The sequence below is a fragment of the Candoia aspera genome, chromosome 7, assembly GCF_035149785.1.
Source record: "Candoia aspera isolate rCanAsp1 chromosome 7, rCanAsp1.hap2, whole genome shotgun sequence".
Classification (NCBI taxonomy): domain Eukaryota; kingdom Metazoa; phylum Chordata; class Lepidosauria; order Squamata; family Boidae; genus Candoia; species Candoia aspera.
This window is the reverse complement of record NC_086159.1, coordinates 52,731,252-52,803,340: the sequence shown is the minus strand read 5'-3', so window position 1 is coordinate 52,803,340 and position 72,089 is coordinate 52,731,252. Positions and strand designations below refer to the sequence as shown.

Here is a 72,089-nt window from a genome sequence, read left to right as displayed (position 1 = left end):
GTGGCTAATTACCATTTCTAAGCAAAATGTTTATTCCTGATAAATCCAGGTAAAAATATAGAATTTAGGAAATCTTCCAAAACAAGAACTATCAGCTTCTAGTCCTTTCTCTTGGACTGATAGCAACACTGAGCATTTGAGAATACTGATTGAATATTTTTGTTTTATCTTCTGACTTTCACCTTTTAGTTTTGTTAATTGTATCTTTAAATCAAACTAACAAAAGCAGTGGTAAAAGTGTGGATTCCTGACACAGGTGATTGCTGAACAGAGTGAGATTGGGACCCAAAAGCTACCATCACTGTAGTACAACTGTCTCATATTATCATCAGTAAGCTCATACCACTACATGAATTGTTAGTTGTCAGCCAAGTTGTGTGGTTGAATCAATAAAATAATAACAGATTTCAGTGTGACAGATACCTAGTACAGAAGTAAAAAAAACCTATAAAAATTCAAGATATTACCTATATCATTTTTCCCTGCTTTACCACGTTGATATCCTCACAGAATCCATACACTCTGCCTATACCCACTGATTCTAGCTTCAGCATTCTTTCCCCACGAACAGCAATATTTCTGAAACCCAGAGTTGATCATTTTAACCAATGTACACCTGGGATTCCCATTAGATGAACTGACTACATTGACATTACATATCTGTGAATCAGAAGAATATATCAACATAATTATGCTGCAAAAGTAACAGGACATTTGCCCAAAGTAATGTGAAGGAGACAGATAGAAATGACTATGCCTGGTTTAGATTTTTCTGACGCTATGCTTTACTGGTTTATTAAAAACAAAGTATCATGTATAGAATAAGAGTCATCCTTTCTCTCAGATTGCTGGATTTGTGACATTGTCGTATGTTTTAACATTTAATCAGCTGGTATGTTCACCTTGTAATCTCAATTTGGTTGGAATCACATTTAAAAGTATATTAAAAGTGCATATAAGCAACTTCTCAACAGAAATTATAAAAAGAGTTACCAGTATGATACAGGTAGTCCTCAGTTAGCAAGAATAATTGGGACCAGGAACTCCATCTCTAAGCAATGTAGCTGTAAAGTGTGACGTCATGTGACTGCGCCAATTTACAATGGCAGTTTCAGCAGTTCTAGTTGCCGTTGTTAAATGAATTCCATGCGACCATTAGGCACAATGTCACATGATCACCATTTGCAACCTCTTGCTGGCTTCCCCATTGACTTTGCTTGTTGGAAGCTGGCAGTGATGATTGCAAATGGTGATCATATGACCATGGGAGATGGCGAAGTTGTACTTGTGAGCCAGTTGCCAAGAGCCTGAATCGCATTCAGGTGACCATGGGGATTCTGCAACAGCCACAACTATGAGGACCAGTTGTAAGTCACCCTCATTCAGTGCCATTGTAACTTCGAATGGTTGCTGAACAAGTGGTAGCTGAAGTGGTATACTGACTACCTGTATAGCAGTTAAGGAGCTGGATTCTGGCAGTCCCTGGTTAAGTTTATGGAAGCTCTCTAAGTGACCTTGGGCCAGTCAATCAACCAAACACAGCATCCAGGATTGTTGTTATTACTGGAAATAGTAAAAAATTATTGGAGGAGGGAATGCTATTCATACCATTTGAGCCCTGGAGGAAAAGCAAGATATAAATCTAACCCTAACCCTAACACAGTACAATGAGTTGCAAGTGACTTTTAAATTCCTGTTTCAGAGCCTGCTATGAATACTGTAATCCTTAACATTCCCACATCACCACTGCTGCTCTTACAATGGTCTTGAACTTTCTACCACTGCCACCATTATTAAAATGCAGCATCTAAGAACCTTACAGAGTGTTTGTAGCCCCTCTGATATACTGTGAGAAGACTCTGTGGTAGTCATAAAGCCCTTTCAGATGAGCTGCTAAAACAGGTCCTATGATCCTTTGATACAGAGTTTCTCAACCTTGGCAACTTTAAGATAGGTGGAGTTCAACTCTTAGAATTCCCCAGCCAGCACAGCGGCTGAGGAATTCTGGAAGTTGAAGTCCACCTATCTTTAAGTTGCCAAGGTTGAGAAATGCTGTTTTGATTGTTAGCATCTGCTCTGACGGGACATTACAGTGAGCCACAGAGTTGATCAAACTAGCTGCCAATATTCTTGGGCCCTGAAAGGGGGAAAACAGTGATGCTGTTATGGTTGAAATTTCCCCTCAGCAGTACTGTATGTGTGGTGTGTGAACAGATCATGTGTGTATCATGTGTGAATGTGTGATATTTGTAGCCTCCATCCTACTGGCTGACATCACATTATATTCTGAGAGGCAATTAAGTGTGAGCCATCAGATTAATCAATTAAACTTACTAGTGAAGGTAATAAGTGCAAGAGTTACAGTGGTACCACTGAATGTGCCTGACGAGGATTTGTTTTACAAAATTAAAGACAGAAATAATAATTTTTAATCCTTCCTCCTCCTGTTTTCCCTACAACAACATCTCTGTGAGGTGGGTTGAGCTGAGAGAGAGTGACTGGCCCGAGGTCACCCAGCCGGATTTCATGCCTAAGGCGGGACTGGAACTCTCAGTCTCCTAGTTTCTTGCCCAGCATCTTAACCACTAGACCAAACTGGCTGTCTAATAATAATAATAACAGCAGCAGCAGCAGCAATAACAATGACAATAACAGTAATAATAATGGCTTTATGCTCCCCAAAATGAACAAGCAGGACCATTCCTCACAAATTTTTCTAAGATACTTGCTTTGTTTTTGTTTTTTTTCAGATCACATAATTTTCTACAGCAGCAGAATTGTACTGACCAAAAGAAATGTCATATAATGAAATAAATATAGCTTTACTTCATTAGTTTTATTCACTGAAGTGAAGATGAAAGATTAATCCATTAATAATTTTTGTTGCTGCAAAACAAATATAAATTACTGGCCCATGACCCTAGTTAGGTAGTGATATATGACAACAAACCTGTAGTCAGATTAAATTTAATGCAAAATTCTCACTTTTTTTTTGCAATTTACAAGAGCAATCTTGAACCTCTATTTGCAAGAGCACATTTATATCTTTTCCTACAGGGTGAACATAGCATCGGAGTAATGTTTTTGGGAATTAGACCAAATTACAGTCTAATGCTTGATTCCTAATAATGATCAGCCAAATGTCCTGGAATATGAGAATCAGAGAATAATACAGCTACTTTGCTTATTGCAAAGCTATATTTTAAGCAATTATGATTGAAAGACACTGATTTATTACACATTTGGATGCATTCCACCATCCAACATTCTGAGCATGAACTCCAAATCATACTATTTTGCACTATGTGCAGTTCTGTCCAATTATTCTCTCTGGCAAAGAGAAAAAATACTTTGGCTAACAGAAGTGTATTTAATCTGGCAGATGGCTGTGCTAATGAAGAGGTTGCCTCCTCATTTCCTGCCCAGTTTCTTAGGTCAGAAGCAGAGGCTCTTTGTGGGATACTCCTGATGCTAGAAGCTTGGTTATCTGATACATGGCAGCAGTCCTTTGCCTGTGTGTCTCCCAGGCTATGGAATGCTGCCCTCAGGGAGATGCACTTGGTATAGAGAGTAAGGAGTATGACCTTGATGGGGATAAGCAAGTTCTGTTACTAGGGTACTGAGGGGTGAATTGTAACTTAAGTCCACAACAGATAGGAAATAGGGAGGAACAGATAGAAGGGGAATGAGGTACAGCACAATCAGACTTGCAAGATTCTGTTTCATAGCCATTCTCAATAAAAGTAGTTTTAATCTTCCTGTAGCGTTGATTTCCTGGTCTGATCTACCTAGTGGGGATGACATCACTGTTGCAAGTCTGATTGTGCTGTACCTCCTCCCCCTTCTTATACTGCTATGAATTAGGGAGGCATTTGTCTGGGCCTCCTCCACATATTTTCTGTCTGTTGTGGACTTAAGATATGTTTTACTCCTCATCACCCTAGCAGTGGATGTTGCATATCTCCATCAAGATCATTTTCCTTAATCTCTACACTTGGCTCCCACTGTTCTAGCATGTAGCAAAATGGTAAAACTGTACCTCTTTTTGCCCACTTTTAACTGTCCATTATTCTGATGATACTTTACATTTTAACTGTATAAATCTACTGTTAGGTTTTATATTTTATTTTTTGTTTTTGTTTTTATTGTTGTGAGCCAGCTTGTAAAACCAGAAAGTCAAGATACCCATTTAATAATAAATAAATAAGTTTGGGGAGTATGAGGGATGAGAAGCAAATGTAAGCCCAGGATCTTAGTTGCAACATTTTTATAGGAATAGTTGGAGAGGAGGATCTTGGTGCTACTAATCTTTCAGCAGGGAGAAATGAAGTGCTTGTATTGCAACCTTGGACTGCATGCATGGCAGCGCTAAAGTTAGTTTGTGTGATGGGTTAGTTCTACCATTTTTCAATAAAATCTGTTTGGGCTATATGCATGACTTATTATACCATTCCTATGTTTTGTAGACTATGTTCATGAATACATAATATTGCTACCCTATTAATCTGTTCCATCATGACACTTTTTCTAGAATGGAATCTTGCATTGAGCTTTCATTGTACTCCTCCCCAACTGCCTTTTGCTTGGCATCATGTAGTTTGTTATGTTATTTTAACAGCTGCTTTTTTATTGTGTTTTTAGCTCTGAACATCTTAGTGGTTTTCTTGTTATTTCTATCTGACACTGGTGTCTTGAGAACCATTGGAAGCATGTTGCCTGGATAAAAATTCCCCAAATAGCACAAAACAGTTGCACAAGAGAAGCATAGGACTTGCCCTTACATTTCCAAATTCATATGTATCTGGATCTAATGAATATTTATGCAAAAATAAAGTGCTGTATTCTCCCTTAATGCAGCTTGATTTCTTATGTCAGCCAGTGGCAGCAGCAGAGGGAAAGATGGGAACAGCAAAGAAAATACAAAATGCATGTCATTGTGAAAGCAAACTTTGTTCCATGTATTAGTCAGCTGGTGGGAGCACTGATTGTTTCAATATCTGTAGCAGTGAAGCAATGAGGAATGAAAATATCAGCAGTGCAGTGTGGAACCATCCTTTTGCTTGAGTTACTTTTTCCAATTTATTACCAGGCTTTGTAAAACTCTAAGGTAGTAGCAGTTGTGCTTATCTTATTTAATGTTTATATAGCTGATTGTTTTTTAAGTTATATGCATTACTTATTGTTTCTTTCTCACCTATTTTCATTAAGGCAGGCTTAAATCTATATGTTGAATGAAGGTAGGCCTATCTGCAAGTCTGTTGGCTTGCATGTTTTTGCCTTATGCTACCTTTATTGTTAATGATCAGTTATAAATTAATATAAATAATAACCAACTATATCCAGATGGCTGAGCTTTGTGCTTACTATGGAGGAGAAAGAAGCAGCATACATTTCCTATTTTTGCATAAACATTGATTGGATCAGCTATGTGTGAATATCAAAAATTGGGAAATTTTTATCCAAGCAACATGCTTCTGATGGTTCTCAGGACATCAGTGTTAAATAAAAATAACAAGAAAACCACTAAAACTTTCAGAACTAAAAACACAACAGAAAAACAGCTGTTAAAATAACAATAAAACAAACTACATGATGTCAAGCAAAAGGCAATAAAAACCACACACTGGAAAAATTGATTCTAGAAAAAGTGCTACTATAGAAAAGATTAACAGACTAGCATTATTATGTACTCATGCCTGTAGTCTAAAAACATAGAAATGAAATGAAATAATAAAACATGCATATAACCAATTTGGTTTCATAGAAAAGTGATAGAAGTAACACCCTACACAAACCAATCTTAGCTGTCCCCTACATGCAATTTATTTCTGAATTTACAGTGTTTCTAACATCAAAGAATTAAAATGACTGCTTGTGTAAGACATTTGTTTAATAGAGATTCCTATAAAATAACTTTTTCTGCAAAAAAAAAAAAATGGCAGTCACTGACCTATCAGGTCATGTGACTATGCCTTAAGTTATTGATTTAGAGAACACACATGATGAAATAAATTGACTTGAATTATGAAGTATTTTGCACAAATATAGAGGTGCAGATTGGTTGCTGACTGCAGAAAGAGTGGTATAAAGCATGCATGAAAATAAATGAAATTAATGGATTGATTCAATAATGACGAAGATAAGGATTTATGATTCTTTAATGTATTTATGGATGAATGAATAATGAAATGCTTGTGCTGACATGAGAAGTGTGTTGGTTTGGGACATGAATGTGCACTGTATTTCTTTATGTATTGATGCTGTGCTGTTGGCTGGAAACCTGAATGATCTGCAGTGCATGTTAGGTTCAGCAAAGGACATGGATGTGGAAAGTACCAAAGACCAAGGTAGTTATGTTTGATAGATAAAATGGTATGAACAATTGCAAATTATACATAAATGGAGAAAACTAGAACAAGTAGATAAATTTGTGTGCATTTCTTAGTAGAATATTTATGGAAGGTGGGAAAATGGATAGAGAAATGTTATGATATTCAAATGCTGGTAGAAAGGTGGTGAATTCTGGTGTTATGAGGAATGAATGTTGCCAAAAGAAACAGAAATGCTTGTGTATGTGTTTCTGCTCACCTTATTTTGCAGAACTGAGAGCTAGGTATGTCATGAGAAATATAAAAGTAAGTTGAATGCATTGGAAATATATTACTTAAGAAATATGTATGATAAAAGAAGAAAAATTAGAGTATAAAATTAATGGGTAATAAATGAATGTGGACTGAATGCAAAAATAAGTGATCAGTAGAAAAAAAGTACATTTAGGTCATTTGATTATATAGATTTCATAAATGAAGATTGAATTGCAAAAAAAATATATATCTGTAGGAATAATGAATGGATCGAGAGGAAGTGGAAGATTGGTAAGGTGGTGGACGGATCAAGTTCATGAGATCCTCAGGAAATGAAAGGTGAAATAAAAGGCAATGTATGAATCAGTATAGAGTGGATGAATACATAATTTTCAAGGAGAAAGCTATGGAGAGGTATAGTGATTGATTTTAGTGTAATCTAGATTTAGCCATATTTATCTTTTCTCTCTCTTACATCAAAAAATCTTACAATTTTTTATTATTGCTTTCAACTTTTCTGTACTCTGCATAACAATACTTACCCTGAAAGGGAATAATGTGATAAATAAGCATGGATGGATGCAGGGATGCAGGGATGATTGCAATCTACTTTTTAAAAAGGTTTTCAAGATACAGTTACAACAATTTGGAAACATGCTAAAGCCTGTATAATCGCTGAATAAATCCATAAGTTTCTATCATTCTCATTAAGTAATCTGTGGCTCTGTGGTTAATTTCTGAATCAACAGCCCAGAATAAAATGAGATTTAATTATATCTAAAACTTCATATCTGAAGGTTGCTTGAATTTCATTGGATCAGTGAGTCTTACAGGGGAGAAAATACAGGAGATAAAAAAGACCTAATGCTTCTCTTTTTCTTCTTTCATTATTAGGCCAAGTACTGTTCTGACATAGCTGGATATCTGGTGAAAGGTGAAAGGTGAAAGGTCCCCTGTGCAAGCACCGAGTCATGTCTGACCCTTTGAGGGGACACCACTTTTGTGACGTTTTCTTGGCAGACTATAGTCTAGGCTTAAATAGAATAAATTGGGTAAACAAAACAAAACCAGGCAACAAATTGATGCAGCTGCTACATATCAGGTATAACCCCAATAGTGGTCTAAACTAGCAGCTTTCTCCCATAACTATTTATGCTATAACACTGTAGTCCTTGACCATCACCACTGTATCTGTTTTCTCTACTTTTCATGATTTATTGTCTGAGCTCTCTCAGTTGGTGACAGCTTTACAGGCTTATTTGTTGATAAGTAGACAATGCAAATCCTTTTAGAAATATCATTCCTAGTCAACTATGTTTTGCAGATGGTGGAATTACAAAAAATGTAAATTGTAGCAATATTTCTACTTATACCATTCATGCTGGTTATAGATGTAGCCATACATTGGAATCTATTTTTAAGGAAGAAAATGCTTGCAGTCAGACACGGTCTTTCCCCAATTTTTCTGGGCCACAGGATATCTTTGAAAATTTGAGCACACATTACTTTCACAAAATAGTTGCCAAGACAACCATATATCAGAAAGCAAAGAAATGGTCTGCTCCTTCCTTCCTTCCTTCCTTCCTTCCTTCCTTCCTTCCTTCCTTCCTTCCTTCCTTCCTTCCTTCCTTCCTTCCTTCCAGAGCTCAAGGTGACATAGATAGCACATCCTTCTCCCTGGTGCAAGTCCAATCCCTTAGGTACCACACTAGACTAGCTAAGAAAGTGTCCATGGGTCCAAAACCTTGCTGGAAATATAGATTATGCTTGTGGCTCATGCTTTGCTTTGCAACACACCAGCTTCCCATTCATTTTTAAATTAAAGAACCTTTAAAAAGAATTAGAGCAGAGAGCTTGATGAATGCCAAGTAATTTGTTGGCAGATGCATCATTGCCCTGGCATCTATGTTGCCTAGACATAGACTTAAAAAGATAGCTGTCAAAAGTTCATTTGCTATTTTATTGGAAATGGAGGAGTTTACATAGTACAAAGTATGGGATTATATTTTCCTGCCAATGCAGTTCCATGCCCAAGGTCTACAGCCCTATCCTCATAATAAGGTATGCTTAGCAAATGTTCTTTCCAATGTCAACTGTTTACAGGTCATTACAGTTTTATTGTCCTTTTTTTATCATGACTGAGGAATTAATAATAAATGTTTTCTTAATTACTCTTTGCGTAGATTGCATAGTTTTTCAAATTCTGCTCATATCAGTTTCTGTGTTCCTTTTGTCTGAGTGAGATTAATTATTGATTTATTATTTTCTTCCCATTTTAATAGTAATATAGCATTCTTTCTTTATAAAAAGGGAAGGGGAAAAAGAGTAATGTCAAAATTATACCATAAAAATGTTTGAAAACCAATGAGGTGGAAACTGCCTGTAAAACATTTTATTAAACTTTAATAGTGGAAAATGATGAACGATCCACAGCTGGGTAGGCTAAACAAATAAGGAGGGTGGATAAGATAACAAAATAGTACATTAACCAATGAGACATTTCATTATCTGCATCACAAAGACAGTCCTTTTCATTAGTGTTTCAAGGTCATTCTAGCATTCTCCAGAGAAGATGACACGATTGAAAACAAGCAATCAGTTTCATTAAAAGAGACCATCATTTCAAAATGCCAAAGCCATTGAAAATGAACTTAATGAAAATGATCAAAGAATATTAGCCACAATATTAGCTTCTGAGATTCAGTTGTGCTGAATCTCATCGACAGTAATTTGCACTCTTATCTCTGCATTTGATTTGTAACTGTGGACTAGAAAGGTTATACGTAAACATTATATGACACAATCCAATTGTGTTTGTGTGAGTGTGCTGTTTTTACTGAAAGGTAGAAGATTAAGCTAAGTCAATGTAAAGACACTTTAATGACACATTTCAGAAATAAGCCCTAATTCAGAGAAAATAATTGTTATTTTTAACTAGCATATGCACCTATTTTAAAAAGAAAGAAAAACTGCCAATGTCAGTAACCATGGAGAGGAGACATTCTTTTCCTCTCTTATAGGTTCCCTGGATAAAAATAAGAATATATTTAGAAGCAGAACTTATGCAAGTGTAAACTGCACTAAGATCACTGTTAGCACTCTCAATATAGATCTGCTAAAGGAAAGCCATATTCTAGAGGTGACGGACTCGTCCCTGGGGGAGCTGGGGGTGTTGACAACCGACAGGAAGCTCTGGCGTGGGCTGGTCCATGAAGTCACGAAGAGTCGGAAGCGACTGAACGAATAAACAACAACAACAAAGGAAAGCCATGCCTGCAGTAGTAAATGCAATGCTTGTCTACAGATCTAATACAGACAGCTTTGATATAATATTGGTAGAAATGTGTGAAGATAGTTGGTTGGGTTGAGTAGGAATTGCTTTCTGTCTGGGGCTGACTCCTATAACCAACTGTGAAATAGCAAAAGCATCTTCTCCAAGCTAGAAAATACTATATATTGAGACAACTTCCAGTCATGCTAGTTGGAAATATTGAGAGTTGCAGGCACAAGACATTTGAACACCACCACACTGGAGAAGCAGCAAGCAAATTTTTATGACAGATATATAAAAATTAAATTATATATATATATATATATATATATATATATATATATATAAAGTTTTTTAATTTTTATCCCGTCTTTATTATTTTTATATATAGGGCACTTGCAATTAGGAATGATTTTTAAATAGGTGGTTCCTTCTATGAAGTACACTAGGCAGAACATTAAAGCTGCGTTTAAGGGGACTATTTGTCTGGTTCATGGTTTTCAGCACAGTGTGCAGTGTGTGCTTCCTTAAGAGTAGCTTTCTGCAGATTCTAGTGTCATATTTTTCAGACTCATGAGTAGTAAGTAGTAATTCCTGCTATTCATTTAAGCGATTTCATTTGACCTACAATAATCTTGTGAATTCTTTACCACACGTTTCTATTCTGAAGGGCATTTGCCTAGATACAGGTGATATCTCTATTCAAAATACAGATTCAAAACCATTCCACGCAGTGTCTTTTCATACGAAGTTTGCATCCAGCTGCCACTGTAGCCAATGTTTCAAGACAATTCGATCTTAGCAATGAACAAAAATCCTCACTGATGTTTTAAAATGGTCAGAAATTATACGCATTTTTATTCCACTCTGAACTATAGAATTACAGATTGTGCTAGGAGTGAAAGTTGATCTTGTTGGTTGTCCGTTTCCTTTCAAAATTCCTGTAGGAGACTGAAATTTACAAATGTTGTCTTTTGCTCTTCAATGAATACAATACAATGAGAAAAAATTGTGTGTATTCATACACATGTAGGAGTTGTGGCAAGAAGCTAGAAATGAGCAAAAGAGTTTCTTTTTCCCTGCAAGCTGCTTCAACTTTGTGAACTCCCTCTTTCTACTATTTTGCATAGAACGAGGAGTAACCAGTGCTCCTAAATACGAGGCAGAGACAGAATGTTAAATTCCTTCCTAGAAAATGCTCTCCTTTTGTAGGCGTAGAGAAGATTGTTAATGTCACTTCAACCTCTCCTTGCATTTACCAGCAATGCTTTCCCAACAAGTATACAACAAGGAATCCAATTACAGCACTTAGGATTGCTAACTTGAATATTGGGAACAATGAATTTTGCAGTGGTTCATTGGCTGCTGAAACATTGCTAAGCACAGTTCAGTGTGTTGTTCTTACTTTTAAGGCTCTACATGGTTTTGGGACTCTGGTACTTAAGGAAGCATTTTCACTCACATTCTGTTCATGCACCAAGATAATTTCCAGAGCCTTTCACTGTTGTAAACAGCAAAGTGAGGAAACTGTTTCTCTACCATCTGCTTGTGACACAAATCTTTTAAAATTCTCTCCCTGGAAAAACTCACCTCTTTGTCCTTCCATTGTCACACATGAAGAATTGTATATTTTTCCAGACTTTTTTTCAAAAGAGACTGAGTCTATTTGATTTCATAGTTGCTTTCTCTTTTTTAGTGCTTGTTATCTTCTCTCACTGTTGAATTACTTGTTTTATTTTTTTTAAGTGTTTTGCAATATTTTGATTCCTTTGACTTTTTTAAAAAAGCTCTACTCCAGTCCAATACTTCTTTGGCACTTGGTTTGTTTAAAACCCTTATTTTATATCCTTGTTCAATGAATAAAAGGGAAATATAAAATTCATGTTATTTATTTTGTATCCCGCCTTTATTACTTTTATAAATAACTTAAGGTGGTGAACATACCTAATACTCCTTCCTCCTCCTATTTTCCCCACAGCAACAACGCTGTGAGGTGAGTTGGGCTGAGAGAGAGTGACTGACCCCAGGTCACTCAGCCAGCTTCCATGCCTAAGGCAGGACTAAAACTCTCAGTCTCCCGGTTTCTAGCCCATTGCCTTAACCACTAGACCAAACTGGCTCTGTTATTCTGACCTTCTTGCAGTTACGTATCTACTCTGAATCAAAATCACAATTTTGCTAGATGATCATTCTGGTAGATTGTGAAGTGGAAACAAACATTTAAAAAGAGATCACTATGGGCATGTGAGTAGTTATGAATCTTAAATTTAAAGATGAGTTAGGACTGGCAAAATAGTGCCTCATAATTAGCCTTTTGTTATGTTGCTAGAGCTGCCAGAAGAGCCAAGCAAAATTCAAGAGGCATTCATATCACACTGTCATTTTAGTTTAGATTTAGAAGCAAAAATCTTTGAGTCATAAAAAATTTCAGAATATAAAACAATGATAAAAATCCAAAGTTCCTACTGCTTGAGAGGAAGATATTCATGCACATGGAGTGTGCCATTTTCTCTGTTGATTTGCAGTACCCTGAACATTGGCACTAGCTGGGAATATGCTCCAAAGAAACTCATGTGTAACACAAGATGAGTGCAGCTGGAGAAAAATTGGCAGCTCTCATGCACAAGAGGAAGTGCTTTCAACTAACACAGCAGGATCATCTGATTCAAGCCAATACGTTTAGCTTCAACTTACTTGGCTGAAAAAAGAAACCAGCCTCTCATAAATAAAGTTGCCTGGCTTGCAAAAGAGAAGGTATAGAGGAGACTAGAAGAAACACTTTGCAAACTTCAATTCACAGCTGGAATCAATAGATTTTTTTTTTCTTTTCTTACTACACAAATAAATAAGGACTGGAAGTTTTACAAGACACATGGAATGATGCACAATTATTTTGGCCTTCAAAGGGTAATTCTTTTTTATGTTTGTAACACTTGAAATTAAAAAAAAACATTGTTTTTTTATGTGCCTGTGAAAACTATGTTTATGATAGGCTGCTTCCAGAGGGTGGCCCCTGGCACTAATAAAACACTAATTACTCTTCCACTCTAAATGGGAAGTGGAACTGCCCTTACATTTATCAGAAGTGGAATTATTGTATTGCTTATGCATATTTATCCATTGCCTTCCATACAGCCCCACATGTGTAACTCCAACTGATGTGGTATGGAAAGGCCACTGGAGTACCGTCTGAAAAAAAATCTGATCTTGGGTAAAAAAAATTAAATGTCATTCTTTGGGGCAGGGGGCGGGGGGAGGAACACTTTCTAGACACAGACAGGCAAAGATTTTTTTTAAATTACTTTCAGCATCTTTGAAAATGCAGCCACACAAGGTAAATTACATATATCAATGGTTTTCTAAAGATGATAAAGATGTTTAATGCCTTACTTATTTTTAAATCACAGCATTAAAAATAAATGTATTATACATTATTTTAGTGCCATTTACAATACCTGATGGTTGCATATAACTAATAAACTTCATATTCTTATAACAAGGACTTGGTAACTTTAATTTTATGTTAATATAATACAGATAGAAATCATGCAGGCATTTTCTAACACTCTGTTAAAGAAATATTCCTCTTATATGTTCAGGAAAAGATCACAGAAAAACACATGCTAATTAGCATGTTACGCATGCTAATTCACAAGCTTTGGTGTCAAAGCACATGTTTGCACAGAGAATGTCTCTGGTTCAGTCCTGACATCTCCGACTAAGACTGCTTCCTATTGATATAAAGATGAGATATGCAACCTGATGCTTCCAAATATTTTGGACTACTCTGATATCTGCAGGAAGCATAAGCCAATGGGAAATTATTGTGAAACTATAAGCCAATGGCAAGTGATTGTGGAAACTATAATCTAAACCACAGTTCCTCAACCTTGGCAACTCTAAGCTGTGCGGACTTCAACTCCCAGAATTTTGCTGGCTTTGCTGGCTGGGGAATCCTGGGAGTTGAAGTCCGCACAGCTTAGAGTTGCCACAGTTGAGGAACCCTGATTTAAACATGCTGGATGCTGAGTGACAGACTAGCTGAGATGGCTTGTCCTAGTGACGGACTAGCTGAGATAAATGGACCAATTGATTCAGCATAGGGCAACTTGTTATGATGCTAGGAATTCCCACTCTAACCAAAAGAAGAATCATAGGTAATTTACTTATAGTATACTTTTTTTAAAAGTTAAATGGAGACTTGTTTTTGAATAGCTTTAAGCATACAGAATACAATCAATACTCTTTGGGTTCATGCACTGCATATGAATTCTGCCATTGTAATCACATTCATCATGAAAACAGCTACCTGTCACAATGTGATCTGAAATTGAGCTAATTTACATTCCTGTCACAATTTTAAAAAAACATGAATGTATAGATCAAGAAAATAAATGACTGTTCCAAAATGGGGAATCTCAGAGAATGTGGAAAAGTAGAATTTTAAAGAGAAGTGGGGACCTAGAACTACAGGAAACAAGGCATAAGAAAACCCTGTATAAAAAGTATAGCAAGTTCTACCTGTAAATCAGGCAGTACTTTCTCAACAAGCTGAAACATGTGACCTAGAGCTACTTAGAGCTTACTGTTGTGGATCAGAAATTTTGTATCAAAATGATTAAAAAGACCAAATTCCATTTCATAATCAAGGACAACCACTGCTTACATTATCTGGGGATGATGGGCATTATTGTCCAACATATGAAGACAAGTGGCTGATAATTCTTCAGGTGGATCAGAGATGGTAGGTCCCAAAATATGATAGAGGGATAATGGGTGAATATTTCATAAACATACCTAAAACCTTTCTCAGAAACCAGATAGTATTTCTGATCTATCCAGAGTGACTTCTGCATCATGCCCAAAATACTAGTAGGTATATGAGAAAGAGTTTGTAGGAGAAGCACTAATATATAAATCAAGGTTAATGGACAAAAGGCATTATCATTTAACTCTATTTCTCCATAAAACAAACATACATCCCTGCTCTTCACTTTTGTAAGTACACATGAATGTAGTTATCAACAATTGTAGAGTACTCAGTAGACAGAAGAATTCCTCAAACTAGTAATATAGCCAATGACTAGCATGGATTACATTAAGATGTCTCCAGTACTATAAAGCTAATACTTTACTTTATCTAATCTTATATTTACAGAGCCCATTCATTCTGTTTCCTCCACAATCCAAACCTGAACTCAGCTCTTTTAAACTGGAGGAAGCCAACTCAGTTCCTTTAAACACAAGGCAGAAAATGGGAAAAAAATATTCCTCTAGATTGGAGGAAAATAGGACTGTGTACATTAACTCATATGGTACAAAGTATTACCATTTTTGCACACTACTATAGGAATCCTGATTTTTAAAATGAGAGTTCACATAAGCTAAAAAACAAGTTGTCCATCAAGAAGCTATTTGGAAAGGGACACCAATCCATGCTGCTAATTTTTGAGGTGGACACTGCCTCCTTGCTACTCTGTGCTTAAACAAATCCAAATATAGTAGTACTTTGTCAATAGTAGTACTTTGTCATTAAAAACTAGGTTCTGGGAAAGTCCCTAAGGATTCCTGCTTGTAGAAATATAAAAAAGTAAAGCTTTTGAGTCAAGCTTGACTCCTGATGACTACATGGACACATCTATCTAGGGTTTTGTTTTGTTTTGTTTTACAACAATACAGAAGAGATCAGTCACTGCCTTCTTCCAGGATAAAAGTATAGAACAATATTGTACTGAACCTAATTATGTGTGAGCTTGAGAGATGGACACAAGGACTTTCCTGAATTCTTCTTGTTAAAAAGAGGAAAATAGTTTCCTTCTAAAAAGAGTAAAAGTATGCATATGCTGTAAATAACTTGTTGCCCTTACCCACTTTATAAATGTGAATACAATAACTTTTTTTAAAATCCTAATTACACAGGTGTGATGTTGTCTTCGGATTCTTTTTCTCCCACATAGATGCTGCAAGTAAATGTAGACTGTTCCTGAGCTGCCTGGGTGTTGAGGGTTTTTTTCGAGCAATTTGGGATTTGGCCACAAAAGTACATATAAATCCATGGATTAACACAGCTGTTAAGATTCCCTAGGAGCATAAGAATGGCTATTACTGGACCTGAAAGAAAAGAATTCATAAGTTATTCACAGAATACAGATAAAGATGTCAGAAAAAACAATGATTATTTTATTATTCCATTGATCTTTCCCCAATTATTTGAATGTTGTCTTGTGTATGACAGCATTGTCCAAATATCTTTAAAATATTGTTTTCTAATATCCAAAAAAATCAGGTTATCAGCCAGGTCAATGTACCCTTTTCATAGGCACTATAGAATATTTTCAAAATGTACTGGAAAAGGTTCAAATGTTAGGACCTTATGGCAAAAGGATTATAATTAATTTCAGTTATTCATAAAATACATTTCTTCAGCTAATACAGCAGATAGATATAGGTCAATATATGTATTTCAAGACTCACATTTTAATGTCTTTAAGCCAAAAATTAAAAACAACATTTAAGTGTTAAAAAAGACCCACAAAAAATAAAACAAAAAAAAATTGAAATAAATGCCAGATGAGGTAGAGTAGCTCTTGACAAATTTATGAAGATATTTATGCTTGCCTTTTTTTTTTGTCAATCATCTCTGTATTCTATGTATACTGCTTTCATTTGTCCTTTATTATTAGCAATACTATTTCATAATTTTCATTAAGGAAAAAGGTCTTCAAACACATAATTTTATGCTCACAATAGAGAGGCATCGTATCAACTAGTACTACAAAGATATCATATCAGCTAGTACTACTAACACATCAACAAGTACTACAAATAATCAAAGCAATATATTTTATATCATTCTACACCATACAGTGCTTACTCAAGTTCAGTGACATTCATGGCTTTTGTTGTAATATTAACATACTGATAGTGTAGCCACTATCATGAGGAAAGGTTAAATCTTACCTTCAGTCCTAGCATCACTGGGGTGCCATGCAGTCCACAACTGTGCAATGAAGAAAGGTGACCAGCAGAATACATAAGCAACAACTATCACTACAGTCATCTTAATAGTCTTTATCACAGTCTTTGACATGCAGTTTGTATTGTTTGTCTGAGATGATAGTGTTTGTTTCTGATTTGTTACAGCGTAGCCTGTCACATTACTTTGGATTGCTCTGCAGACCCTTACATGGCAGGTGATGAGGATAGCTGCAGGAATAAAAAAGATAGCTATAGAAATCCAAGTTACATACACTTTTGTGCCCCAGGGCTCAATGAAGTGAGCTTGGCAGTCAAATATGCCTGGAGATGTCTCACTTTTCTGAAAGATAAATATCTGGGGAACACTGAAGGCAAAAGATATAAACCAACTGGTGCAGACTGAAGCATTCCAAAGAGTGCCTTTCTTCTTGAAAGAGGCTGTGGGGTAGCACACCACTTGGAATCTCAGTCTGTCCATTGCCATAACTACTATCATGTAAGTGGAGGCAAACATGCTCAATAGTTGGAAATAACTGACAGTTCTGCACAGGATGTCTGGACCCATGAAAACATCTGTGATTTTCCAGAAAAGCTGAGGAAGGACTTGAAAAAAGGCAACCATCAGATCTGCAATGCCCAGATGAAGCAGGAACACATATATCCTAGTCAGATTCATTCTTCTCCTCCATAATACCAGAATAAGGACACAGTTGCCCACGGATGCTGCCACAAATATTATTCCAAGCACAGCAGTCTCTATCTTTGCTAACTGTTCATCTCTTGCTTGTCTTTCAGGAAGACCCGATGCATTGGCTGGACTGAGAAAACTGTGAAGTGAAGGAACCCCGAGCTCAGATAAATTCTTCATGGTGGGCAGAAGCAGTCTTCCAAGAGGGTTCACTATAGTGGCAGTTGTGGACTTAGGGGCAGACACTGCGCTGCCAGCTGCTCAGGCCAGCTGTTCAATGTTTCTTGAATTCAAAGATTTTCCAGGTGAGTAACTTTTAGTTACCAGTTTAAAGACATTGGGCTGCTATTTGAGTTCTTTTATCTCCATTTAATGGATTTCCTGTGGAAAGAATGGGAAGAAGCAAAGAGACTACAAGTGAAGTAAAATGTCGTTTGGGCTCCTCCTCCTTCTCCTCCTCCTGTAAAATCTGCAAATCAAAGTGATTTCCAGCCTTCTCTGGAATCTCTCCAGCAGCAGTGAACATAAATCTCAATAAAACTTCTCTGCATTTTCCTGAGGAGGGGTGGTGGTGGAATTCTCTATTATTATGAAGCAGAGTTTAATGTATTTGAGAGTCTGCTGTTGTAGCCAAGAGAAAAATTGGAGGAAAACATGGTGAGTAAATATATACATTAGAAAAACTTGTTGGCTTAAAGAAAAGTAATTTTTCTCCCTCCCATTTCTATCAAAATCCAAAAGTAATAGCAACCACGCTCACGCTTACACATACAGTCATGCTATATGCCCTTATAAAATAGGCCTATTTATACAATTATAGATCTCCATTGGACTACAGCAAGGAGACACCAAGGAACAAACATAAGAACATAAGGGCATATAACATGGCTAACATTCAAATGTAGCTTCTATATACACTCTATTCAAGATTTCAGTATATACTTTTTGGTTTCTTTGTCTCTTGCTTCTTTCCCACTATCATAAACATCATATAGCTTTGAGGTGGGAAAAGGTCAAATATATACTGTACTATTTTTTATTTCTACCAGTGTAAGGTATGTAGCATATGCTCAAGTATTATTTTTTTCCATTTTGATTGCAAAGGATTATAATACTTACGTAGCTTTCAAGAGTTGTTCAGTTCGCTTTTATAAAGCAAGACGAATACAGTAAATCTTCAAAATAAGCATCCCTCTGCCTGCTGAATGCTTCATAGCAAGAACAGAATGACTGAAAATATTTCTCAAGCTTGGCAGGGGGTGGAGTCTCTTTTCCCAAGTATCATAAAAAACACTTCGTTTTCTTCAGTCAAAATTACTTCCATAGCGTGATTTGGAAGAGCAATGGTCAAAGCATTTATAATTGTACCTATTCTCTCTTGACTCACAACATTCCTGCAAATCCACAAAAATCTCTCCCTTTAATTTAAAACACTACACACCTCTTTCATAATGTGTCAAATATTAATGCAGAACTAATTTTCCTGACTTCAGCAAAGGATCGTTACCTTGTCATGGTGCTGGAGCTTGAGCACCTCAATGATGCCATGAGCTAAACCGTGAAGGGCCACCCAAGACGGGAAGGTCATGACAGAGAGGTCAGACTAAATGTGATCCCTGGGGAAGGTAATGGCAACCCACCCCAGTATTCTTGCCGTGAAAACTAAATGGATCAGTACAACCAGAGATATGTCGGTATACCATCGGAAGATGAGACCCCCAGGTCGGAAGATGGTCAAAATGCTACTGGGGAGGAACAGAGGATGAGTTCAAGTAGCCCCAGACGTGATGACGCAGCTAGCTCAAAGCCGAAAGGACGGCTAGCGGCCGATGGTGCTGGTGGAGAACGGCGAATCCGATGTTCTAAGGATCAACACACCATTGGAACCTGGAATGTAAGATCTATGAGCCAGGGCAAATTGGATGTGGTTATTGGTGAGATGTCAAGATTAAAGATAGACATTCTGGGCATCAGTGAACTGAAATGGACTGGAATGGGCCACTTCACATCAAATGACCACCAGATCTACTACTGTGGACAAGAGGACCACAGAAGAAATGGAGTAGCCTTCATAATTAATAGTAAAGTGGCTAAATCAGTGCTTGGATACAATCCAAAAAACGATAGAATGATCTCAATTCGAATTCAGGACAAGCCATCTAACATCACAGTAATCCAAATATACGCCCCAACCACAGATGCTGAAGAAGCTGAAGTAGAGCAGTTCTATGAGGATCTGCAGCACCTACTGGACAACACACCTAAAAGAGATGTTATTTTCATCACAGGAGACTGGAATGCTAAGGTGGGCAGTCAAACGACACCTGGAATTACAGGTAAGCATGGCCTGGGAGAACAAAACGAAGCAGGACATAGGCTGATAGAATTTTGCCAAGACAACTCACTCTGCATAACAAACACTCTCTTCCAGCAACCTAAGAGACAGCTTTATACATGGACTTCCCCAGATGGACAACACCGAAACCAGATTGACTACATCCTTTGCAGACAAAGGTGGCGGACATCTATACAGTCGGTAAAAACAAGACCTGGAGCTGACTGTAGTTCCGATCACGAACTTCTTCTTGCACAATTTAGGATCAGACTAAAGAGATTAGGGAAGACCCACAGATCAGCTAGATATGAGCTCACTAATATTCCTAAGGAATATGCAGTGGAGGTGAAGAATAGATTTAAGGGACTGGACTTAGTAGATAGGGTCCCAGAAGAACTATGGACAGAAGTTCGCAACATTGTTCAGGAGGCGGCAACAAAATACATCCCAAAGAAAGAGAAAACCAAGAAGGCAAAATGGCTGTCTGCTGAGACACTAGAAGTAGCCCAAGAAAGAAGGAAAGCAAAAGGCAACAGTGATAGGGGGAGATATGCCCAATTAAATGCAAAATTCCAGAGGTTAGCCAGAAGAGATAAGGAATTATTTTTAAACAAGCAATGCATGGAAGTGGAAGAAGACAATAGAATAGGAAGGACAAGAGACCTCTTCCAGAAAATTAGAACCATCGGAGGTAAATTCCAGGCAAAAATGGGTATGATCAAAAACAAGGATGGCAAGGACCTAACAGAAGGAGAAGAGATCAAGAAAAGGTGGCAAGAATATACGGAAGACCTGTATAGGAAGGATAACAATATCGGGGATAGCTTTGACGGTGTGGTCAGTGAGCTAGAGCCAGACATCCTGAAGAGTGAGGTTGAATGGGCCTTAAGAAGCATTGCTAATAACAAAGCAGTAGGGGACGATGGCATCCCAGCTGAACTGTTCAAAATCTTGCAAGATGATGCTGTCAAGGTAATGCATGCTATATGCCAGCAAATTTGGAAAACACAAAAATGGCCATCAGATTGGAAAAAATCAACTTATATCCCCATACCAAAAAAGGGAAACACTAAAGAATGTTCAAACTATCGAACAGTGGCACTCATTTCACATGCCAGTAAGGTAATGCTCAAGATCCTGCAAGGTAGACTTCAGCAATTCATGGAGCAAGAATTGCCAGATGTACAAGCTGGGTTTAGAAAAGGCAGAGGAACTAGGGACCAAATTGCCAATATCCAATGGATAATGAAAAAAGCCAGGGAGTTTCAGAAAAACATCTATTTCTGTTTTATCGACTATTCTAAAGCCTTTGACTATGTAGACCATAACAAATTGTGGCAAGTTCTTAGTGGTATGGGGATACCAAGTCATCTTGTCTGCCTCCTGAAGAATCTGTATAATGACCAAGTAGCAACAGTAAGAACAGACTACGGAACAACGGACTGGTTTAAGATTGGGAAAGGAGTATGGCAGGGCTGTATACTCTCACCCTACCTATTCAACTTGTATGCAGAACACATCATGCGACATGCTGGGCTTGAGGAATCCAAGGCTGGAGTTAAAATTGCTGGAGGAAACATTAACAATCTCAGATAAGCAGATGATACCACTTTGATGGCTGAAAGTGAAGTGGAACTGAGGAGCCTTATGATGAAGGTGAAAGAAGAAAGTGCAAAAGATGGCTTGCAGCTAAACCTCAAAAAAACCAAGATTATGGCAACCAGCTTGATTGATAACTGGCAAATAGAGGGAGAAAATGTAGAAGCAGTGAAAGACTTCGTATTTCTAGCTGCGAAGATTACTGCAGATGCTGACTGCAGTGAGGAAATCAGAAGACGCTTAATCCTTGGGAGAAGAGCAATGACAAATCTCGATAAAATAGTTAAGAGCAGAGACATCACACTGACAACAAAGGCCCACATAGTTAAAGCAATGGTGTTCCCCGTAGTAACATATGGCTGCGAGAGCTGGACCATAAGGAAGGCTGAGAGAAGGAAGATCGATGCTTTTGAACTGTGGTGTTGGAGGAAAATTCTGAGAGTGCCTTGGACTGCAAGAAGATCAAACCAGTCCATCCTCCAGGAAATAAAGCCAGACTGCTCACTCGAGGGAATGATATTAAAGGCAAAACTGAAATACTTTGGCCACATAAGGAGAAGACAGGACACCCTGGAGAAGATGCTGATGCTAGGGAATGTGGAGGGCAAAAGGAAGAGGGGCCGACCAAGGGCAAGGTGGATGGATGATATTCTAGAGGTGACGGACCCGTCCCTGGGGGAGCTGGGGGTGTTGACGACCGACAGGAAGCTCTGGCGTGGGCTGGTCCATGAAGTCACAAATAGTCGGAAGCGACTAAATGAATAAACAACAAAATTTTCCTGAAGAAAAAATGTCTGTAAATAGAACTATCATCTTGGCAGGAGAAATTGCACACCTGAAATGGCATTCTAAATTTCTCATGTTGTAGAGGTGATAGGACTAGGTTTCATTAATAAATTTCCAAGCACTTTTCTTTAAATGTTCCCCAAACGCCAACAGTCCTTCCAGCTTCTGTTTCCACTTAAGTGTTACTGCCCCAAGCAAAAAACCCTCATTTATCTTTGAACTGATATACCTTTTCATCCAGTCTGAGAATTAATTTCAGTCTTATTCCCAGTAAACTGGGGAATATTACAGTGCAAGTCTTTGGAGAGAAACTCCACTCAGTGGTACCGATTATATCGTTATGCACCAAGAGACAGGAAAGAGGTTTCTCTGCTTCCTTACCCAAAAAACCTCAAGTTGATATTCATACCTGGTACACTCCACTGAGAAGGAGACAGGGACAGTGCTGCCTTCAGTCACCCCAACACATGACCTCCAGCTAAAGCCATAAGGTTTTGCTCTGCCTGGACTACCACTCTCATTCCCCAATGTAAATATTCTGAATAGAGCTGCCACTGTCATATTCCTCCAGGAATATTCCCAATGGCAGCTCTTGCCACAGTCAACTGCATAGTACTTTTCCTATTTGGAGAAAATGTGAGGTAGAACTCTAGCAAGAGAAAAGACACAATACTGCACCTGCTATGATAAAGCTGGAATACATCTGGTCTCACCAATGGTCATGAATACTAATAGTTCCGGTGTTCTCCTGGATCTCAAGGAATCTATCAGTGGGTGGTGGATGGTTCCTATCCCCTCAAAATCGGGTAAAGATTAAATCACAGTTAAAATTTGGAATAGGGTTTGTGTCAAGAATTTGTATGCCAATCTTCATCATGATATACCTATTTTCAAAAGATATCTCATGTTTCTCCTCTTTTTGAAAATGTGTGTTCAAATATGCAAATGCCATTCTTGTTTTTCAGTAGGCATGTGAACTGTTATTCTAGGAAGAAAACAACACATCAACAAATCTGAAATGTCATGTTAACCAAATTATCCTATCCAAAAAAAAAACCATAAAGTGGAGCTGTTATCATCACTGACCCTGAGGTCCATTTTTTGTATAAAACTGTTTTTGCCTGATTTGTGTGTTTTTCTTGTGGACTTTTGTCTCTGTGACTGGCTTAATAGCAAATACTTCTTGGGTGATCTAAAGGAAGCTGATTTTTTGCCACCTCTGGGAGCTGGAAAGAGTCCAGTAGGCATTTTGCTTGGTTTGGATGGACATTTGATATTCCCTGATGGGAGGAAAGAATCATATTTGTCTTGAGAAAAAAGACAATCCAAGATAGTTCGAACTTTTTTTTTAAGAAGACAGGGACACTGTGATTATTAGTTTTTTTTCCTGTCATGGACTATCAACAAGTTTTAGAATCAACTCTTTATCTATTCTAATATTGTAGTATCAATACATGTAATAAAGAGATTCATATTGATTAGCTAGATTTTTACATTTAAATTCTTAGACAATATTTCTCTAATTCAGCCTTGAAATCTGACTTTAAAGAAAAAAATGTGTGTGATGGCATTTTTGAAATCCCCCTGCCCCCCAGCTGTATAATGAATAGTTCCATTTGGCAGTCATTTAGCAGCCACAACGTAATCTACCAACTTATGCTGACAAAAGCAAAGAAACTGAAAAACAGATCAAATTTACTTCATACTTTGATTAGAAACAAGCTCTGAGATATCTGGAAAATCCCAGTGTGATTATAATAACATAAACACAAACCAAGATTGTTCTAGGAAAGAATTATTACTAACAGATGTATACATATCTGGAAATAAGCTACAGAAAGAATTATATGTATAGCTTCAGCGAAGATATAATATAACTTTAATATAAAGTATTAACAGGAATCTAAGTTTTTCATTTATCAGCCTCATATTCTCTGAATTTTGAAATTCAAATTACTTTTTTATCCTTTTCTGGCAGTCAGTATGTGTTACATCCATGTTGCAGTGCATGTGTATGATTCTTGCATTCCAAAACATGGTATATTTTATTTAACTTTACAAAATGTTCACACATAAAATATGGCTGGTATGAAAGTTATTTCTTTTTTCCATTCAATCGTGTCCAATTCTTGGAGACTGCCTGGACAAATCCCTGCAGTTTTCTTGGAAAGGGTTTTGCAGAAGTGGTTTGCCATTGCCTCCTTCCTACGGTTGAGAGACAATGTCCCAGGATCACCCAGCTGGCTTTGTGGCTAAGGCGGGACTAGAACTCACGGTCTCCAGTTTCTAGCCTGATGACTTAACCACTACACCAAACTGGCCCTCTATGGAAGTCAATAGCACAGTCCTATACGTGAACTTCCACTGGGTTTAAAAGGACTGTTCCCAGCAAGTGTGCCTGAGATTTCAGCCTGATGTTTGCCATTTAACAAAATCAATAGCTTGAATTAATTATTTTCCATATTGCTTAATATCCTTCTGCTCAAACACATGATGGAATTTAGCTGTCTGGTTTGCATTTCCCTCCATATAATTGTGAACTGTTGTGAAATTTCTAGCGCCCATTCAAAGAAATACACACTCTGTGACAAACTAGAACTAAATATGCAATTTCTGCATCAGTCTGAAAGGCTACAATGCTATCACATCTATTTCGGAATAAACCCCATCAAACTCAGTGAGACTTGTTTCTGAGAAAGCAGGCACCATGGCAAAAATGGCAAATTACATTCATTTCAGGGCAAGGTAAAATTGGCTGCTGCAATTATTACCCAAAGCTTCATAAATTACTGTGCAAGCTTTCAACTTCTCTGGAACTCTTCAACAAGTGAAGAAGTAGGAGCAAAGGTAGCTTATATCTATGCCATGTTGTCTGCAGTTAGCATGGTTTATTCTTCTAAATAGTACAGCATTTATGTTAGTTCAGCATCAGTGCTACATCGCTGTGTTTTCACAACATTGTCCTCTTTGGACAGCCAAATCAATTTGCTTCCAGCTTGACTATGGCACATCTGAAATCACAAAACCTTCTTACTGCAATTTGCAACACTGGAGCTTGGAGGCAGACTATTTTGCCATTCATGGAAACTCTCACTCCATATTCTTCCACCTGAACTTCGAATTCTCTAGTAAATTTCACTGCCAACATCAGCAGTTCAACTTGATCTTACTCCTTAGTCTCTTCTCTTCTCTTTCTAGGTGAGGTGGACTTTGAGTCAGTCTTGACTCCTGGTGACTGCCTGGACAAATTCCTGCAGTTTTCTTGTCAACATTTTTAGACGTGGTTTGCCATTGCCTGCTTCCTAGGGCTGACAGAGATGACTGGCCCAAAGTTTTCATACTTAAGGTGGGACTAGACCTCACTGTCTCCCAGTTTCTACCGTGGTGCTTTAATGACTATACCAAACTGGCTCTCAATTTCTAGATAGTTTCAAATCCTTATTTTAAAAAATGCCTTGCTTGATTTTTCCTGCTTGTTAAACTGTGTATTGTAAGCCGCTCGGAGTCTTTTTGGAGTCAGGCAGCCTCAAAAAAATCTCATAAATAAATCAGTAAACTCTTGCTTCTTCTTCCTTCCACTCTCCCATTACAGTGATTCATTACTTCCTCCCACACATGCTAATAGAGGCACCATACTATAACATACCATAATGGTTACATCTGTTAGGAAAACTGCCTGGTTGCAAAAGCTCTGGGGCTTCTCTCCCCTTGGAAGAGTGTAACAATACTTTCCCAAAGAAAATAAACATGTTGCTATACCATGTATCAGTCAAATACACTTGTCTCCTTAAGCTCTAAACTTAGCAATCAAGTCTGGAACTTGAACTTTAGTATAATAAAGGAGTACCAGTAGCAGCACAAGGGGAGGTCACTGCATCCTCTTTCTGTCTCCTCAGAGCCCCTGTTATAATAGTCTTTTAACCTGATTTTAGTGAAAGCTGCATTTTATTGTAGGTTGAGAGTAATGGTTAACCTTGGATTCTCATTTCTGTCAATTACTTGGACTGACTAGAAAAGTATCACTTTCCTCAGAGGAAGTCCTGTTTGCACATCAATTTCCCCTAACATTTTCCTAGACAGTTGAATTATAGTGACTGAACTTTCTAACCTATCAATTTTTTGATAAGAAAATGAAAAGTTCTAAAGCTAAATATATAACTAAGTTAGAATATACTTTTAATGTTTTTTCCTGAAAAATGGAAAGTTATCCAGGTGGCTTCCATGCCTAGGGGAGGACTAGAACTCACTCTCTCCCAGTTCTAGTCCAGCATCCTAACCACCACATCAAGAGTAGACTATGGATTAACCAGGAGACCATGAGTTCTAGTCCTGCCTTAGGCACAAAGCCTGCTGGGTAACCAGTCACTTTCTCCCAGCCCCAGGAAGGAGGCAATGGCAAACCACTTCTGAAAATCTTGCCAAAACTGCAGGGACTTGTCCAGGCAGTCTCCAAGAATCAGACATGATTGAATGGATTTTTTAAAAAAAAGCAAAAAAAAAAGTAGAATATGGATTCACATATTATGCAAAGGTTTGATTTTGGCATGGTGTATTATGTTTACCTGACTACTGATGTATGCACCCAATCAGCTGCAGTTTATTTAATAAACAGTAGTTAAGGTAACTATGCCTGAATGAAGTGTATGACCAGATCACATTGAACTGAAAACTTTGCATAGTCTTCCAAGTTCTGTGGCCATCTTCATCAAAACAAATAGTTTAGACCTACCCACAGATTTCTGTCCCTCCTTGGACTTTATCATAATGCAAAGACCATAGTCTGAACTTTTCATTCAAGAATAATAATTTGAGGACAAAGCTGGTTAAATACAGAATAACTTCAAGATACTCCAAGAAAATGGATGTATGCTACTTGTTCTAGATTGCTTAAGCAAAACAGGAGGGGGAAAAAAAAGAATCTCTGAAATTTCACTGTACACACACTCCCCTCTCCTGCTTCCAGACTAGAAATGTGATTGCCAGTGAAGCTGGTTGATAGAGCCATCACTTTGAAGCTGCCTGAAATGAAAGAGGGAATTATGCAGATTATCCTGGAGTTCTTCCTCCAAGGGGCTCCTACTAGAAAACAAAATGAGGTTATGGAGAAAGCTTTGGGAAGGAAATAGGATTTTGGGAGGTGACAGGATGATGAACTCAACCCACTGATACCTTCCAGTTCTGGAAAACTGGTGAGGCATGATCTGGCTTTTGGCCAGATACTGTTCCTTACCCTTATTCTAGCCAATATGTTTAAAATGATGACAAACATATGTGCACATGTATTGTACAAAGAAAGATTCTAATATTCACATTTATTTCTACTCCCCTGTCTTTTAGATATGTTCAGTTTCAGATATTTGGGCTGCCATCTAGTGTTTGAATGTACAGAACTATTCTAGGAGCATTGACTTTTTCTCCAATCTAGTTGTATTGATGAAAATAAATATAAATAACAAAAAATAAAAGTTATTCAGGTATGTTGTTGTTAGTTGCTGTCAAGTTGTTTATGACTCATGGCGACCCTGTGTATAACAGAACAAAATGCTGTTTGGTCTTGCGCCATACACCTGACTGTTCCAATGTTTGCATCCATTGTTGCTGTAACTGTATCAATCCATCGCATTGAAGGTCTTCCTCTTTTCCGCTGGCCCTCGACTTTACCAAACATGATGTCCTTTTCAAGCAATCGGTCTTTCCTGACGATGTGCCTGAAGTATGAGAGTCTAAGCCTAGTTCCCTTTGCCTCTAGGGAACATTCTGGTTGTATCTCTTCTAAAGCTGATTTGTTTGTTCTTCTGGCAGTCCATGGTATTTTCAATAATCTTCACCAACACCACAATTCGAATGCATCAGTTCTTCTTCTATCTTCCTTTTTTAATGTTCAAATTTCATAGGCATATGTGGCAATTGAGAAGACCATGGTGTGAGTCAGACACACCTTTGTTTTTAAACTGACGTCTTTACTTATGAAAACTTTAGATAGGTCTTCAATGGCAGATTTTCCCAGCGCAATATGTCATTTGATTTCTTGATTACTACTTCCCTTGGCATTGATCATTGATCTGAGTAGAATGAAATCATTGACTATTTCAATTTCTTCTCCATTTATTGTGACATTGTTTATTGGTTCATCTTCATCTTCTTCACATTCAGGCATAGTCCGTATTGCTGACTACAATCTTTGATCATCAGCTTATTGCATTTTTATTTCAAAAATGCTTGTTTGTGTATTTTTGCACACTCTTTGTATGCAGCAGGAGTGGGAAATCTATAGCTTTCCAAATGTCATTAAAGCAGAATTTCCAGTATCCCTCAACACTGAACCTACTGGCTGGGACTTGAGGTCACAGATTTCACAACACTGATATACAGAAATCCATTTCCCACTTTCTTGTCAAGAAAGTGATGCTTGGATACTGAATACTTTTTAAAAATCTCATCCTTACTGAAAACCAGTACTTAAAGTCAATAGTTATAATATTGCAAATAAAATCAATGTTTATAATCCCTATCACTGTTAATAATTTTGTACTATTATGGAAGAACAGAAGCAAGGAGTTACAAAGATATTGATCCCTTTCTCCCCAGAAATGTTTGTCAACAATCCACCTGACTTATGATGGCCTTTATCTTTCAGTAACTCCTTCCCAATGAACTTTGTTTGTTTCAGAGCTAGTGTTTGAAGGGGCCACAAATCCCAATTCAACCATGTAAATCGATTTGCAGCACAAGCAAATTCATATTTACTGTATATAGAAACAAAATGTTGTTTGTATTGAGGCTTATTTCCTGGTAAGTGTGCATACAACTCTAGCCTGCATGACTTTCCACATATCATTAGGCATGCTTATTTATACAATAAATAAATATTTCCCATTTTATTGGAAAAAAATGCCACTTGTATCTATAAAGTGGCTGTACACATACCTAGAACTCAGATGAGGAGATCTTGGATCAATCATATATTCCTGCCCTAAATCAATTATTTTCTGTGAAAAGTGTTATTGTTACATATAAAATTGTACCACTTTGTATGCAAAACATTGGAGTCCAGGGCTTTCGCATCCAATTAAGCACTGAATTTCCATTGAAGTTTATTCTGTATAGGGCAATTTTGGTTTGAAAGCCAAATCAGTTTATTACTGACTAGAGATATTATAGTTATTGTATTACTTTGTCTCATTATAATCTCAGTGGAAATACTACAGTATTTGATTATACTATCTCAGCTTCTGCTCATTCACTTCCAATATGCAATGCCAATATAATAACAGGAATGCTGTGAACAGCTATATCTCAGACTGATTCCATTATAAGCATGCAGCTAAGCTTCATAAAAATCACTGTTTAACTTGCAACATGGGAGCAAAAATTGCATTTATGTTGACATTTGTCTTGAATTTTTTTAAACCTCCATACTTTTTGGCTCATTTTTTGTTTTTGTTTTTTTTCCTACTGTCTTTTACTTTTTATATATGGCTAATGTTTTTATTCTTTGCTTATGTATTCAACACATTTTAAAAAAAATTAAGCAGAAGACATGCACACACCTTCTTGAAATGTTAATTACATTCATGTTATGTTTGCAGCTTTAGAGGCAGCTTTAGCTTAACTTGTTGACCCTGTGACAGTCCTGTTGGGTGAATACTTAGTCCAGACAGTTGAGCCTTAGGACATCCTGCATGGAAATGATTCCTTTTGTGTTTCACTTATCTTGTTCTGTTCAGTGTTCATGCATACTTTTTAGACTGACATTATTACACTAAGCCATAATATAGTTTGTTTGGTTTAGATGTAATATGCTTAGCACAAAATGCAGTTCCATAATAAAGTCGTATTAAGTCACTGACTTTGGATTTGTTTTGTCAGACTCTGGAATTAGCTAAGGAAGACTGAACCAAGTCCTCCTGAAGCTGGGAGGGGATGACATACTGATACATGTGATGTCAAATGCATTTGATGTTCACAGTCTTTCTAAACTGCTCACTTAGCTCTTAGTGTCATTTATCCCCTCATTTTCCTAGCATTTACACTGAACAAGAATGTCATTTATTTCATCAAAACCTAAGTGTTCTTATTTGAACACTTCTATTGTAATGGAGATTTTTAATATGTTTATCTCTGGAGGCCTGGATTTAAGAGTATGTTTTCCTCCAGAAGCATTTTGCAATAAGTCGGATACTACTCTCAATTTAAAAAAAAAATAATAAGCATGGGACTCAGTAATTGCCATTAACTTATGTCTCGTTACATTTTACGCGCGCCCTCTTCCACGGGAGAAGCAACACGAGCAAGGGACATTCTATAATGCGCGTGGTTTTTGTGGCTTTAAAAGCCAAGTCGCATTAGCCGCTTTTGTTTTGCCTCGGCTGCGAGCGTACCTCCACTGCGCACACCCTACGCAAACCTGGAACAACAACCCACGCTCCGCCCAAGCCAGATGGACACCTCCCAGGCTTACCCATAACGCCCCTCTCTCCTCCTCCCCCCAGCTGAGAGCTTTTCAGCCGCCGCCCTCCCGCTCGGCCCAGCTACCATAGAGATTACTGAGCGCAAGTCCGAGCGTGGACGCTCTGGCTCCTTGACTCGGAAAAGCTCTACGGTGGTTGGGCTTTGCAGGAAGAGTCCTGAAGGAAATTGGGAGCGGCGGCTGTAATCGGTGAGGGAAGGAGAGGGGCTGGGTGGGAAGAGGGAGGCAGGAGGAATGGGGTGCGGGGAGCCCGTTGCTGTGTTGAGGCAGGCAGGCGAAGCATTAACTTCCCGCCTCCCTCCATCTCATCTCTTCAAAGCCAGAAAGCAGCTCCAGAAAGAGAGGACGTTGGGAAGCCGCGTCCCCCTCCCCGCACCAGGTTCAAGGCTCGAAATCTCCGCTGCTGAAGGGAGGTTGAACCTCCTGGAATAAGAGAATAGAAGGGGGCAGAGAAGGCTTCCCTTTCCCATTTTAAGATCACAGTATCATCTCTGCTAGTAGCAGCGGAAAAGCAAAAGGGGACGGGATGCTCCCCCACCCCCCACCCCGCCTTCCCAGGCCCGCTCAAGAGTCCTGGGAGCAGACTAACTCATCTCGCTCCCAGACGATCCTCCCTTGAATGCGACTGTACGGTGTGTTTCTGCCTGCATGTATAGCCTGTGGGTGCACAGTGTATGCAACCGTTACAGACATAGAAAATTTATGCCTAGATGAATCTGACACTTTTAAGGATAATGGTGGTGCAATCTCTTGTCCCAAACTCTTGCTATCCTCTTACTAGTCTGTGCCTTACAAGGTGGTTTGCCAGATGCAGCTTTTCTTTCCTGAAAATGTTTGGGTCACCCACAGCATGACATCCTGCAAGTGGTATGGGGGGTGTAATACCATTAGATTCTGATACGGCTTTTTAGCAGGCTATATTATGCTAAGCAGCTGTTCTTTCCCTGGGCATTTCCCAAAAGTACCCTTCTAGAGACATTGTAGATTGTTGTGCTGAAGTTGGATTATTAAAGAGGAATGGCTTGTGCCAGAATAGGATAGAAAATCACAGTATTGGAAGAAGAGTTAACTTTTTGAAGAACGTTTTGGGAGTTTGAGGGTGTTGTCAATATTTCTAACATGGCTTAGCTAACTACTGAGTCATTTTTGTTTATTTACTTTGAAGTATTCCTTTTTCTTACAGGCATGTACATGCATTTGTGGTTGATCTTTTTTTGTGTGTGTGATTAATTTCTAAGAATATTGAACGCATGGCATATCTTCTCTCTGTATATGAAGCTGAAGCTGAGGATATTTAGCACTTTCCTAGATAACAGACACTGTGTTTTTTTTTCTTTATCAGTATATTAAGAATTCTTTTTTTTTTTATCAGTATATTAAGAAGAGCTTTATACCATGACCCAATTATTAATTTGATGAGCTTCCTTATAGGCCTGTCTTCTTTAAGCTGGTGCTCTCCATGTATTGGAGCTGCAACTCAACATTGCTCAGGTTTACTTGGAATTTTGAGAGTTGTGTTCCCAACATATGCTATATGGTTGCAGAAAGCTGTTCTAGGTGAAGAACAAGTATAATGTCTCTTAGAAAATCTTTGTTTACCTATAGAGCCTGCTATAGATAATAAAGTGATGCTCTTTCCTTCTGTTCCAGGTAATATTATGAATGGTGATGTTTGCTTCTAAAATAAGATTTTTGGAGGGAAAGAATTTATGGATGATCTCAGTTTTTATAAGTAATGTCAATTCAATTTCTTTTAGATAAATATGTATACCTAATATTTAGTACAAAAAGTCTCTGGAGTGGACAAAGGACTGGGCAACTACACTACTTTTACAGACCTAAGCTTTTTTGGAGGATAAGCTATGCTTCTCCTTTTAGAGTGTTACACACAAGCAGCCAATACTATAAATGGGCCAGAGGCAAAACACTGTGGCAGAAGAAGTACCTCTACTGCCATTACTGTTTGGGTTACAGAATTTCTAAATTTAGCACTTCTAAGGAATTGACAAAAAACAGTCGCATGTCACGATTGAAGAACACTTTAGAATCTGTCTCAAAGGCTGTGTCCGGCACTCACAGTGAACTAGTTTCACGGCTAGCTCGTCTAAAACCTCATTCTGCTATACTGAAGAAATTGGTTGAAACGGATGGGAAGGAAAATAGTGTTTTTATGAGCCCAGAAAAATACAGAGAAGTCACAAGTGAAATCTATCAAGGGGGTTATGATGATAACTCACATGAGAAGAAGACTGTGTCTGCAGATGGAGTCTTAGAGTCAGTCAGTACTAGTCAAGGCTCTTTGAAAGATTCTTCAGATATCAAAAGTAGTCTTTTTCATGTTAGCAAATTTGCTACAAACTTCGGGGAAACATACAACTTTGTAGCCCATCACATCAACTGGTATTTTAGCACTGTTGGAATGGATCAAAGGAAGAAAGGGGATGCTCTCCCCCCGAAGCCACCCAATCAGGGAGAAGAAACACTTGATTCATCAGAAGATGACATATTAAGTGATGAAAACAGGATGAATGCAGTATCTGCTTTAATACCTGCCTCACAATCACCAAATGCTGGAAAAGTCAATTCTGTTCCTTCAGCTTCCAGTAAAAAGGGTATTTCGAGTTTTCTTTCTTACCCTAGTAACAGTGTACAGGCCTTTGTGGATAGCTACATTGGAGGCCTAGTGCCTAAGTTACGATCTGATACAAAATGTGCTGTGCAGGAAAAGACCAAAGAACAGGATCAAGAGGACATTTTGAAAGATGACAAGGAGGCTAAACGTGCAGAAGAGAAAGAAAAGAGACTATCTCTTCAAAGAGAAAAGGTACATGTCTTTCTTGTAGATAAGAGTTTGTCAAGCATTAATGGCAAGCATAGAAGAACAGGTGTTATCAACAGCAGTAAATTGTAATCCCCTCTCATCATTGTTGTTTAAGAGAAAACTCTCAATTTTACAGTCCCTAGTGTATAGACTGGAGTAGGCAATCAAGGCAGTTCTCCAAATGTTGTAGACTTCAACTTCCACCAACCTCAGCCAGCATGGCAGATAGCAAGAGTCCATAGCCTTGTGTTCCAAAACATTTAGAGGACATCAAGCTGCCTATTCCTGGTATATTTAGAGCTGTACAACTTCACTCACAGTTACATGACAATATTTGTGGTAAAAGATATATATTTTACCATGAACATTGTGATACTTAAAATAAATGAGGGCAAACAATTTATCTGAAGCGATTTTGTGTTAAATAGGAGAGACCGGTACCGTCTTAGCCTACAGAAGGTGCTACCCATGCATATGTAAAAAGTTAATTGTTGCACATCAATATCTTGGGAATGGAAGATGATCCATTATAAACTGATTTATAAAACCAGTCTTACCTGCTTATTTCAAGGCAGACTTTAGTCATCATAGATGATTGACTATTTTGAGACCTGAGTAATTCTGTGTTACAGAGCTGTTGTAAGACTTACTAGAATTATTATGCAATATGAATACAAGTTCACATCTATGAACATGCATACACACACACAAAATATGTATGTTGATCACTTTAAATTTTTATTGAACAATGTGCTACTGAAGAGCAAATTTTTGAAAGAAACAAAGCTAACCTCATGTTTCTGTTACGATGCCTGTATTCTGTTCAGTTCTCCCAAATAAGTTGCAGCAAATCTGTGGAAGTTATTAGTAGACAGAAAGACATGTATTAGTTCATCTTTCTGGAACTGATTTTTGTAGACATGAAAAGAAAAAAAATTGTTATGTCTGACAAAACTGGCAATTGTGCTTAACCATAAATCAGGAGTAGAAAATCCATGGCCCTGTTCCTGTTGTGAACTACAGTTTACGTTACCCAGTGTGATCAGTGATAAGAATGCCAAAAGTTGTATTCAGTGGTATCTGAAGGAATAATGGGTAAACAATTGGCTGTTTAAAGATGTATTTATTTCAATTTATATGGCTGCCTAAATCAAAGTCACCTGGCAGCAAACAACAAAACTAGCAAGAATATAAAATAAACATGTAACTGGCAGCTGAGATAAACCAACAGACAATGATCAACACAACCACTTCACAGGCAAATATCTTTTCTTGAAAGGTAAACTTACAAAAATAATTTAGTTTAAAATATGTTTTTGATGTATTTCACTAACATAACCTTAATATATTTATTTTTATGCAGAAAAACCAGTTCTATGGTCCCTTAAAGGTGAAAGCTGTAATGTTTTATTGAGTTTAATGGAGCAAACCCCATTAAACTCAATAGAACTTACCCTTCTGAATCCATATGTAGTGAATGCAGAATAAAACATTATGATGAAACATTTATCATAAGATAAATTATGATAAAAACATTTATCATAAGATAAATTATTATGTTAAGAATTTCTGTCAGGGTGCACAAAATTACTGTTTCACTGACAAATGTTTAAATATCCACACATTTATCCACATATCCCATATTTGGAGAAGATAATAAATTATGTGTGCGTACCTTTTTGAAATGCATCAATACATTTAATTGTTTTACAAACATTTCCTTGATATTTATGGGGTTTTTTTTCAATTTTTATTTTTTGTTTTCAGATTATTGCAAAGGTAAGTGTCGATAACAGAACTCGGGCTTTAAGCCAAGCATTGCGAAGATCGTCTACTAGAAGAGTCTGCATCAACAGAGTTGAAGAACTGACATACCATCTGTTGGAATTTCCAGACAGTAGAGGAGTTGCCATTAAGGTAATGTTATCTGACCATAAATAGGGAATGGATCCTAATTGTGTGAGAGAGAAAAAAGTATTTGTCTGAAAGGAATAGTGAATAGAACATTTTATGTTGTAGTTTTTAGATGTAATTCTAAATTCCCAAACCACTTTATACCTGAATCAACAGGGATCAGTGGGTTTAATATCTTTTAAAATTGTGGGCAACCTGTGGACTTTCAGTTGATTTTATTTTGGCTTCTGCAAGCAATCAGTCTCTTCATTACCTGGATCAGAGATGAGTGTGTGGATCCAACCACTTTTCATTTTAATAGCCCCTGACTTTTGTTCCACTCTTTTCCAACCTGCAATCGTCCCCACCCCAAATAAATTTATTTTGAGAAATGTAGTCCTTGGCAGGTTTCTGACCTCTTATGAAAACTGTACCAACCAATATTTCTGGTATTATTTTATAATTTTCTAAGAACATAGAACAATGGTATAAAGTGTTCTGAAGATAATTGTATTCATTTCTTTCTGATAATAGAAACTGGAATCATGTGTAATTATAGTCACTGTATTATTTGTAATTCAGTTGTCTCCTTATACTGATCTGTGATTTGAAAAGTTAGCCAAAATTACATTTTTGGCAGTGAAAGATTCCAGCAACCTGGTACTGGTATATTAATTCAGAAGTAAATTCTGTTGATTTTACCAGTATTTATTTTCTCACAGCTCAGGGGTTGAGGGCAAGTATTATACATGCAAGGGTGTCCTTACTTTCATTTTAATCTTAAGGTATCTAGTACACAGAATAGTTTCAGGTTTGTGATATCACAGGAATATCAGCTAAAAACTTTATTTTTTCTTCTAGGAAAATGTCATTTCGTGCTTGCTGAGGCTGAGGCAGGCGAAAGATGAAGCCCTACAGGCTGCTGTGCGAGAGGCCTTGGCTGTGATTGGATATACAGAACCAGTAAAAGGGTGGGGCATTCGAATTCTTTCCATTGATGGTGGAGGAACAAGGTATTTAATTTAGATGCTGTCATATGACCATATTTCTTTTAACACATCAGCAAAACATTCCCAGAGAATTTTGTGGCTCAAAAGGGTTATTACCAGAGTGAAATTGGGTTGTTGGTGGTTTATTTTGATATTTTTATATTGATATCATGTTCTTGAAACTATATTTTTCACCTGGCCTGGTAGAAGTGGAGTAACATTTTGTAAATTTGAGTAAACAAAATATTGAATTCCCTGGAAATAAAAATAAAAACATGATAAAAAATTAATGTCACTGTACTTCTAAATTTAGATTTATGCCATACGTTTATCTGTTTTTCAATAACGTTGGAAAATCTCATAGAAAACTTAATAAAAGTGTTGATATGTATGTAAGTGTGGCATTACACCCATACATATGGCCTATGTATATATGCTTCTTAATTGCTTTGTATGCTCCATTTTAGCAAACTACTTCCACTCTTCTTTAAAAAAAAAAAAAACCACCTAATTTTGTCCTTCAAAGTTAGCCAACCATTGAAATAATCCAAATTATTTGACCCTGGTTTGCATTTTCAGTCTGGAAATTACATGGAAATGTAAGGCAAGTAGAAATTTAGATCTCATTCATGTGATACCAAATCACAGATTGCTGGTACTCCTGTTAGATTCTCTCTATTTGATTTGCACAACCCTCTGTGGCGCATCAAATTGAAAGCTTAACAGTTAACCTAAGGTCTCTTCAAAGATTTGAACTTCTATTTCCCTGGTCCTAGTCTAACAAGTAAACAACACTGGTGGTTAACTGTGAATTAAACTAAGTTATGTTGTATTTTATTTTTATTTATTCAATTTATATTCTTCTTTTCAATTCAAATTGGCAAATAATGATTAAAGAAAAAGTTTAAAAACATAAATTAAAATTGATACTAAATTAAACCAAATGTTAAGCCTGTGTAAATAAGAGCTTATTCACAATTACGATAGCCAACAAATTGTTCTCATAAAACTAGAAGTCTAATGGCCCAAAGTTATTGGGAATCGGGATATATACAAATATTACTATTATTAATTTTATTATTAATAATGATGATATTTTGGAACATTGACTAGAGAGAATATTATACTCTTGGTCAACATTTTCCTCTCAATGATTTTCATTTTTAAGTGAGTTCCTGAATTGAAAATACAAGCACATATTCTATGCAGCACTTGATATCCACATATATTAATTTAAAGTGCTGTTGCACATTTTCTGTCAGAACAGGAAAGCTTCTGCTTGATAAGACTTACTTGGATCTTCAATTCAGTATCTACTATTTTAACCAACAGATGTGTAAAATACTTGAGTTTGCTTTTGGGGCACTCCAACTAGGAATTCTGAGAGTTGTAACACATACAGGTACTGCTTGTTTAGTTACTGCCTTGTTTAGTGACCATTTGCAGTTAACGATGGTGATGAAAAAGTAGCTTTACAACCAATCCTTGCATTTACGACCTCTCAGGTCTGTAAAGCAAAGGACAGCTGAAGTAAGATCATAAGTACAGTTGCAGTTTTACTTAGCAACCTCTTCGCCTAACAACCCAGTTGCCTGTCCCATTTGCAGTTGCTAAATGAGGGCTACCTGTATTAACATATAAAACATATTAACCCTGTGCTGAGAGCACAGAAAATCCTGTCCACTTTCTCGAGAGTCACCAGCTCAGACTCATCTCATCTCATACCACCAGACCATGTCCCAGGCACCTCAACCTGCGCTGCTCAGAGTCCAGGTCAGAGTGAATCTGAGGGACACTGTCCTTCAGATAACCTGAATAATCCTCGCAGCAGCCCAGTGGATATTCCGAGGGGCACTTCCTACCCAATAGGGATCAGGTCACCCTAAATAGAGCCGCTGGAGGGCTATCGGGACACAATAAGGGCAGAGAAATATGATGTTTCATTAATCGCCAGATCTGAGTTGTTGCTTTAGCCTCTGGAGAAACTGTATATTATACTCAGAATTATGGAAATTTCTGAGGCCGCCAAAGCAACAAGTTCATTTAATAGGACTGTGTGGATCTGAGTCAGTACAAAGAAGTTGCAAAGCAGCTGCAACTGTACACTCAGTCTGGCGGCTTTGAGTTTCTGGGGATACATATGTATATACAGAAAACATTTCTGCTTGAAGGCTGGTGTAGCAGCAGCTGTTTTGATTTGCCAGCTATTCCAGTGGAAGTATCTTCTGAGGCATGTATGCAAATACCCAGAAAGCTTTAGAAGAGTGTCAGAGAAACTGGATCAAGTTTTCAAGTGGTTGCTTTATGCCTTCACCACACAGATGGAATGGGATGCTTTGCTCATCAATGAAATTCTTTGTCAAATTCTTTGTGAAGTCGTAAGTCGTATTAGCAAGGTTTTCTTTAGCGACTGGAAATGCTATATGCTTTTTAATTCTAATGTTCCAAATCTCTTGGTACTTTGAGTGGACCACCCTAACTTGATTTGGGATCAAAAGCCACAGATTTAAAGTCAAGATGGCAAAAAGCATGTTGAACAGATTATTTTCCTTAATAAACTGGTCTTTAATTTCCTCTGTAAAATGCAGTTCTTCATATTTTTTTCAGTCAACTGATTTTTTTTTTTGCTCTAGCTTCTCCAGTAGTCTATATCATACATTCGATACTAATTAAATGCCTAAAACCATTAATGAATTATAGTCACTACCACCCTGTCTTGCTTTTAATCAGTGAACTGTGAAGGTACTATATGTAGTAACATATTCTTGTTTTACTGATTCCTAAGCAATTGCTTTCTTGCTTGAAGACTTCTCTATACTGGACCTCCTTTTAAAACATGCTCTCCACATGCCTTTATTTCATTTCAGTTCTTTGGCATTGTTTCCCTTAGATTTGTTTACTATATAATATATTTTTAACCTTTGCAGTAAAATCTTGCATAGTACAAAAACAAAAATCAGAAAATGGTAAAAGAAGGTGAAAACTTGGATTGGATCCAAAGTCCCTGTCCTTTGACAGGAATCTTAATCAGACATAGGAAAAGAATCTTTGGATCCAATCGATTGCTATTAAAGCAGAGTCTTCAGTTCTTTAATAAGCATAGCACGTTGCCAAGCTTTTTACTGTAAACTATTTAAATGATACTAAGTTTAATTCTTGATTTAGACTTTAATTGCATAGGTTTTACTATTACACTTTATATTTTGTATTTTTTAATTGTAAACAGCCTTGAAAGTTTATATGAAAGGTAGAGCATATTGATTTATCAAGGAATAAATAAATGTTGGTGTTCAAATGCTTCATGTTCACTATTGTGTTGGTTCATTGACATCAGTTACAGAGCCCAGGAAAAAGTTAAAAGTTTCTAGGCAAATTGCACAGAATAAGAGAAAGTAGGCTAAAATATTGTGATGGGTAAACATACTAGGATGCAGTATGTTTAAATATACTTAAAACAGCTAAAACTACTTAACTATTAAGTAAATACAAGTTTACTGAATGCTATGCTACTAAGATATTAAAATGCTAACTCAATAGATTAGCATTAAGACGGTTAAGAAGTAAGCCGAAGTAAATATAACAGATAAGGTTACCCATAAAAAATGGTTAAGATTTTATCTAAAATAAGTGAAATAAGGCCCACTGCAAGGAGATATGTATATGAGAATATTTGCATGAAATTTAATGATTTTTTTAAGACAAATAATGTTTTCCAGTTGAGAGATAATTAGTAAGCCAATAGAAAAAATCTCTACCAGAGTAACTTTCCCTGTTTTGTCAGGAAATGGAAACTTTTGTGAGTGGTTTCCCCTTCAAAGCCATATAAGTCTAGCACTTTTCCCAGGATTTTTTTAGTAACTAGTTTTCTTCAGAACTCATTGAGAATATTTTTGCATTGAAGTATTCTGTACTTGTACCAGTATTTCACTTTTAAAAAAACAGCCATGTCAATTGTGAATTTAAAAAAATTATAATTGAAAATTCCAAATCCACTGAGTAAAATCTTTAGTAGGCCAACTGTGGTTTTATATGAGCTGCAAGCTTTTAGATGCTCTAGAATGGTTCCTCCTGCTAAGTATTACAAAACCAGAGAGTTTGAACATTCCCTTGTTCACTTTGTGTTCCACCCACTCCCAGATCCAAGCATCTTGCATAGACATGACCATGGTGAAGACTTTTGTTGTTGTTTATTCGTTTAGTCGCTTCCGACTCTTCGTGACTTCATGGACCAGCCCACGCCAGAGCTTCCTGTCGGTCGTCAACACCCCCAGCTCCCCCAGGGACGAGTCCGTTACCTCTAGAATATCATCCATCCATCTTGCCCTTGGTCGGCCCCTCTTCCTTTTGCCTTCCACTCTCCCTAGCATCAGCATTTTCTCCAGGGTGTCCTGTCTTCTCATTATGTGGCCAAAGTATTTCAGTTTGGCCTTTAATATCATTCCCTCAAGTGAGCAGTCTGGCTTTATTTCCTGGAGGAGTGAAGACTTTAGTGACTATAATATGTACTTTTAAAAATGAATCATGTAGAATTTATCCTTTGCTTTCCAGAACATGTTGAGGGTCATGTGCTGCAAGGTGATCCTGCTCTGTACCTGATTGCATCTAGTTTGCATTCCAGAAGCAGTCACCCATTCCATTTAAGACCCAAACTAGTATAGGTTTGGCTTCAATGTTGGCCAAATATTTTGTTTAACATTCTCATTTTATCTATTCCCTATCTATTTGTGACATATAGCCTGGTGAAGAGTTTTGGAAAATTTGAATCTTCCATTTGCCTGATAAAAGTTTAACCCTGTGGATTTGTGACTTTATACTAAAGGTCTTAATTGATAACATGCTGAATTGTAAGTCTGTGAAACCTGCCTGCATTAAGCTAAGCTCCAGTAGACTTACTTCCAAGTAAAGATGTAGAGGTTTGCACTGCTAGTTTCTTAGTCACTAGCCTGTGTCACACACCACACTTTCCAATTTGAATTTGCTTAGTTTGTGTAAAGCCACATCTGTGGATTATAAACTATAGTTTATGGTGTATCTCAGCCTTCCCCAGTCTGGGCACTCTCTGTCTGAGTGGACTTCTACTCCCAGAATTCCCTAATTAGGATAGCTGCTGCTGAGAACTCTGGTAGCTGAAATTTCCTACATTTCCTACATTCCCTGTGTTAGGGAAAGGCTGGGTTAACATGTTATACAACCCAGTTAGTTGTGGTTTATGCAATAAACCATAGTTAACCATGGCTAAGTGCTGTGTGCAAACCATGTTATGCCAGTAGACAGGTGCTCAAGGGTGTGGGTACATCTATTGTTAACCACACTTTGGTTCATCAATAGATGTCCGTTATTCTCCTGCTGACTCATCATGTCACACATCCCCAAGTCTGTTCCAGTGAATTCTCAAACTATCTTTTGGGATGGGGTACATAGGGCATATTGAGGGCGATTGTCACCTGTGGAACAACACAGTGGAATCTTATTGATTCAACCCTGCATGATAGAATGCACAGCTCCTAATAGCTGCATTAAATGCTTGGTTTTTGCTTAGCAAATGGTAACTTGCTTAACGGCCCATTTCTCATATCCTTTAGGGGCTTAGTGGCACTTCAGACTCTTCGTAAATTAGAAGAGCTCACTGGAAAGCCCATTCATCAACTTTTTGACTACATTTGTGGAGTGAGTACAGGTAAATTTTCCTGAAAATATTGTAATGATGGAAAGAGTCCCTCCTCTGGGGGGAAATGGGCGGTAGCAAAATTTGATAAATAAATAAAGAGTCCATTGTTTTATTTCTTTTGGAAATGATATTGATCTATTGAAAATTAAAGATGCTTTAATTTTCTTTTAAATTTGCATATCACATCAAATTTATTGAAACCAAACAGAACAACAGAGAAGTAGTAGATCAATATGGGAGGAAAGGATATCAAAGCAATCCCCCAGGAAAATATACACAAAATGGGTGGAAGACCTGGAAACAGCAGAACACATCCATCTGGAACTCCACTGTGACTTACTGTTGTAGGTCATCCTTGTACAAAAATGTACAGCTAACTGCTCACACATACAGTTACAGAACAAAGTCCTGCTCCAAAGCGTATGCAAGAAGGCAGAATCAAGTGTTTGTCTGCAAACACTATATTCCTGTCCTGTCCTGTCCTGTTCTGTTCTGTTCTACAAGACATCAAAATAGGATAGCAGGTTGATTTGATACATTTTTTAGTAATAAAGTACTGTAGGGCAGATCTTACAGTACTGACTAGATAGAGCCAGTAATTGATGTTTCAGCATTCACATTTTCTTAAACACTAGGTGGGGCTATACATGAATCTTCAATTGTCTTTCATTGCTTTTCGCAAAGATCCCTTCAGCTAGGTCTGCGAATCTTCAGAACAGAAAAGGATTATATATTAATCCTTTTATGTGGTTAAAAGGAGAAAGGAGAAAAAAACTCATATTGGCAACATTGAAAAACTCTAATGTTATACTCAAAACTGTTATGTAATGTTATCAACCATCATTTCACAAACTCTGGTCTTCCAGATGTGTTGGACTGCAACTCCCAAGTTCAAGAACACTGCTATAAAGAATATTTGGATAACCTTTTGCTGGCTGAGGGATATACTTAATACTTTGGGGCAGGATGAGTACTGCAATGGAAGGAAGGGATTTGGTTGGGCCATGTCAGGCATGTAGGCAGGACCAGGATTTTTCTGAGGTCTTCCTTTTAAAATTACATCAAGCTTCCTTTCAGTATAGGGTAATCTTCATTCATTTCCTGCCTCAGAATCATAGGCATCCATAGTACCATTTTTTTTAGCAGTGGTACATGGAGGAGTCTAAGGGCCACAGAAAAGAGATTCTGGTGGGATATATGTGGTTTGGAACCTTAGGTTCCCAATCCTTGTATAAGATGATGGTCATTTAAATTGTCATTCAGATTTATAAATACTTATTTGCAGGTGCTATATTGGCATTTATGTTGGGATTATTCCATATCCCTCTGGATGAATGTGAAGAACTTTACCAGAAATTAGGATCAGATGTCTTTAAGCAAAATGTCATTGTTGGAACAGTTAAAATGGGATGGAGCCACGCATTTTATGACAGTGAAATATGGGAGAAAATGCTTAAGTAAGTTAATATGAAATTATTTGCCAATCATATTTCCTTCAGTATAGTCCAAAGTATAAAACAGAACTCTTTCTCTGTTATATTATTTAGAGGATTATATTTGGATCTAAAACAGGATAGGTGTTTTTATCTGATGTGGGCCTGCTTGTTGTACTAGTTCATGGCTCCTTAAAGAACCCACACCTTTTGTATCTGAGTTATGGAGGCAACAATAGGGTAGCAACCCATCTGACACTGTATCACATACCTTCCTTGTTGTGGAGATCTTTTTCTTTATTATGGTTTTGTTCTTCTGTCACCATTAAACCCATTTCCAGGTTTAGAATTGTTTAGGTCTGTATTTGTGAAGTAGCATAACTGGGCAGAATGTGAGAACAATTATGATAGGGCAGACACTTTAGTAACATAGAAAAAAAGGGCTGCATTAAAATTGTTTTTGAACAGATTTACTAACTTTACAAAGTATCTGAATTCTATCAATACTAGTCTGCACTGGCACAATAATATTCCTAAACCTGTCTTCTTGACTGGAGTAAGGGATGAGGACATTCCCACGCTAGACTTCAGAGCCTCCATCAGACTCATCCTTCCACCTACACCACCCAAATTCCTGCCCTCCAGTTCCCTTCTCCTGCTAGAATATAATCTGGGAGGATATGCTTTATATAGCTATCCTTTGATTGTTAGTTCCATCACCTAGTCATCATATACTCTTTAATTCAAACACAGATTTTCCTGCATACCTCTAATGTTAATTGTAGAGATTTATATCAAATAGTTATGTTAGTTCAACTCTAGCAAACTATATGATGACATTTTCATTTATTTATTTATTGAAGTGAAGAGAGCTCTGTTTTCTGAATATATGTCCAGCCACTATTGGGAAAAGTAAAGATTGTCACTACTTTAAAAGTTACTATTTTTAAATAACCTTATCTGTCAAGAAAAACTGCTAATATTGAAATACTATAATGGGTTGTTACTTCTTTCTGTAAAAAGAAACAAGAGTAGTAATAGGCAGTGGTGAGAATCATTTAACTGAACTGATTCTAAAACCCAAAGGCATTCAGTATTTAAGTTCTTTTTTAAAAAAAAATCAAGGATGAGGTATTAAAATTAAAGTATGTATCATAAGCTGTAGAAATTGTCCATGAAAATTATATTATTCAGTGATAGGGATATTGTGCTAATTAGACATATATCAAAGCTAATTTTCACTTTTAGCACATGCTTTCATACATTGATTTTAATCCAGCTAGACAGATAGTTGCAAAACCTGCTCCTTACTTGACGAAGAGAACTGTAATTCTTAAGAGCAAGGGCAGACATAGCAAACTCTAAAATTGTAACATTTATCTGGTTTGTGTAGGGAACGAATGGGATCCGATGTTATGTTTGAAACAGCAAGAAATCCTAAGTGTCCTAAGGTAAGTTTATTTTCCTGTCTTGAACTTCTTCCCATTTATTTTTAATCAAGACTTACACAGTATTGACATCTATTCTTCCTCCTCCCTTCCTTAAAAAAAAAAAAAGGATGTACAGTTACAAATAGCCTAACAGTTCGTCTCTGTTAGGACATTCTTGAACTTCTATCAGCTGCTGCCACCAAACTTTTAGAGTAAAGGATTATGATCATGTTGTTTATTCGTTCAGTCACTTCTGACTCTTCGTGACTTCATGGACCAGCCCATGCCAGAGCTTCCTGTCGGTCATCAACACCCCCAGCTCCCCCAGGGACGAGTCCGTCACCTCTAGAATATCATCCATCCATCTTGCCCTTGGTCGGCCCCTCTTCCTTTTGCCTTCCACACTCCCTAGCATCAGCATCTTCTCCAGGGTGTCCTGTCTTCTCATTATGTGGCCAAAGTATTTCAGTTTTGCCTTTAATATCATTCCCTCAAGTGAGCAGTCTGGCTTTATTTCCTGGAGGATGGACTGGTTTGATCTTCTTGCAGTCCAAGGCACTCTCAGAATTTTCCTCCAACACCACAGTTCAAAAGCATCGATCTTCCTTCTTTCAGCCTTCCTTATGGTCCAGCTCTCGCAGCCATATGTTACTACAGGGAACACCATTGCTTTAACTATGCGGACCTTTGTTGTCAGTGTGATGTCTCTGCTCTTAACGATTTTATCGAGATTTGTCATTGCTCTTCTCCCAAGGATTAAGCGTCTTCTGATTTCCTGACTGCAGTCAGCATCTGCAGTAATCTTCGCACCTAGAAATACGAAGTCTTTCACTGCCTCTACATTTTCTCCCTCTATTTGCCAGTTATCAATCAAGCTGGTTGCCATAATCTTGGTTTTTTTGAGGTTTAGCTGCAAGCCAGCTTTTGCACTTTCTTCTTTCACCTTCATCATAAGGCTCCTCAGTTCCTCTTCGCTTTCAGCCATCAAAGTGGTATATCTGCATATCTGAGACTGTTAATGTTTCCTCCAGCGATTTTAACTCCAGCCTTGGATTCCTCAAGCCCAGCATGTTGCATGATGTGTTCTGCATACAAGTTGAATAGGTAGGGTGAGAGTATACAGCCCTGCCGTACTCCTTTCCCAATCTTAAACCAGTCCGTTGTTCCGTGGTCTGTTCTGACTGTTGCTACTTGGTCGTTATACAGATTCTTCAGGAGGCATACAAGATAACTTGGTATCCCCATACCACTAAGAACTTGCCACAATTTGTTGTGGTCCACACAGTCAAAGGCTTTAGAATAGTCAATAAGACAGAAATATATGTTTTTCTGAAACTCCCTGGCTTTTTCCATTATCCATTGGATATTGGCAATTTGGTCCCTAGTTCCTCTGCCTTTTCTAAACCCAGCTTGTACATCTGGCAATTCTCGCTCCATGAATTGCTGAAGTCTACCTTGCAGGATCTTGAGCATTACCTTACTGGCATGTGAAATGAGTGCCACTGTTCGATAGTTTGAACATTATTATGATCATAGTTGTTCAAAATAGCTAGATTACACCTAATGGCCTATTCCTATTTTAATAATTTAGGGGGTACTTCAGGTTTTTAAATGTTTATTTTGATATTTATAGGCTGTTATTCAAAGATGTCTTACAGCACTTTAAAAGACTAAGATTCATTCTATCCTACTGCAGGGCTAAAACCATGATCTACAAGCCATCTAATATTATTACAGCAGCAGCAGTTATATCAACAAAAGGACAATATAATATAAAAACACGCAGCTAAGTGTAAGATGTAAAAGAATCATCTTAAAAATAGTTAAAATGAACGAAGTTAAAAGTACAATTTAAAAGAATAAGAGCTGTTTGGAATGAAAAAGTCCATTCAGAGTCCATTTAAAAATCTGTATTGAAGACAATGTGTGTACATGTACACCTATATATGCACACACATGTACATGTATACACATGAACATACATACAGTACAGTCTTTTAGAGTTTATAAATGTAACACTGTGACAGAAAAGTCTGTAATGCCTTCCAGTTTAGCAATTACTAACACTGGCCTATATATTTAAATGGTTATTTTTTTTAAATTGATGTTTTAGCAGTTATCTCAAACTAATTTATCCAAGAAATAACAAGGTAGGGAAAGCATACAGAGCATGGCGTCTGGAATTCTTTCGAACCCCTACCAGCAGTGGCCATAGATACATCTGGATTTTCTGTATAATGAAGTGAGGGTTGCATTGTGCAATTTCACCCTAGGGACTGACTTATTGATTAGTTGATTGATTTGCTAGACTTCTATGTTGCCAAAGCTCCCAAGACTTATCAGGTTGCTTGAATATATGTTGCTGCTCCTTGCATTTCTCCATTCCTCTCGTTTCTGTATGCTTTTGAGATATGTATACATTGGGAAGCAGAGAGCAGGCTGCATATGGTCCCTTTTGGGTCATATGACCAGGAGATGTGAGCTTACAATGGAACAATCAGCAACATTCCAGTCTACTGTCCAGATGCCTCTTCTGTAGAAATGTAGTCGGAGAGTTTTTCCAGATATTTTTCTCAATAGGCCCCAGCCAGATCCTGCCCACTTTCAAACTTTTTTTTTAACTAGCTTTTCTCACCATAGCAATTTTGGCCATGTTCTGTTATGTTTTTAGAGACTTATAGTCAAGTCACTTTACTTATTTTTTTTCCTAACATTGTTAGGCTGTCAGAATAATATTTCAACCCATGTTGACAATAATTTATAACACTATGAAGTTTAGATTAGGGTGCTTTGCTTCATTAATTTGCTAAAAGTATTGGCTATATCAACACCAGTCAGAACTATGCATTGCTGATGTCTCATGCAAGAAAAAGAAATTAATTGTATTTCAGCTCCACCTATGTATTTTAATTCCCAACATTTTACTCCAAGGTTGTTCAAACTGGCAAGGATATGAAAGAGATCTTTTGGATTCGTTAACTTACTTGAATAGCATTTTGTATTTTGTGGTTAGGCAGGTGGAAAAACAATAGAAGTGTAATAAATACTGCTGGTAAGTGTCTCACTGACAAAGAGAAGTCTGTGCACTAGGAAATACATAAAAATGTTTATTTGCTAACTTACTAGCAGTAACAATTCAACGTAGAATTGGTCAACTTGTGTCCATCGTTGTACAGAGACCTTGAACACTCAGTGCTTATTGTTCTATGCTGGGAAACAATACATTCCTTTCCTATTTATAATCTCTGAATCATAATAAAGATTTCATTCTCTTACATTTTATGTTCAGTTCTATTTTTTTCTTAAGAAAACTGATTTATAGTGATGAATTGATTGATGGATTAACCTTCTTATGAGAAACAGTAACAATTACCATGCTTTAAGATTGTGTGTGGTGTGAGCAGGGAGAGATGGGCGGTGAATAAATTTATAAAATAAAATAAATATAATTCTGTTAGAAATGAGAAAGATTTGTTCTGTTTACTTTTTCAATAATATAATTTCACATTTCATTATATTCAACTGTATCAAAAATGTATTATATTGGGAGTATCAATATATTGATGGCTACAGAAGACAAAGGCTAGTACTTGATGAAATGGAACTTACAGGGACATGATGGAGTGATGGGCAGGGGGCTCATTTTATTTCTACTATGAATTTGAAGCCATATCAAGTAGTGCCTTCAGACATAACACTCTGCCTAGTAAAAAATACTTTTATTAAAAATTAATAAATTCTGGACTCAGTGAAGATATTTTAATCTCCATTCCATTTATTCTATATGTGTGTGTGTGTGTAAATATGAACGATGTAGTCCTGGGTTGATCTAATGTGTTAATTGCTTATTGAGCTGATTATTGTAAGGCAGGGATAGCCATAATTGGATAAACATCTATAATTGGATAAAATTTAGTATTTTGTTTTTATTAGGTGGCTGCCATAAGCACCATTGTTGGCAGAGGAACACCACTGAAAGCCTTTGTATTTAGAAATTACAATCACTTCCCTGGAGTAAAGTCTCACTATCTTGGAGGTTGCCATTATAAATTATGGCAAGCTATCAGAGCATCATCTGCCGCCCCAGGTTATTTCCAAGAATATGCACTGGGTAATGACCTTCATCAGGTTAGTTGTAATATTTTATTTTAAATGCCAAGAGTTCTTTGTAGAATGATGAATAGAGAAAAGCTAATCATTTATGGATGGGATTTAAGTAATGTACAATTGGACATATAAGTTTAAATAATATCTGGTAATAATATCCCATGTGCCAGTTAAATTTCACCCTCCCTCTATATATGCTATTGCATACGTGCTGGATTGTCCATGGCTCCTTGCCAAATGTTCACAAAACATGAAGTATCTGTGATTCGAACACCCTCATTCTGTGGATGGCTTTAACCTGACAATAAAGGTATTAGTCATACTGTGATCTGTGACAATATTCTGCATGTTTCAAGGTATGCTGACAAACTTTAATGGCAAGGACTCTGCTGGGAGAGTTGTACGCTGATACTCATAATTGTTTCCAGTGAATACAAGAGCCCTTTTATATGTGACATTAAAAATTTATTGTCTTTGGTTCTGACTCCTGCCTAATGAACCCATTTATTAAATACACTAATTCTTTGATGTGTGACACTGCTGGGAGTTCTAAGACTGTTTCAGATGCTTTTAATTTGATTCCAGTAATGCTTGTGAGGAAAGAATGTGAAAACCAGTTTTTCAGTGTATTCCCTTTCTCCTACATACAAGTGGAAGAAAAAAAAAGAGCTGTTCTCTTAAACAAAACAAAAAGAGTTTTATATCACCAAATACAACTTCAGGAAAGAGACAATATTCAGCTGGAATAAAATGCTCTTAGTTCATTATAAAATGTCAAAACTGAAGTAAGCTAGCAGTCCAGTATTCAGAACAGTGTATGTACTGCAGATGTCTGATTATGTATCCTAAGCTACACATCCAAATGTATAGAGAGTAATGACATATCCTATACAATGAATAATTGGTAAGGTAGATGCAGCCTTCCAGTTTAAAAAAATATATATAAACACAAATGCTTTTACAATCTACTTTTGCTGACTGACCATCACACCTGGAAGTTATTAGATTGGAAAAAAATTGCTGTATCACATAGGAGTTGGTGCAAATAATATTAGGTTGTTCTTCTTAGCCTGTGTCAGAATAATTATTGCAACCCATGTATTGTCTCAGAATCCCAGACAGTATGGATTAAAATACCACCTACTATGAGGTACGCATAATGATCAAGGTATTTTACATTGCCTGGTGGCTATGTAGGACAAGTAGATAAAAGGGGGAAAGTTATATCTGCTTAAATTGATGTTAAATCAATGTTGCTGGAAGGTGCTGAAGTACACAGAAAAACCTTTGCTGCGCAGATTTAATTTCAAGAGGAAAACTTGAGGAATGATGTTTAACAGGCTACATTAATACTAGTCATTTATTGCATTTTCAGACACTCATTTATCTCCCTTTTTTTTCTTAATTTAAAAATATTGTACCAGAACAATGGGGATAAGGCAACTTAGAATGTAGTAAAAGCTGCAGTTTCACTCTCTTTCTGGAACCTTCCTGTGCGGTTCAGGGCACTGGATTTCTATATTTAAATAATACCATTATTAAAATTGCTTTAACAGCTGTCAGTATTTTTTTTCCTATTAGACCTCTCTGCCATCTGCTTAGAAGACTTTGTGAACTGAAAATCTCCTCTATGCTAAGCTGTTAGATAAGTATTCATAGCAACGATTGATATTTATTTTCAGAGAAAATAAGACTTCAATAAATAAACCTGAAATAGAGCTAAAGTGTTCTTAGCTGTCCTGATCCAGCAAGTCTAAGGAAAAGAACACATGAAGTCCTGGACACATGAAGCACTTAGAGGAGAAGAAATACAGTAACAGTAGTAAAGCCTAGGCTAGAATTCAGAATAGCAGTTAGGTCAGAGGGTTAGGTTTAGAGTGTAGTCAAGGATTGGGCCAAGGTTCAGCAGTTCAAATGATCAAGCTGAATCAGTTGTGGGTAGATAAGATTCATGGTTTCTAGCATTTAGTTTTTTCACTGGAAAGTCTGTTATACGAATAGGCCTATGCCTAAGCTTAGCTGATGTATATTAATCTTCTTCAAAATACTGAGCTACTTAGGAGTAATAGCAATTCCTTAATAAAGCATTTCATTCACAGAGCCTTTTCTGCCACTTAGCACATATACTTTTGATGTCTGATACTGGACCACTGATGCTCCTGTGGTCTTGGAGGTTCTACCAGAGAATTTGAATTGCCGTCAAAGAAAGCAGACTTCTCCAGTCACTGTAGGAGGCAGGAGTATTAAGTATGTTTGCTGCCTTGAGTTGACATACATACATAGATACATACATATTCTTGTCCATGTAGACTAGAGATACTGAACCTTGGCCCAAGCCTTGACAATCCATGGGCTTGTCTTTTATACGAAGGAAGAAAATGTAAAGAAAGGAGTGGGATTCTTTCACTGTTTGTGACATGGAGCTTGGAAAGCTCGATTTCATTTCTTTGTAAGAGTAGGTTCCCAGTCTGAAATAGGTTTAAGCAATCTCTGTATAAGCAACCCACAATTGCAAACATTCCATTTATCAGAGAAACCTGCTTGTCTGGTACATTATAAGGCTGTGAGAAAAAAACACACATACACAAAGTCCTCATAATAGACACATAAATATAAAGGTTCTAAATTGAAAACGGTCACTTGCTGGTATACTTGTAACAAAACTGCATTTATTCTATTAACTCTTGCTAAAATGAACTAGGTCAGCTTTGTGGTAGGAAAAACCATTTTTGTTTCTACCAAAGATCTAACACTCCTCAACCTAAGTTAGAGAACTTAGGCTGGATATGAATTCAGGAACATGACAAGAGCACTGTCTCCAATGGATGTCCTATTCCATGCTGTTGGACTTCAACATTGGAATCAGCATAGACTAGAAAGGTTTTGCTGACTCATTATTGCAAAGGAATTCTGTGCCATGTTGCTGTTCTTGTTGTTATCATTATTTTATTGTGTACTCGAATTGTTCTTCTAAGTCTGTATGGATTAGTGGCCTATAAATGCTAGTAATACATGAATGAATTGTAAACCACATATAATTATTATTAAAGGATGGTGCTTACTATTATTGGTTAGGATTCAATCCATATTTACAGAAAAATGCAAATTATACTAAAATGTTTGTTATATATAAGTGCATTTTCCACTGAATTTCATGAAATGTGCTAAAAATAACACTTGAAAACATTATGCATTCAAGTTTTCATAATCACACCTTACCTTAACTGTTCCTCTACCATATATTTATCAGGCAAAAATCCAAACTCTGGGAAAATAGCTGTATTCAGAACCACTTGATGTGTAATAGAAGAATATTAACACTTTGAATTTAAGAATAGAAAAATTCTCTAAGAGAAAATATCCATTACAAATCTTGCTCCCTTCCAGTATTCTTGTGCTAGTTTAGAGTCTTCCTTTGCACAAATACAATAAAGGTAAAAAACAGAGCAAGTCTGTGAAAATGAACTAGAAATGCAAAGCATGTCTGCACAGGCATTGAGGTGAAATGGTTGCTATGGAGCTGGGAGGCTCCAAGTATTGGAATTCATTTTGCTAAATCACATCTTTCAGTACCATGGTACTTGGTTCACATAACTTCAGTGTGTTCAAAACAAAACAAAACAGTGCTTGGGAAGAAAATGGGAGAAATGCCACGAAAAGTATGACAACTGATATTTTCCATTATTGCTGATAATGCATAATATGTTTTATTTTTTCAGCATTGCTGAAAACAGGTTAGCAAGACATTTGAAGATCCTAATTAATAGCTACCTTGTTAAGTAGAATGTCTGTTCCTTGATACCTGTGGCCACATGTTCTAAGAGTCCCTTGTGCAATCATTTTGAAGTATGGAGTGTGGATACCGTTTTAAAAGATGGTGCACAGAAGCCCAATCTGAGTGGTGGTGGTGGTGGTGGTGGTCTGGGAATGAATCCATTCAGACTGGGTCATAGGGTATTCAAAGGTACTTTCATATAGTACCCAGATGCAAACTACAAAGCTCCCTTCTCCCATACTCTATGATGATAAAAAATACAAAACTCTGTAAGGGAAATAAGATGCAATAGTGTGGCCTAGCAATAATTTTCTTGGCAATGGGAGCATGCCAGATTTCATAGAAGTTGATGCGTGATGGAAATGAGTTGATTGCCTTTAAAACCTGTCTGTCTGTCTGTCTCTATATCTCAGGCTTGCATTAATGTGGTGGAGTACATCATACCAAATTTCAGAAAGAAATATTAAGGGTTTTTTTTAATGTAAAAGGAAGAGGTGGTAGTTAGGGACAATGATGCCCATTCCTTAACATGGTGGAACTGATTTTCAGATGTTTCATTGGAAACATAAAGGATGAACTTGATGGAAATTTTACGTGACATAAATTAGTCACTAGCCTAGGCCACTGAGGTAATACAGCTCAGAAAAGATTCTTGCACAGCTGCACAAGATGCAAGACTGGGCAACAGTGATTGTAGAACATAGGAAGTAAACTAAGCTCTCTCACTGCCTTCACAATTCTTCCACCACCTAAAATGTTGTGACTGAGGTAGCATAATTGCAAGCACCACTCTTGAGAGGAAAGTGGACACTTACTGAATCAACAGTCCCATTCCTCCCACTTATTTATATGCTGGCTGGTTAGCTGGTTATATAGCTGTGGCTGCAAATTAAATAAAGCTGCCATATTTTGAAGTTTGACAGAGATTCAGAAAGACCCAAATGGGTTCAAATCTTCCCACTTCAAGGTACTTACATTTGTTCTGAATTGCCCCTTTCTGTGCAAAGATCTGCAGTATGGCTGCATGTTTCTATTCTAAAGTGCTACTATTTATTCTAGCCATTAAAATGCAGAGGTGCAAAAGAATAAAAATATCTTACTGCTTATCTTAATGAAATAATGAAAAGAAAACAGTTATAACTATTTCAAATGTTAATACAAGTATCCAAAGGAAATGTGGAAATTGTGCGTGTTAACTTATTTCTCCAACTACTTTCCTTTTTTAAAAGAAAGAAAGAAAGAAGGGAGGTCTTTAGAACTTGACAAGGGAAAAACAAATTATGGCACCTTATCACAGCATCATTGACCAGAAATGCATAAAATTATATTCAACGGGGTGATTTCAGTTTAACTTAATGGTATTGAATCTGGGTTTTTTTCTCCAACCCCCCCCTTTTTTTGTGCGGCTTTTGAATAAATTATATTAAGTAGAACTTTTTAAAAATAAAGAACCAAGTTGGCCTGGAGCTTCTCATGAATAATAGGAGTAGAGTTAGAAGTGTCACTCTTTTGCTTCATGATTTATTTCTTTCATACTTTTTAAAATGAGTCCGTAAAAACAAATGGTGTTGACAAATTCTTCTGTCTGAAATTTAAATGTTCTGATCTAAACTAACCAGATATTTTTAATACCAGCAAAGGACCTTGAGATTGAAGCTCTGTGCTGAAAATGTCATATCTGTCACATTCCTTTGCTTTTGGGAGCAGTGATGCTGGAAATGGCTGAAGCATTAAATTTAAATTTAATTTACCGCCAGTGATAATATATGGAAAGATTAAATCTTTTATGTGTTCACAGTGGGTTGATAGCAACAGCATAACATGGGATCTGTGAGAGAATGCAAGACTATAAAGGGAGGCAGGGATAGCTGAAGTCTATTTGGGAGAATAGTGAAGAGAAAAACTGGAGACTGAAATAAGAATAAACAGAGCAGGGAAGATAAAATAAAGGCAAGGAAAGATAATGCAAGAAGAAAAAAGAGGCTAAATGGAATGAAGGGCTTGTCACCTTTAGCCATGCACCACAAGGTTCAGTAAAATGCAAAGCTTGTGCATACACTGCATGTCAATGGATGGTCATCACTCACTTTGAAGAGTCACTCACTCTGCATAATGTATTTTCTGCATGTTCAGCTATTTCAAGATGCCATTTGGTGATTGCTTGATCTGTTCTGTGAAATTTTAAGTTGAGTTTTAATCTTTGAGCAGCCTGTTTTGAACAAATGCTCACTTTACATTACAATTAAACAGTTGCTCAAGGTTATGTTCTGTACTGCAGCTGGGACATAAACAAAATAACAATGTGTTACATGCCAAAGGTGAGCTTTGTGAACTTTGTTTTTGTTCATTAGGGCAGAAGGCCTTATTTACTAATGTGTTTTTTTTTAACAAAATATTCACTGAACAGACTAATGTGAAAGTAGAATAATTGTTTCCTTTTGGAGATAGCAACCTAAGACAGCTTACATTGCAGAGTTAAATGTCAGGTTTGAGAAGATGGCACTAAATATATGTATGTATGTGTGTGTGTAGTTAAACTGAACAATTTAACTATTGAATTCTTAGCACTGTCCAGAAACACACACACACACACACACACACACCAGGTAGGCACATTCTAAAATGACTTAGTCTCTAAGCATGATGCAAAAAGCAGTTGGAACAGAACAAAGAAATCTGGCTCTCCAGATGTTTCTGATTATAGCTTCCAGTAGCCACAATGGCCAATGAGGAATGCTACTGGCCATAGTTCAGCATCTGGAAGGCCAGAGATTTCCCTTTGCTATATTTGAGGAAGGAAGGAAAATGCATAACATTGACTTACAAGTATTTTACAAAATGACCAGGTAGAGTGACAACTAACAGATCTTGGTGAATTCATGGTAGATACATTGCAGTTGTATAGGTTTGTGCAAAATGGAGCAGTCTGTTCTAGAATATTCTAGTTTTTCACACATTTCTAGAAGTATACCTTCTAGGACAGGAACAATTGATGCTTCAGATATAGTGAATGTTGGATGGGATGTCTTCTGCCTTTGTCTTACAATTTCATGAACTGTACTTGTCAAAAGTTACAGACATTGTTGATATTTATTACGTTCAGCTTTAAAAATTAGGGTAGTAGATGAAATTAAGGGACTTATTCATAAAGTAACACAGTGTTTAGTACTGTGTTAGGGATAAATCTTATTTTTGCCAAAATTAAAAGAAAGTGCACTAAAAAGCTACTGTTCTTAACTACTGCTGAAGGCAGAATATACTAATTGGTCCAGAAAAAGTTCAAAAAGCTTTTGTAGATTTTATTGAAAGCTTAATCAAAGGACTTTCTGACTAAGCTAGCGATTTGCATCTCTACTTTATCTACTGCAGCTGTGGTAAAAGGAGTTTCTGTTTTTAATAAAGAATTCACTTCAGTGTAGTTGGAACAATTGATTAAATATAGATGTGATTAGGATATTATTTGAAAGGGATAAATTTAAAAGTAGAAGCAGTCTTTCTTAGTCTTTCTCCCCTTTCCAGCATGGGACTAAAAGAAACTGTTTATTGGAAGCTGATCCAATTTTTCATATCAAAACCACCAAGGAAGAAGTAGGCTAGTGCTGCTTAAGTATCTAGAGCTTATTCTGTTTGCGTGTACCTGGTTTTGCCTTCAGTTGTCAATGGATCTCTAGTACATACTGGCATCGTAATATATCTAAACTCCTGGTAAAACAATCAGTGATTTGGAAAATAATAATAATTTAGAAAAATTCTTATCATGTAATATCTTGTAGTCAGCTACAGACAAGATGCTGGTCTGTTCTGGTTTTCAGTAGAAGCATCCAATCTCATCATGCATACTGCTTTTTTATATCTGTAAGAGAATGCCTGTAAGTGGTAGAGCTCAACACGTGGAAAAAATTGATTGTGTGACATTTGCTTTCTTCTGTTATACTATATCAAGTTTGCTTCACTGCTGACAGAGTATAAAAAAGGAAACTGGTGATGGTATTACAGTACTGCTGCTTATTGGTATCTTGTTAAACTATTGTGATACTATATCTAAGATTTGTGACAACTCTAACATCTTGCATTAGGATTGTTATTGTTATTATCTTATTCACAGGATGGAGGGCTTCTTCTAAATAATCCTACAGCATTAGCAGTGCATGAGTGCAGATGTCTTTGGCCAAATGTCCCTTTGCAGTGTGTAGTGTCCCTGGGAACTGGTCGATATGAAAACAGTGGGAAAACCAATGTCACCCATACAAGTTTAAAAGCTAAATTGACTAATGTCATTAGCAGTGCTACGGATACTGAAGGTTAGTATCAAGTGATCATAGTTGTCTTGTTTTTGTAGTACAATTTTTAACTGTCCTCTCTTCTACTGTAAATTAGAAGGAGAATAGCAGACCCTCTTGTGATTTACTGGTTAAAAATAACATGAAAGGACATTTTGGTTCTGTTTTGTAACCTATATTCAATTTGAGATTATTTTGTTAATCCCTATCTCTCACCCTCCATGTGAGGATTTAATGTTTAATTCATATACAAAGCTAAAGCGCTTTAAAAATAATGAATATTAATTTTTAAAAAATCATGTGAAGATTTAGCCTTTTTGGTTTTGTCTGATTAGTACCTTGTATTAGATACTTGGTAAATTGAGATTGAATTGTCAGTTGGTGACAATGCTTGACAGATTTACTAATTAACTACTTGAGACTGCCTATACTTCAATTTTGCCATTATTAAACCTTTGTTGATAAAAGTGTGGCTTTGTTGATGAGGGATGTAATGTTGGGATAGAAAGCTCCATCTTCAAGGCTACTAGACATAGGAGCAGTGTTAGAATAAGCATTTTAGTAATTAAGGAAAGACTGTTAATAGGTGACACCGATAGTTATGACAATGCACAATGTAGAATGACCATTTTACCATGTTTCACATGAGTTTCTCAATAATGTAGAAATAAGCAGTCAACCTAGACTTGAGTTACTGTATAAATTTTATGCAGTTACTTCTTTGAGGTCATCTTTGATTGATTCTAACTAGGAGTTCACATACCAAATTAATCCTGAAATTCTTGAGCTAGATAACACAGGAATTTGCTTTTGCATAGATCAAGGTATGTTGCTTCAAAGAGAAGTGTTGATTGCCACTATGTTTTAAAATTAGACAACAACTTGCTTCTTTATTTCATTTGTCCCCCCTCTCCCTCATTTGCAACTGGAAGTGAATTTAGGACTCAGGGTAACAACTAAAACAGGTGGATAATTAGGCAGATTTCATATGTTTCTGTATCTCTCTCTGTCTTCTGAGAAGACTGAGCCAAAGCATAGGTGACCATAACTATATTCTTCTGTTTAAGTACAGTGTTTGTTTTGAATAAGGGAGGTCTGATAATTCTTGTGATTGCAGCAGGGGTGGACAGGAAATTTAATCTTTTGTGCTGCATTTTTTTTAATCGCTCCTTGAAAGTTGCTATTTATATTAAGAGGAACTAATGGGAGGTTTCATAGAAATTCAATGAGCTACTTTTTCTAAAGATCTCAGTATGATATGGATGCTGTGGTGTGCCGGTAAATGTATAACAACCATCTCTTTTGGCTTCATTGCTGCTGCTACACTGCTAGCCACAGAACAGCTGATCGGTACACTGGGTATTATAGCTCAGCTGTGCTGTCAGCTGGCTCACAAAATTGTCAAATTGTACAAACCCAACCACTAACTTACCTCCTTTTGTAGCTCAACCCTTAGAGTTGGGTCACATCCAGCCTGCCAGTGGTGATGGAGGATGTGAGGGAAGACAGGGTTGCTGGGATAAGATTGAGCCTTGAGCAAAATGTTATTTCTGAATATGCTTTACATAGAATTTTTTTCAAATTCAATTGAAGCATTGCTCATCTTGAAAAAAATTATTTTAAACCAAATTCTTTATCATTTCTCTTTTAAAACTAGAAGTCCATATTATGTTGGATGCCCTTTTACCATCAGACACTTACTTTAGATTTAATCCTCTGATGAATGAAGATATACCTCTGGATGAAAATCGTAAAGAAAAACTGAATCAGTTGCGGACAGATGGCATCCAATATTTAGAAAGAAATGAAGAGAAGTTGAAAAAAGCTGCCAAAATATTAGCACAGGAAAAAAACATTTTTCAGAAACTGAGTAACTGGATGAGATTAAAAGCTGATATGTATGATGGCTTTCCAATTCTGTCAAAATTGTGAATATGTAAAATGCTACACATCATAGGTGTAAATGGTTGTATATGAAACGGGATCAACATTTGTTAGTCATTATGTATTTTTTTTAATTCAATGAGCAAACAAGCTATATAAAATGCATTTCAATCTCAGTAGCTTGTTGCTAGCTTCTTTGATTGGATCTGAAGGTCCTGTGTGCAAACAGAAGGAAAACCTGCCAGTCTCTTTCTTCCTTGTCTCCCTGTCTGCCATCCACACACTTGATGTTTGTCTAGGCCCTTGAAGCCAGTATTTGGCAGGATATGAATGTGCACATCAGCAGTAATTATGACCATTGCTGATGCTTTTTTCTGCAAAGAGAACTCTTAAGAAAATGGGGGGTTCATGATTTTATGATTTCTTGAAGTATATATGAGTGTTTCAGAACCTCACTTCACACCACTTAAATTCAAGTGCTGGTATACTTTTTTTTTTAAACCTGAAGTCTAAATTTGTGACAATTATGGTACAAAACTTTTATTATATTGTGAATGCACACCAAAAATCATGCAGTTTACAAAATCATACTGTGCTTATGTATTATTGAAAGATTACAGTGTGAGAAGAACCATAACAAATACCTTGCTCTGCAAATAATTGAGCCAAAGTTAATAAAACATTTTAAGTCCCATTGAGATTAATGACAATAAACAGACTTAAATCCATTGGTAGTATTTCAGCTAGTTTGCTGATTGAATTACTATATATTATAGACTTGCAGTACACTGCCATTAAATGTCATGAAAATTGCCTGATGACAAGATCTGTGCATGTAAACTTTTGTTTTAAAATGTTAACAGTGTTTTGTAGTATGTAATGCTTTAACCCATTTTACTTTATCCTATTCAGTATTTGACATATTACAATAAAGTCCATCACACTTAATATCTATTTTTCAAAAACTTTTTAAAAACTTTTCAAAGATTCTGGTCCAATACAATTAATCTGCTATTTGAAAAACAAAACCCTTAGAACTAAGTCTTGTAAGAAATAAATAAATATGCAAAGGTATATCTTTATGTCCTCATTGTGTGATTATATTAATTATATGAAATCATCATGCCAAATCATGTTTTCATATTTAACCTATGAACCTTCACATGCATGTTATTTAAGTCAGTAGCAAAAGAAGACTTTCTGGTGAGGAAAGTTTTATCCAAACTAATAGCATTTTCAGTTAATAGGGAAGCCCTAAACTAAAATATGAAACAATGTTGGCAGCTGATAGGGTGTTAGAAAGACAGGCACATTGTGATTCGTTCAGTTTTGAGTCAGCAAGTTTTGGGAACCCTGCCATTGTGGTTTGTAAGCCGTAGTTTGTGGTTGACATATCAGTCATTTGTGGTTTGTTCAGTAAACCATATTTAAACTGGCTTAGTGAAATATGAGAACCAAATAAATGGCTTACCTGTGATATGCGTTTCCTCTGTGGTTAGGAGTAGTGAACAAAGCCATGATTTGTTTATTTACAAGTCACAATTGTTTAGATCTATGCAAAACAGCCTAAGCCATAAACAGTGGTTAATAAACCACCACAGCTGAGTTCACAAAACATGCTAAGCCAAAACAACACAAACCACTTTATCACAATATGTCACCTTAGGCAATATATCTTCCATAACCACTGATAAAGAAGAGCAGCAGATGAGGACTGTTGCTTTCATGTCCTTGGCTTCTCTGGAAACCATTACCTTTGAAGTAGAGCAAAGGTGATCTAGGCAAGAGCCCAATTTATATGCAACTTATCTCCCCACAAGGATTTGTGCGTTACCACCAAATTGTTACTTTTAAGACAACAGCAAAAATAATCTAATTCATATAATTCATCATCAATTTTTGCTCCCTACCCCCACCCTGCTTATTCTTCTTAATGTTGCCCTTTGTTCATCAGTTAAAAATTACATGTGGCTCTTGGCCTTGAAACAAGATGCAGAACCTTAATAAAAAATGCAGGCTAATTCTTACATATTTTTTTCGGACCGACTTGTGACTTGTTTAGATATAAGGAAGAATATCCTGACGGTAATATCTGTAGAGTAGTGGAACAGTCTGTCTATGCAGGTTGTAGATTCTCCATTTCTGGAGGTTTTTAAGAAGCTGGGCAGCCACTACTCGCAGATAGTTTCACTGGCTTTCCTGCACGTTACAGAGGGTTGGACTAGATGATCCTTATGGCCCCTTCCAAGTCTACATAATAGTAGTAGTAGTATTTATCAATCAATTTTATTTCAGTCAAAGACCAGCCCAGAACTAATAACAGCAATTACTCTAAAGTAGAAATCATATTGATAGAATAAAATAAGGTAAAGATTAAATCATTAACGTAAAATTACAAAGTACAGGAATTAAAATGCGAGAGAATCCTATAAAATTGCAATTCATTTTACAATGAATAGTTTAAATGCTATAAATAACTAGATGTCATGAGTAAGGATGGCGAGCAGGGGGCTCCCATCCAGACTGTTAAGCGCATGCGTAGCACTGAGGAATTAGGTGGCCATTCAAAGAGAGACAGATTGGGACCGCCTTAGCCTTCGGGGTTTATATGTCTGGGTTTTTCCCACGCTTCTTCAGTTTGTTAGGATTACTGTTATGTATTAGCAATAAACATTAGAGACCTGTTCCCTGTCTCAGTGTGTTTCCTGGCTGTCAGGACACTAGGATAGATAACTCTAAAAGGACATAATAGTAGAATTTATAAGACATTACGAGAATGTAAAGCTATGCTAGCTTATATTAAGTCTAATACTTGCTGAAGCCCTGTTAGGATTTGTTGGAATTAAGACAATTATGGTCCAACCAAGTATAACAAAGAATAGCAAAATAAAACAGAACAGTATGCATATATTTAAAAGGAAAAGAGGAAAAAAAAGGTGGGGTGGGAAAGGAAAGGAAAGGAAAGGAAAAAACAAGAGAAAATACGTTATGGAAGCCTAGTTAAGGCTCGGTATCACATCACTTGGAGGAACTGTTTACATTTAATCATAGCTCTGACACAGAACTGGGCTACATTGTCTGAAATCCCTGCCACCTGGTCAGCTGGCAAGAGACTGAGGTAATCAGCCTCCAGGCTGCCCGAGTATTGTGTTATACATGGGGAAATATATGTATCTCTCAGATTTCTATAAAAAAGGCAATACAGCAGCACATAACCCACAGTTTCAATTTCCCCCTCACGGCAAGGACAGAGCTGTAGCTCTTTGGGTATCTTACAGAACCTTCTCCCCAAGAGGGCAGAGGGAGGATGTTACAGTGAGCAAGAGTAAAAGCTCTTCTGGTGTTTAGGGGGACCATATTGCAGATGTAATGTGCAGGAGCAACACTTTTTTGTGGGCTCACTGAATTAATATATAATGGAGCCAGGTTAAGATCATTTTGCAGTCTTTCTCTGGCACGTTGCTTGAAAAATGCTTTGGCCTGATCTGGTCCCATTGGAACCAGTACATTGGGGGAGAAGCCACAATGGCTTAGGGTAGTACCAAGTAATTTTTGCCAAGAAGTCTGGAATTTGTCTGGAAGGGTAAAAAAAAGCCAGACAACCTGGGCTGAAAGTTGATTTGAGCCAGTAACTAACTTGTGCTATTTAGGCATGAGTTTTGATTGGAACCATTCCACCTTCAGCCCGAAGAGTTGAGACAGGAACACAACAGGGAACCAAAAACAAGTGCCTTAGGAAGCTTGATCATACAGCTTCTAATGGTTCTAGGTTCTTACATGCACGTATTTGGAAGCCGTAGGACAGCTGTGATATTACTTTGGCCTCAAATACTTTTAGTCCACCAGGTATATCATAACCTCCCATCAAGCAAAATAATCTTAGTATGGCAGCTACTTCTTCTGACCTTCTCTTTTAGGGACTGAATTTGGGGTCTCCATGAGCCAGTGAAATGAAAAATAATACCAAGGTATTGGAAGGCCTGAACTTGTTCAATATCATTCCCACTTATTTCCCACTTAACGATTTTATCTAGAAGGCTTCTTTGAAAAGTCAATAATTTTTGTTATTTCATCATTAATAATTCAACTTTTGTCTATGCAGTAGGAGGCAATTGATTTCAGGGGTCTCCTCAAGCCAATGGGTGAAGTACAAATGATGGCTGTATCATCTGCATACAAGAGAAGTGTGATAGGTCTACCGGCCAGGCTTGGAGGAGGATGTTCTAATTCTGTGAGTCTTGCCACTCTATCATTAATATAGGAATTAAATAATAAGGGGCTAGAATATAACCTTGCTTTATACCCTTATAAGTAGGCACCAGGTCAGAAAGATGTCCTTGGTTGTCAAATCTTATTTGGATATAAGTATTGTTATATAGCATTTTAATGAGTGCTCACAAGCATCTATCAATAGAAAATCTCTCCAGTTTCGACCACAGTCATTCTCTGGTGTAAGAATCCAGCCAGCCTCTGACTCAGCAAACGAAACTCTTTCTGAGTCAGAGGAGGAAATAAAAACTTAGTGGGCTGAAACTGGGAAAGCGAAACCCAGAGGACTTGAATCCTGCTTCTGCTGCCACCAAGGATCTTCTTGCCAAACCCAGCAATCTCAGTCTCACATCCAGCCTCGGACCTCCGCAGTTTCCCGGTGCACATTCCACGTGCATTTCCCATTCCATTTCAAGGTTCCAGCCATGTCCAGAGTCTCAAGTCCAGCCTTGCTGTGCCTCAAGTCCACTACCTATCCCTGAGTCTTTGGTGCCACCTTGCAACGTTTCTAGCTTGCAGCTTAGTTCCAGGTCTTCAGTGCAGATTCAGGGTACCTCTGACCTCCAGTCTCACCAAGGATCTCCAATCCAGTTTAGCCGTGCTTTGAGTGCTCGACCTGGTTCCGGAGTTTCACAACTATCTTGTGCACCAGATTTGCAACCTTGTTTAGAACTGTGTTCAGTCCTGCTGTGCCTCAAGTTTCTTGCCTAGTCCAGGGCTTCCAGCCAAGTCCAGCCTTGCTCCGAGTTCTCAGTCTTGCTCCGAGTTCCTAGTCCAGAGTATCCAGCCTAGTCCAGGGCTTCCAGCCAAGTCCAGCCTTGTTCCGAGTTCTCAGCCTTGCTCCAAGTCTTCAGTCCCCAGTATCCAGCCCAGACTGAGTCATTGATTCCAGTCCGGTCCGGTCCTTAGAACCCAGAAGTATCCAGGGATCTCCAGCCAGCCCCGCCCAGTGTTCTGGTGCCAGCCTGTTTCGAGTGATGTTCCAGTTCGAGATCATTCGACTTCAGCTTCAGTAGCGTCTGGCATTCCAGCTTCTTCCAGCCTTCCAGCCTTTAGAGAATCCTGCTCCGCTGTCTTGCTGCTGTCTCCTGCAATCTTGCCAGTTTCCTTGTTGCTGTCCAGTTGGTCTTGATTGAACCCAGTTCTTTCTTGATTCTAAGGACTTATTTGTTGTAAATAGTTATTTAATAAAGAGTATTTTTGATATTTAATCTGCCTGGCCGCCTCTAAGTTAGATCAGGCCATCTGGAGACTGAGTCGAAGGCTGTTTTAAAATCAATAAAAGCCGCATACAAAGCCCCCCTAGTGGGGAATGTATATTTCTCAATTAGATGATGTAGGACCAAGCACTGGTCCATGCTTGATCCCTATCCTGAACCCAGCTTGCGATTCCACAAGAATGGTCTCCTCTTCCAACCAGTCCATTAATTTCCAGTAAAGACGTCTACTATAGAGCTTACTAATAATGCTTAATAGGCTAATTGGGCAATAATTGGATGTGTCAGACCTCTCTTCCTTTTTAGAGAGACAATAATAGAGTTGTTCCATTCATGGAGCATTTTTAATGTATGATTTATAGCTGTAAACAGAACTGCTAGAATTCATGTCCACCAGTCAGTGTTTAGTTTAATCAGTTCTGGTAGAATGATGTCTCATTTTTCAGTTGTACAATTAGTTTGGAGATTTCATTTGGAGTGACAGTGGGCCAATATGGTAGGTTCTCCTGAACCACTTTGGTGATTATAGAGTTACAGCTTTCAGAAGTATAAAGTGATTGGTAATAAACCTCCCCAGTAGTAGTAGTAGTAGTAAGAGGACAACTTTAACAATATATCCTCCAAATCGTCTTATTGTAATTCTTTGTCCTCCATCCAAAACACAAATCTTTTCCTAGATGATTGCTATTCTCTCGAATTCAGCAGGTCAGAGTTCATAATATTCTGTGGGGAGAGAAAAAGAGTGAGGTTTGGAGCAGAATAATCTCAACAAAGCAAGCCTAGAGCCTGAATAAAAAACAATGTTCTTGTATGGATTCAAACAAAAAAATATTTCCAACAAGCATTCCCTTTCAGAAAGCAGGATTTTCTGAAGTGGATAAATAAATTATTAAAACATGAAATTAACGAAGGGAATATTTGGAGCAACGATTCTGTAGTAACAGGTTCAACCAGTTGTTTAATCTTCCTGTAGTCATGGCACTTGTATGGTTTTCTCTCATTTCAGGAAATTTTTAGCTGTGTCTGCAATAAATAGGTATAAAAATGTTCCTCAAACACTTGTTCTGTTCTCCCAAAGTATTGTTCACAAAGTAGCTAAAAAGACAAAATGAAAATCATTTTGAAAAGCTTTTTAGCTTTATTGTTTTGGAATGAAACTTTCTTAATTGTTACATGTGCATTTGCTACATATGTCAAGTTTCCATGGCTTGGTTGCATTTTCACTAAGAATGTTCTGAAATACCAAGGGCGATAAAAGACTTTGCCTTGTCTTCTTGTTCAGCTGTTGCCAGTGCAAAGACAGGCTATTGTGGATAATGGGAGCTGCTTGTAAAATCTTGATTAAAGAATTCATGGTTAAAAGCAGATAATGATGAGCTTGACTTGCCCTTTGCCTTGCCAAATACCCCCCAAATCTGCTCAGAGTTCTCCAGACTTTGGAAGCAGATTTGGAAGGTTTGACTATTTGAGAAATGTTGCTTTACAAAATGCCATTTATATTATTCATTCTAACAAAATAAGATCTAAACTTCTAGCTTGCTTGTAACTAAATGGTTACAACTAATAGTTAAGGCAAGAAAGATCTTGATATGTATTTTCTAAAACAAATAAACTTCTTTTGCACATGATATCTCTAACTATAAAAACATTTCAACCCAATTCAATCAATACTGCTACAAAAATTAAAAGTTCTGGAATGATACATTTAACTTTTTGTTTCAAATGTTCGACTTTTATTTTATCAAATCTTTGGTTAGTTTGGTTCCATGATTGCCTTACACCATTAAAATATACGGCACTAAAGTTGTTTTGGGCACATTTAGATTTAACTTAAAGGCAAAATTCTACCAACTGGCCAGCATCAGATAAGGAACTATTGTTGCTGAACCTAGTGGATTCTATGGTCTTTTTATACATGACTGACCCTTGGTGACTTAGCACAACTACCTATGTTGGCAGCATGTGACAATTTTTTTTCTAATCCTTTCAGCTGCCACAAAGAAAGCTGCAAGGCTGACATTTCTGTTCTAACTTCCTGGCTTTTTTTTTTCAATCAGCCTAATGGGGAACATAATCCATGGTGCTTTGTTAGGGCTACTACAGATGGGTAGAGTGTGTGTGCACATAAAACCCAAACAGCCATAGTTTAGGACTTAAATTCAAATAGTGGTTTGAACTAACTGCCAGACAGTTTTGGTTATGACCAGAAATTATTCTTTCAAGAAATATATGTGAGTACTACATCTATTTGTTGGATGTTGATGTGGTTAAGAAGATAAGCACAAACAATACAGATCACTTTTTACTGATAATGTAGAAAAATTACTTTAAGATCATATGCTCTATGCAGGATGTTATGTTAGTTATAGTCAAAAGCATAAAGTCAGTGCCCTTTGGACCAACTCCTCCAGTCAGGATCAGGGAAAATGAACTCTGATAAAGTTTTAAAGTAATGCTTATGTATCCAATAAAACCTCACAATAGCCTATCAATCCCCAAAAAGGGTGTATCCATATGGTAAGTTAGCTGAGTTACAGTCCCTTGCTCCTCAGTTACATATGATGATGATGTGACAATGTATGTGATCAGGTCAGGTATAATCATGGTTATAGTTAAGCTAGTGCATACCTCTTCCAGTGTTTCTCAACCTTGGCAAGTGTAAGATATGTGGACTTCAACTCCCTGAATTGAATTGAATTGAATTGAATTGAATTGAATTGAATTGAATTGAATTCTGGGAGTTGCGACTGTAAGCAGAGCCTCCCAGTTCAGAACAAGCACAACTGGGGCAGAAGATGGATTTGGATTTGAAGTTTCATTTTCCATAGCTGTCATTAGATTTGCAGATGGAAGCCTCAGTAAGGAGCAGATTTGCACAACTACAACCTAATATTCCAGCTATGACCTTTCCTGAATTAGTTGGACTTAATGACTGTTATTCATGCCTTGGTTAGAGAGCAACTTGGCTACTGCTACATGCTTTCTGTGGGGCACCCTTTTAAAACTGACTAGAAATCATAACCGATGCAAAATGTAGCAGCTAGGCTGCTAAATGGTACAAAACAGAAAGGTTTACACGATCCTAGTACACTGGGATTGCACTGGCTGCCAGTTTCCTACCAGGCACTGTTTAAGGCACTGGTGTTGACTTCAAAGCCCTACAAGGCTTGGGGCAGATTATTTAGGGGTCTACCTCTCCTACTGTTAACTAACCTGGTTACCTACGAAGGTAGATGGCAGAAATACCCATCATCCTGATATTTAAGACTTAAACTTTTTTCATCTAGGTTTTAACAGTTGATTATATTGAAGTTAGTGACTTAATATTTTTTATTTAAATTTTAATTACATTGATTTTACTGTTGTTTTTTATACTCTGCATTTTTCAATTGTTGTAAGCGACCTTGATTTTTTTTTTTTAGTACAAACAGAAAGGCAGGGTCAAAATCAGTAATAAATATAATTTTTTTGCATCCTTAAATGCTGGAGTTCTAACAGTGGCTAGCTTCTATCTTTAAAAAGTGTAAGGGGAACTCTTCAATGGCAAACTAAAGCAGTTAAGAGGGCATTTATTACCACATATTACAGCGAGTTGTTGATACAAAAGTTAATTTTTGATCAGACCGCTCAACATCCTTTTGTTTCTGGAAATGGTTGTTGGTTGTTGCCAGTTTTCATCAAGAAAACATTGCTGGATGAGGAAGCATTACATTCTTTCACGGTGTTTTTTCTTCAGCTATATTTACTTTCTCAGTTGTTGGCCTGCACTGTGGAAAGACAGAAAACACGCAGAGAAATCATTCTGTAAAAAAGGGCCTGTGCCACTTACTAGTAATGTTCCAGAGCTACTGAGTTGTCTTGGCAGATCACAGAATAATATCAGCAACAGTTCCTGGTTTAATTATACATTAATTTTGCTGAGGAACAGCTATCTTGTTTAGAGAAGGTACATTCCATTATCCCTCATTTACAGTTCTTTTGAATTCATACCTCTTGTTAGTTTTTCAGTATTAAGCAGTCAGTCATGATAATTTCATGATAATTATTATCATTTATTCCTCTGAGATTTCTGTTTTTGACTGCTATAGGAAAATTTTATTCTCTTAGGTCTTTCTTTTTGTATTGTAAACAGCAACTGAACTGTGAAGGCTAATTGATTTGGACTGTTTCAGGCCGTTGCACACGTACACATTCCTTTCATAGATTTGTTTTTGTAAGACCTGGCACCCGAAGCATAAAGATATACTCTATCCAGTGCCAATTAGACTTTGCATTCTCAACAGGACCACTTGCAAGATTATGTGACCATCATTTTTGCAAATGTAGAGATGAGAACATTACCAGCTTGCCAGAGATGTTCCCTATCTCACCCTCATAGAAAAGCACATTAGAAGAAGAATGAAGGCCCTCCCAGATATTTGCTTCCACTCAGATTAAACTGGTTCACATCCATACTGGATGCCTTAGCTGATCTGCCAGATAAAAGCCAATTTCAAGTTTTCAAACCAATTTCAAGTTACAATCACAAGGTTCACTGGGACCTAAGTCAATACTATTGATGAAGGGGTGGTGATGGTGAGGGAAACAGAGGGGAAAAAGCCAGGGTTCAAGGGTAAATATATATCCTGGGAGCTTTATAAGAGGGTGACTTTGCAGATGCAGGCTTTTGATTGACATATTGCAGGCACCAGGTCTAGTCAAGGCCCCCTTCTTTGACCTCCTTGTTGGAGATAGGAATCCTACTCCCACCACCTTTTTCACTGAGCTTCCTCTGCTACCATTCTTCTCTGGAGACTGAAAATGATGACTGGTCATGGGTCTGTCTATATGCATCCAATTCTTCTGTTTGGCTGTTTCAAGCTACTACAGACCTGCTTTCTCAACAGGAACAGACTGGTGGTGGCAGCAGTAGGTATTCAATAGCATGAACTCTAATGCTGGCTATAGGCAGCTTCTTCTTAGACTACTGTTTCATTCATTGAAGGTATAATTCTGTGGAGAGGGTATTTTTTTAAATTACAGCCTTTCAAACATAAAGCCTATATGGCACATTTAATAACCACAAAACTACATGGGTTACTGCAGATCAGATTATCTTTCTATATTTATGTGTCTGTTTTTCTGGCCGTTAAGTGAGCCTGCAAATCATTATTAAATCACAATCAATGTATCTCTCATTCACCAGGAATATAGAGAGATTTTAGTTAATATAGCTACTGAATTTCTAAGGAGATGGTACTGTCTCATCTTCCAGCTCCAAAGTGACTAAATCATGCAGTCAAGAACCTACATAATATAATTAAGCATTTGGACTAGAAGATTGCAACTGCTTTCAAACTTAACTCCATCTATGATTCGAACCATTTCTTTATTGTCTATCCACTTTTCTTCTGCTATATGCAAAATGAAGAAGGGAAGATCCACAAAGCTCTTAATATACTTTAATGTAATCCAATCATTTTTGTTTTAGATACATGTTAGAGTTTAGTCCACGAAATAACAGCATATCCCCATCCTGGCATTTAGTCTAAGTAGTTTGCCTTTCTGAAGTTTCCAGCTTATTTGTTTTTATGTTGTTTTATGCTTTGCAGTAATTGTTTTCATATTATTTTTTATGCTTTGCAGTAATTGTTTTCATATTATTCTTATAGACTGTGTGTGCATTACACACTAAACCACAACGACCTGTATTTTAGCAATGTAGGTTCAATGCACTCAGCCATTATTGTGATTAGTTTCTGTTGTGCATGTCTGTTGTGCAATCTATGGCTGAGATAATAACAGATAAGAATGTTGTGTGAATACAGCTACTATATGTCTTTATGGAAATGTCCCTAACCTACCAACTCTCTCCATTTAAATATATTTCCATTATGCCACTCCACTATGTTGTTTAAAACTGAGCTGTCTCTTCCATCATGTATTGGAGATTTTTAGCATTTATATACAAATATAAATATATACATGGTATTCCCTTCCACATGCATGTCTGCATTTTTTTCTTGAGGTCCTCTGACCTTCATGAAATTCTATTAAACTCTCAACTACAATCTCAACATTCATATATTAGTTGTAATTACTGCTCACGAGGACCTCTTCCACAAACAACAAAGATTTCATGAAGTTTTAGGAAGAATTAGGTCTCTCTGCTTAGTATTTTAAGAACACAGCACATCACCATGCAAAAATTACAGTTCTATGTAACACAGCAATTAGAAAATCATTGGACTTCTAATCATGCAGACCTAATTGTGTAGTGCTAAGAGGGGTAAAGGTTAAATACTATCATTTGACTTGAATTAAATGATAGTTTCATGCAGTACTTTCTATATTTTACAATTCAACCTTCTGCTTGTGGGTCCATTGTATTAATGGGGAGGGGTTCATATAATATGGCTAAAAATAAATACACTACTGTTATTGCTGTGTACCATTATATATAATAAGTAAAAGAATATGGACTTATTTTTCAATATGGATATACAGTACATTATTTTGTGTACAGTATATGGAATGTATACAGTTGTGTATATATAGTTTTATAATCTATAATGAAATACAATTAAGAACTGCAAAGTTAACTCTTTATGTAGATAACTTGTCCTCTCTTTTAGAGAGAAGAGATACTATGTTTTGCTGTGCAATATAACTAGTTGGTTGTTTCTCCCTGTAGAACTATTGCAGGTAGTTAAAGACTATGAAAAGGAAGTTTCTGAGAAGAGCAGGAGACAAATGAAAAAGTTTCCAGTGAAGCTAAGAAACAATTAAGAGCAATTTTTAGGACAGAGATTGCAAGTGTAAAGATAGTAAAGTGAAAAGTAGCCATCCTTTTTTGATCTTCTGAGTTAGGACGTAGACTATTTTTCACAGAATTGTGGATCATCTAATTATTGAAATCTATTCTCCCCTATTTTGTAGTTTAATTACTTGTTTATTGTTTCCTCTGCTTCTGAACATTTCTTTTGTTTCTTCTCTGCTTTCCACTTCTCAGTTACATAAGACCCAGCCTTTATGATGCACCTCCCAACAAATTGCTGTTTTTTTCCCCCATCCTCTTTTAGAGAATAGAGGCCCAGGTGAGCCGAAGGAACTGCACAGTGTTCATGGTTTCTACTACTGAAAGGTATTATTGCTAAAGAGAAAAGGGTTATGCATGTTCAGCTGGGTGAAGTGATTAAATTTACAGTAGTAGAAGCCTATTTCACTACAGAGCTTACTCACATTTACAATTTTTATTTCTGAAAGCCAGTTCTGTCACAGGTTGTCCTTTGTTTGTTATGTTCTCCTATTCCCTAAGAGCTCAAGCTGGTGTAGCTAGGGGTCTCTCTCAATTTTATCACCACAACAACCTGTGAGGTAGGTTGGATTGAAAGATTTTGACTGGCCCACAGCTGCTCTTCACGTCTGTGGTCAACTGGGAACTTTGACCTTGGTCTCCTCAATTCAATCCAGCACCTTCATTATTTTACTCCTAAATACTGCTAAAAGTTTTCAGAGAAGCAACTTTTCCTGACTTGTTGGATGGGATGTTCTCCAGATTTCTTATATCTCACTTTCTTTTCCACAGCTTCAGTTTACTTATAAGTACTCTAACTTGGTTTTGTATGTTATA

At 37.1% G+C, this 72,089-nt stretch overlaps 2 protein-coding genes across 2 annotated transcripts; one reads left to right on the top strand and one right to left on the bottom strand.

Moving 5' to 3' along the window:
- Positions 1–15,766: 15,766 nt before the first annotated feature.
- On the bottom strand, positions 15,767–17,701 carry LOC134501110 (mesotocin receptor-like). Its single transcript, XM_063308701.1, has 2 exons — positions 16,816–17,701; positions 15,767–15,966 (listed from the first exon to the last, which is right to left on the bottom strand). The coding sequence occupies exons 1-2, from the start codon at positions 17,699–17,701 to the stop codon at positions 15,767–15,769; spliced, it is 1,086 nt and encodes a 361-aa protein (XP_063164771.1).
- A 13,100-nt stretch (positions 17,702–30,801) lies between these two features.
- Positions 30,802–59,939, top strand: PNPLA8 (patatin like phospholipase domain containing 8). Its single transcript, XM_063309427.1, has 10 exons — positions 30,802–30,900; positions 32,362–33,535; positions 35,300–35,449; positions 36,287–36,438; positions 41,997–42,091; positions 43,368–43,539; positions 44,909–44,966; positions 48,879–49,073; positions 56,933–57,128; positions 58,765–59,939. The coding sequence occupies exons 2-10, from the start codon at positions 32,447–32,449 to the stop codon at positions 59,037–59,039; spliced, it is 2,382 nt and encodes a 793-aa protein (XP_063165497.1). The 5' UTR covers positions 30,802–30,900; positions 32,362–32,446; the 3' UTR covers positions 59,040–59,939.
- Positions 59,940–72,089: the final 12,150 nt, after the last annotated feature.

Bases quoted from the DNA above. Each gene is read 5' to 3' on its own strand.
- LOC134501110 (XM_063308701.1), bottom strand. From the start codon at position 17,701: ATGAAGAATTTATCTGAGCTCGGGGTTCCTTCACTTCACAGTTTTCTC. The intron at 15,967-16,815 runs GTAAGATTTAAC...CTTTTCTTTCAG, and splicing joins CAGTGATGCTAGGACTGAAG to GTCCAGTAATAGCCATTCTT.
- PNPLA8 (XM_063309427.1), top strand. From the start codon at position 32,447: ATGTCAATTCAATTTCTTTTAGATAAATATGTATACCTAATATTTAGT. The intron at 33,536-35,299 runs GTACATGTCTTT...TTTTGTTTTCAG, and splicing joins TATCTCTTCAAAGAGAAAAG to ATTATTGCAAAGGTAAGTGT. The intron at 57,129-58,764 runs GTTAGTATCAAG...TTTTAAAACTAG, and splicing joins CAGTGCTACGGATACTGAAG to AAGTCCATATTATGTTGGAT.